The 60,948-nt window shown below is 39.3% G+C and overlaps 3 protein-coding genes across 3 annotated transcripts; 1 reads left to right on the top strand and 2 right to left on the bottom strand.

The window, feature by feature from the left end:
- The first annotated feature begins 359 nt into the window (after positions 1-359).
- On the top strand, positions 360-4,794 carry si:ch211-246m6.4 (basic helix-loop-helix transcription factor scleraxis). The gene is made up of 2 exons (XM_038297503.1): positions 360-988; positions 3,887-4,794. The coding sequence occupies exons 1-2, from the start codon at positions 506-508 to the stop codon at positions 3,917-3,919; spliced, it is 516 nt and encodes a 171-aa protein (XP_038153431.1). The 5' UTR covers positions 360-505; the 3' UTR covers positions 3,920-4,794.
- A 5,913-nt stretch (positions 4,795-10,707) lies between these two features.
- Positions 10,708-23,246, bottom strand: bzw1a (basic leucine zipper and W2 domains 1a). Its single transcript, XM_038297521.1, has 12 exons — positions 23,106-23,246; positions 20,331-20,403; positions 20,059-20,235; positions 19,879-19,973; positions 19,727-19,792; positions 19,344-19,479; positions 19,150-19,259; positions 14,039-14,209; positions 13,815-13,961; positions 13,573-13,711; positions 13,280-13,402; positions 10,708-11,348 (listed from the first exon to the last, which is right to left on the bottom strand). The coding sequence occupies exons 2-12, from the start codon at positions 20,392-20,394 to the stop codon at positions 11,317-11,319; spliced, it is 1,260 nt and encodes a 419-aa protein (XP_038153449.1). The 5' UTR covers positions 20,395-20,403; positions 23,106-23,246; the 3' UTR covers positions 10,708-11,316.
- A 1,837-nt stretch (positions 23,247-25,083) lies between these two features.
- On the bottom strand, positions 25,084-51,142 carry aox6 (aldehyde oxidase 6). The gene is made up of 35 exons (XM_038297525.1): positions 51,051-51,142; positions 49,408-49,465; positions 49,204-49,300; positions 44,353-44,461; positions 41,360-41,486; positions 41,208-41,269; positions 41,026-41,103; positions 39,377-39,457; positions 39,156-39,300; positions 37,077-37,169; positions 35,864-36,015; positions 34,351-34,444; positions 34,159-34,268; positions 33,855-34,039; positions 33,607-33,769; positions 33,453-33,530; positions 33,205-33,374; positions 32,003-32,129; positions 29,783-29,905; positions 29,602-29,698; positions 29,399-29,523; positions 29,190-29,323; positions 28,954-29,041; positions 28,346-28,432; positions 28,068-28,259; positions 27,766-27,993; positions 27,583-27,678; positions 26,696-26,824; positions 26,544-26,618; positions 26,411-26,463; positions 26,223-26,337; positions 26,075-26,140; positions 25,747-25,935; positions 25,502-25,669; positions 25,084-25,408 (listed from the first exon to the last, which is right to left on the bottom strand). Exons 1-35 carry the CDS (start codon positions 51,102-51,104, stop codon positions 25,358-25,360), a joined length of 3,999 nt encoding a protein of 1,332 aa, XP_038153453.1. The 5' UTR covers positions 51,105-51,142; the 3' UTR covers positions 25,084-25,357.
- Between the last annotated feature and the right edge of the window lie 9,806 nt (positions 51,143-60,948).

Genomic DNA, 60,948 nt, shown 5'->3' with positions numbered 1-60,948 from the left:
TTGCAAGAAAATATAGTTTGTCTTTATTTAGAAAACATGGATCTTGTTCTCGTCTCTGTTGGAACAGTATAGATTGACCCTGAGGTTCAGGTGCCTTTCGGCCCCCTATTAGGATTTTCTGGCTACGCCTCTGCTAATCTGCACTTAATACAGATCCATGCCACACTTTTCAGATTTTCCGTTTAAAGTTTCCCACAAAATCTACTTTGAGGTTAATAATTTATGTGGTAAAGTGTGAAGAAGTTGAACCGAGCCTCTAGTCTAATTTAGACTCCATCCTCCCACCAGGTGCCCCCTCCTCCCCTCAGCCTCCACCTGTCTCGCCTCCTCCGCGGCGGGCTGGCGGTGACCCAGAAAGCAGCCGTCATTCTGCAGTAATGGTATGCAGCCCGCTCGGTTCGGTCACCGGATCGGCGGCAGCTGCTGCCCCCCCGCCCCCGGCTCTATTTTCACCGCCGGATAAAGTGCCGCAGCTCGCCGGGATTCAGCGCAGAGCAGCGGCAGGATGAAGTCCCGCGCAGAGCTGGAGAGCGACACGGAGAGCTCCGATGGGGAGTCCACGGGCGACTACAGCCCGCACAGGGAGCCCGGGGAGCGGCTGGCGAAGAGCGGCTGCCCGGAGGCGGCGAGCAGGAGGAGGCGGAGGAGGAGCGGCCGAGACGCGCGGCTTTCCGGTGTTAGCAGACAGAGGCAGGCGGCGAACGCGCGGGAGCGCGACAGAACGCACAGCGTGAACACCGCGTTCACCGCGCTGCGCTCCCTGATCCCCACCGAGCCCGCAGACAGGAAGCTGTCCAAGATAGAGACGCTGCGCCTGGCCTCCAGCTACATCTCCCATCTGGCCAACGTGCTGCTGCTGGGGGAGGACTGCAGGGACGGACAGCCCTGCCTCCGCTACCAGGACAGGATCCTGCACGGCCCCCCCGCGCTCAGCGCGCCCCCCCTGCGGCCCATCTGCACCTTCTGCCTCAGCAACCAGAGGAAACAGGTGGGAGGATTTCTGCACCCATTCAGCTCCAAAAGCTATGAACTCTGTTTGGAAAAACAAAGAATTTGTAAAAAAAAAAACACCTTTCTTTGATTTAAGACAGAAAAAGGAATTCAAACAATTTATTCTGCATTGGATCTAATTGAGTTTTATTCTCTCATGATGTAACTGCAGACTTTTTAAAAAATCCACATAAAAATTCACATTCAGCCTGTGACGCCTCATTAGCAGTGGTGGTTCTAGTAAATGTTCATGGGGCACAGGCAGGACCCAATGTGGGGGCCCAAAAACTGATAGGAGCCAAAAACAGTTCAGGGTTGATCTATAATGAACCAATGGGAAAATATAGGTTTAAAAAATAAATAACTGAAGATCAGGGGTGTCAAAAGTACACACATTTGTTACTTCAGTAGAAGTATAGATACTGCTGTTTAAAAACACTCTGGTAACAGTTTAAGTATCAAGTTGACCTCTTTACTCAAGTAAAAGTGAAAAAGTATGTGCTCCAGAAACTACTTAAAGTATAAAAGTATAAAGTAACCTTTAAAAAAACAAACAGCCAGATGTCACTATATGAATTGAAAGCTCAATTTTTCGCCTATTTAAAAAATTCTCTGAGGTAGGGCCAAGGATGAGGGAGGTCTTGTTGGAGGTCTCCCGATACGCTCTCACCTGTGTCCGACCTTTCAGACATTTCAACATCTTTTTCTGAATCCTACATTGTAGCATGGCATAGACAATTCACGCTTGCAGTTTGAAGAACACCTGCTTGCTTCTGATGATTTCCTTTAGCTAACCAATGAGTGTTTGCGTTATATGACTCATCCAATTACACTAGTTTTCACTAGATGGGGATGGAGCCAATGATCTGCATTGGATGGAGCACATGATGTGAAATAAATATTTATAAAAACATTAAAAGTAAAGTTTGTTTTAAAAATGTAAGGAATAGAAAGTATAGATACTTGTGTGAAAATGTAATGAGTAGAAGTCAGAAGTAGGGAGAAAAATAAGGAATGGAGTAAAGAATAGATACCTAGAAAGTGTACTTAAGTACAGTAATGAAGTATTTGTACTTCCTGACACCTCTGCTGAAGATGGACCAGGTGGACTAGAGGCCATTGATAATAAAGCTAAACACACGTTTAAACATCATTTATGGTTCTTTATAGTATATTAAATGGGTTTTATCAGATCATTACATAATTACATAGAAGAATCCTTGGTGACTGCAGGGACAAACTGTACCCCATAAAACAGTGGTTGACTAGGGGGGGCTATGCCCCCGCTCTAGATCCACCCCTGCTCATTATTTTTGATGGAAGCTCAGTTCCAGTAATTAACTGCAGTAAACCAAAAGTAGAAAAAAGAAAAATATGGCCACTACAATTTTCTTTTGTTTTGTCTTTTTTTGCATGAGCAGAAATTATTATTTTTTATTTTATTTATTTTTTTTTTTTCCGATTTGAAAATCAGACGTTACACGACGCATATTTAGCTACGGTAATGTTATCTGAGATGTGGAGGTTGTAACAAAAAGCTCAGTAAATAGGTCAAATTTTTGTTTATTTCATTATTTTCTTGTATTTCAAACTATGAAAACAGATTTGAATTTTTTTTCGAACAATTTCACTTCACTTTAAATATAAAATACTTGTTTTTTCCCTTGTTTTTCCCACTTACACTGAAAAAAAAATAATGCAATTGTTTGGCATTTACTTAATCATACTTAGTTACTTTAAGACAATTGTTTTTTGTCCTACTCTGCTAACATGAAACAATTATGTTAAAGTAACTAAGTAAATGCTAAAAACAGTTGCATTATTTTTTCAGTGTAATTTTAATTTATAACCACTAATAGAAAGAACATAATCTTTCCAAATATGAATTTAAATATTAATGTAAACGGTAATAAATGCACTAACTAAAATGTGTTTATTAAATTTCATGTCTCGCTATAGTCATTGATATTTTTTTATATAGATATTTTTGTATATGGACATTGTGAATAAACAGCCAACTATTAACCAATCACCTTAATTTCCCCAGCCGACACCCTTATGGGTAAGAATGAAGGGTAAAATACTGAATATGCAGCAATGCAGGGCTATGATTTAAATCCTGAAATAATTTAAGTCTATAGTTCACATCTGATGCACATCTATTTACAAAGTAGAAGATGCTGCTTGGAGTTTTCTACGGCATCACACCTCTGCCAGGTTGATGCATCTGTGCAGCTCGCATCACCTTCTTCACATCATCTCCAGGCTTCCTACTCTGAGACCTGCTGCTAAAAGCAGGGATTTATTTAGATAGCAGACACCAAAAACAGATGGATGCTGGGTTGGATTTTTTAATAGCAAATTTAAAAAGTAAACAGCTAAGAACAATGTATGCTATACTGCAAAAATTCAAGTCCTACAGGGTTATTTTTTCTCAAGTGTAATTCCCTTGATTTGAGCAAGTAAATCAGACAATTTGCAGTGGAAAGGGATAAATTGCATGTAAAATGAGAAAAAAAGATCATATTTTAAGGGTAAAAATATAAATTTCATTGGCAAATTACCTTGTTTTCTTGCTTAAATAATGACAAATACACTCACGTTATTTTTTGTATGCATTTTTAGATCAATGTTTGCATTTTTGTAACCTTAGTAAGACTCATCTAAACTCGACTGTTTCTAGCAAGTGATCCAATTATTTAATCTTTCAGCAACAGTTCGGGGAAAAACATGGCAGCCTCTTTTTGCAGGAGGATATTACTCCAAGCAGCTGCAGAAAACTCCCATAACTTTTTAAACTAATTCAGAACAAAGATGGATTCTGGAGCAGAAAATGAGACTAGATGTTATTTACAGAAACAGCTTCACTAAAATCTTCTTCTCCATCTCTTTGCAGCTCAAAGATGTTGGGAAGCACTCGTCTGTGTGAAACGCAGCGGCCCCACACTGACATGGACTCCTCCAGGATGTTTACTCTCTAAACTTTGTAAATAAATATTTATTTATTTAAAACAGACTCCAGGACAAAGGAGACTAACAGAAAAGCACTTTCTCTCCAGCTTGCTGTGTTTCTGAACCTCAGTGTTTTGACTGAGGTGTAACCTGAGCCGGTTTGTGCAGCTGCACCTGGCGTGGGGCTATTTTGGTCTCCACCGATAGTACAACCTACCTCCCCCCCCCCCTCCCACACGTACCTCCTAAAAAACAGCCTGGTCACCTTCAGTGCAGTGGTTGCTGTCAGTTTACAAGTAGCTGCCTTCAGCATTAAAAGGACCTCGAGGAACCTACTGCCTGTAGTGGTGGACATCAGGAACTGCAGCACCACCTGCAGAAACATGACGAGCAATTTGCACAACAGCCTCAGAGCTTTGACACCCCATCAGCTGGAGATCTCAACATACCTGATAAAGTCTTGGAAACATTCAAATCCAAACATATTGGAGCCCGACTTCAGCAATCCGATCAAGACAGTTCTCCAACTTCTAACCAGAGAGGAAGTTGAGGTAAAGCTTTTTCACCAAGGATTTACCAACAGCATTGGCACAAACACCCCCCCAGCTTTAATTATGTGTTTACCATAAGAAACCAGTAAACAGCCCTGTTGTCTTGCAGAAGGAAGATGCTGGAATATTGGTGTGTGGAGATTTCATAAACAAAAAGTTGCCTACGGTAACTCCAATCCTCCAAACTGGAATCCTGTACCTTCTACACATGTCCTTGGTCCAACACACCTGAATCAAGTGATTAGATGATAAACAGGACTCTGGAGAATTGCACTGTATACTGAAGAGCTAATCCAGCCAGTTCTTCTTCTTCTTCTTATGAGATTTTATGGCGGTTGGCAAACTTGTGAAATGTGCATTACCGCCACCAACTGATATGGAGTAAACAGGAAACGATTCACCCCAAATAAAAAAAAAAAAAAAAAACCTGTGTAACTTAAACCAACATAATACTAAATCACATTTGCCCATATAATTTTAATTTAACTCTAGGCCATCGTAACTTTGCCAGTTTCTGATGGTCCCATCGGTCCTCCCATCATGCTTCCAACCATCTCCGAGTTCAAATCTTTAATGTCCAGATATTTTTCTGCAGCCTTCACTATTATTTTGATTTTTTCAGTTTTTTTTGTTGTCTGTGCAGTACAATTAATCACTTCCACCATGAAAAGAACAAAATTTGTCTTTTTAACAATTAGTGAGTCTTCATCAATTTTTGGAGATTTCTCTAGAGGTTTGAAATTTGCCATGTGTTGAACTGTAGGTTTGGGTTTTTCTGACTGAGAAGGGATCCTTTTTGCAGCTTCAGCATAGGTTATTCCGAGCTCAAATTTCATTTTTTTTATTTCCTCAGACCTTTTGCTTGCTTCACAACCGCGATAAGCAGCGGTATGTTCTCCACCACAATTACAGCATTTTATTTTAGCTTCTTTTCCACATTTACCATATTCGTGTTCTCCTGCACACCTTCCACACCTCTGTTTCCCTTTACAAACTGCTGCAATGTGACCGAATTTTTGGCATTTGAAACATCTCAGTGGTGGAGGATTGTAGATTTTAACATTATAGCTGATGTAACCGATGAATACTTTGCTTGGTAATTGCTCTTCTTCAAATTTAATTAATACTGATAAACTGTCAGATCTTTCTCCGTTTCTTGTTGTTTTTAACCGTTTTACTTCTTTTACTTTTGCACTGCTTATGTTTTCCAGAATCTCTTTTTCAGAAATTTTTAGAGGAACTTCTCCAATGACTCCCCTGCTGATATTTTTGTTCTCCATTAAGCTGCACTGAACTCTTATCCCGTCAATTTTGTTGATTCATATTGCTTTGCCTTGCTGGGCGCTGTCTCGGCAGTTAATTAGCAGGTCTCCACTGTACAGAATTCTGGCACCTCTGACTTCTCCAACAAGTTTATTGATGGTTTTTGTTAAGTGAACCGGATTCCAATTTGTAAAAGAGTCTGCCTGATTAACGACTTTGAATATGACTTTGAATTCATTTCGTTGTGCTGTGGAATGTATGGATTGATCATCACTGGATTGTTCTGAACTAGATTCCCCTTTAACTGATCTCTGTTTTTTCCGCTTTTTCTCATTTTTTGATGTTGCTATCTTCCAACCTTCATTGTCACTATTTCCCTCTTCCATCCCACAAGAATCGCTTCCTGTTTCCTCACTACTCACGGCCCAGGACATCTCTCCACAAGCAGCTTCAAAACACGCGCCATGCACCCTGTTTTCGACTCCTCACCGGTTATAGCTGGTTCAGGATTCGTTTTAAAGAATCTACGTTAGTAGAAAATGCTAGTGATGGGCTATCTGAAGCCAATCCAGCCAGTTGATTCCACCCATGCTCTATAGCTACTGCCCTGCACCTTCTCTGACACAGCTGAGTCTCGTTAGCAAGCCCCTGCAGAGCCGAGGCTGCAAGGCATTAGCTCTCCAGGGCTGGAGCTAAACAGTCCAGAGGCTGTTTCACAAAGCGGGTTTACTAAAAACTCTGAAGTTTTCTAAACCTCAAATCAGGGAAACTTAGTTTTCTGTTTCACAAAGAGAGTTTACTGCACCTCTGGAACGTTCTCCTCAGAGCTAACCTGGTCAGGAGCAGGTTCCCCTTCATTTAACACTGAATCCCATGTCTCCGCCCTCCTTAAAGCCAATCACATCGTTTTATTTTCTGACTTAGTCAGGAGAGATTTTTTTCCTAGTTTTGTGCAACAGTGAAACAGGTATTTAACAGAACTTGATATCAGTGAGAAAACATTGATATGTGGTAACATGGATATAGAAAACAACTGTTGAGTCAAACAGGACCAGTCCCATAAAATGGCTTTAGGCTGTGCTTCAGTCAAACTATTATATATCAAAACGGCTTGCCATATAGCAGGTGTAGATGAAGCCTAAAAAAAGTTCTAATAGATAGGACAGGTTCATCATCCCATGGGGTTCCTCCTCAGTTTGATTCTGTCTTCCATCACACAGTAAATACCAAGTGGCTGTTCAGATGCTTTGGATGTTATGATCCCAATAAATGGTTATTATTACCAGTTATCACTCCCATTGAATGGCTTCAGATTGTGCCAGTTGGCTCAGTAGGTTTTTATCACCAAGAGAATCCTATAACCCTGATGTAAATAATTCATTTTTTCCCAGGATTACTAAATCTATTTATGTGTATTGTGAGTTTAGTAGTTCTTCATGAAGTGTAAAAATAAATAAAGTCCACTATGCTCATAGTAAATGAATCAAAAAAAAAAAAAAATCTCATATCCTGTCAACTCAGTTGTAGAATATTTAATTCTTTGTGAATTAATACCGGTAATTCTTTAATAATATCGTCGTCAAACAGACATGCCATATTTGTTTTTAAAACGTAATGTGTCAAACAGACACAGTGAATTAAATTTTTTTTTTTTATTGTATGCGCAAAACTACGACAAAATTCTCCTGACTAAATAAAGAAATAAAACGCGATTGGCCGTAAGGAGAGCTGACACTCATTCACAAAACACTACCTGCTACCAACCATGTTAGCGCTGAGGAGAATGTTACCATGGCAACTGAAACAGAGGTTGAGAAAACTCTCTTTGTGAAACGGAAAAGTCACTTCTTTCAGGATTAGAAAACGTAGTCTTCAGGAAACCTGCTTCTTGAAACGGACTGCATCAGCAGTCGCCATGATAAGTGCTGTCTGAATAGTGCAGCTGGTAAGGAAGGAGGGAGAAAGAGGAAATAGGATGCTTTCTAGCTTCAATCCGTTTGGCAAAAAGACTCATCGTTCCTACCTGTTGCTAAGGAGCTATACGGAATCCCACAGCTCCTTTCTTCACTTGTACTCTGTGGGAAAACATGCCAAATCGTCCCACCTTCATATATTTTGTGTTTTATGACAACTGTTTACTACATTTTTGTAACTTTTGTTTTTTGTAGTTCTTTGTCAGAGGGCTGTAGCATCATCCATGTGCATTTCTATTGCTTAATGATGTCCATAAGGCTGTCTGGATTCTCTACACAGGTCCGCAGCTCCTTTTCTTCCCATGATAGAGCCCTTACTGTTAATTCATATGAAACATGACGGGATAGCAGCTATGATTTGCTGTATTCGGACTGAGCCCGGTGTATCTGGGACGGACTGGTGACCTGTGTTCCCTTTCTGTCAGATTAGGTACCATATGGGGATTAATCCATTTCTTAAAATGTTTAATCCATGTGGGTTATTTTTCTAAATTAGATTAGTTGTTTCTAAAAAATAACTGATAAAAAATTTCCCCAATGAAATTAAGATGCTAATATTACTGCAGTATAAAGGAAATGGTTAATTCCTGGCTTCCAAACTCTTTATCCACCTAATAAATGGCAGGTTTATGGTAGTTTGGTTTTTTGGTTTACCAGAAAATCTGTAACGGTGAGAAATGTGACGATTCTAACTTATAGCATATTTCTTCTCTAAAGCATTTTTCCCCCCATGATTTCATCGTAAATAGTTTTGACATATTAAGCTAAGGTGCTAAAACAGTTAGCTCAATGTTGCACAGTCACTTTAACAGCACAGCTCACCGATTCAGCTGCCTTTTGCACTTTAACGGAGAATTTAAAAAAATGTGAAATTAAACTCATGTGGATCTCTTGCTATGTACAATACAGAATTAAATTATTACAGGGAAACTGAAATCTCTACCTCAGACCTGCGTTTTAAATATGAAGGTCTACCTCTGACGACTGCAAGAAGTACTTGAAAGCCAGACATGTCTGTCCTTTGCACATTTAGTGATTTTAATTTTTTCACATTTTAATTTTTTTACCAAGAAAATAAAAACTGTCATTGTGTCTTTGCATATTTCTTTTCAATAAAAATATGTTATTTGTTCTTTTTTTGACTCAAGTTTCATTTTAATGGTATTTCAGTAATTAGGAAAGTTGGGTTTTGGATCAAGGTAGATGAGTGTTTGATTATTCTGAATTTGATTTTTTTTTTGGCCGCTCAAACTGAGCCTGGTTCTGCTGGAGGTTTCTTCCTGCTCAAAGGGAGTTTTTCCTCTCCACTGTCGCTACAAGCATGCTTAGTGTGAGGGATTGTATTCAGATCAATGAGTCGATGCAATCAACTGGTTTTCATTAGATAGAAAACTTTGAATCAATTTGACTGTATGATCTGGTGAACTGTAAAGTGCCTTGAGATGACATGTTGTGAATTGGCACTATAGAAATAATTTTTTTTTTTTTTTTACAAGAGTCAGATTTTCTGGCCTCCTGTGATTAAATAAAACAAAGTAAATCATTTTGAAAATGACAGTGAAATTTAAAACCCTTTTTAACTGAAATTCTGATTATAGATCATAGACACCTGATTCCACCCCTATAAAATGTGAATATATCTCAGAAATCATCTAATACTTTGTTACTTTTTGCAATGTGGTGTTCAGGAAGACCTGGTTCCTTTGATTGTTAATGTCAGGTTGTTCATGTGAACATCAGCAAATCAACATTTCCAGACCAGTTAGTTGCACTTTATTTTCTCCCCATTATATCTATTTGTTAAAGGTAACTGATGCATTTACAAAACACAGGAGTTCTAAAGCCGATTTATTGCCCCATTTTGGTTTTTGATCCAAGGAAACAGGATCTTGTAGTCATGAAGCAGGTTAAAAATAAGCAGTTAAGTGTGTCAGATCTGCCTTACGCCGGAGCAGCGTTCCCCACAGAGGACCCTTAAGGTTCAGTATCCTGCATCTTTTAGATGAGGCTCTGCTTCAACAGGACGGTCAAGTATCCAGGTCATTAGCAGGACTCTGGAAAACCTGTTTAGAGTTAATTCTGCAATTTGATTCAGATTTGGAAGCAGGACACAAAAACCTCAAGGATCTGAATTGAGTAAACCTTTCAAAATCAGATTTGTGTGAAAAACAAACACCTAAGCTAAGGTTTCAGCTGAGAAAAGTACATTTACAATAATGGACCTGTGAAAGTCTGGCTGTTTTAATTTTAAGGGTATTCAACCCAAGAAAAAAAAAAAGCAGACAGTGATGTGCATTGTAGACATTCAACAGGTTTGATTTGACTAAAGTTTTGTCAGTATACGGTAATATAAAATGGTTTTGTTTATGTTACTTAAATTAATGTGAACTTTCTCTTGCAAGTGTCCATTTCTCCACAACTTAAAAAAAGGCTTTAAAGTATGGAGGACCAATTCTGCCATATTTAAAATTACAAAAATTAATAAATGTTCAATAAATAAACAATAATTGCCCACAAAAATCCAAAAAATAAATGTAGGTAGAAATAAATTATACAGTGAGACAAATTTATACATCTTTTAATTAGCTTCTTTATTCTCCTTGTTAATAAGCTTATTTGTCAATCAATCCTCAACACCCCTAATTTGCATAATGAGGCAGAAATAGATACAGAAATTAAAAAAACAGGCAGAAATAGCACATAGATTATGACAATAAATGGGTAATTATTACAAAGATAAAGAAGCTAATTAAAAAGATATACATCTTTATGTCTCATTGTATAATTTAATTTCTGCCAACATTTTTTGGGGGGCAATTAATTGTATGCTTATTTCTGTATCTTTAAACACAGCAGAGTTGGTCCTCCGTATAAAACATGCTCCTCATTTATCCATTAGTTTGATCTAACATTTACTTCAGCGCATTAAAACGGCCGACCTGATTCAGGAAAAAAATAAATAAAAATACCACATCAAGAAGCGTTTCAATAATCTTTATTCATAAAAAAGTCAAATTGGTTTATATCAGATTAAAGAAAGTATAAACTGACGATAATCAGGTAGCTGGCGAGGCATCTTACAGGGCAGGGGGGTACGTTTCTTCAGACGGACTGACCAGAAACAGGAAAGAAAATGGAAACAAAAATAAACTGAGCTCTCCAAAGAAATAAAATTAAAAAAATAAGTAAAGTTCAAGGAAAGCGGGACAGGAAGAACTTTGGCAAAACTGATTTTACATTTGTCAGCCTTGAGGTGGCACGGCTTGAACTTAAATAGAAACCCCACCCCGCTTCAGGATGGAGGCGCAGATCACCATGATTCCCAGTTACAGGAGGCGTTGGAAATCAATCAGGAGGGCAGAAATCATGGTCTCCTGACTCCCCGGGGGAGCAGCGATGCCTCAACGGTTTACTTTGAAATGTAGCTTAGATGTTTCAGTGGTGGAAGTGAGTGTTTGTGGAGATAAATCAGTAACAGGAGGTAGAAGAGGAAGGGTCAAGACATTCTACTGCTCCTGCTGCTACAAAACAAAAACAACCAAAATGGGAAAAAAAAAAGAAGAAAAGCTTGTCTGGCGATGAAGGTTTCAGTCCGCCTCCTCTTCATCCGATTCAGACTCTGCAGAGAACAAAATAAACATATTGGAAGTTTATTAAAAATAAAAAACAGTCTCTTAAAACTAGAGGATTTTGTGATTCAATCCTTTAACCTTTATTGTTCCGTCTATCCTTCACAACAGAAGCTTATCAGCTTCCTGATTGTTTTAGCTCATTATCATTGGGACAAACACCAGATCATGATGCTGCCACCACCATGTTTCAATGGAAGTATGATCTTACCAAGTTCAGATTTTTGTTAACTGAACCAAACTAGGATGTTTTCTGAAGAAAATGCAAAGTAGATTCATTTTCTCTTTACTAAGGCTAATTTTGGAACCAAATGAGATCCAAACCTTGAAAGCAGGCATAAGGAAACTTGTCTGGTTAAGGAACTTTATGTCAATAACTATCAGGTTAATTACTGATACATCTCTTGACCAGAATATATTTATCATAAACTTGTTCAAATCAAACATTTTCAGGAGGCAGAACACAAACAGGAACCTGAGCTTGTGTCTGTAGAAAGGTGAATCTCCATCTAGATGAACTGGTACCAATGGTTCTGATGGGATTAAACTAGAGATGGGTCCAGCAACAGCGATGCCCATAGACACTATCGATACGCGTGTTGTTTCCAGAAAGTCATGTGACCGATACAGGAGTTGTTTCTAACCGACTGACTCACTAAACTGTGTTTAAAAGCGCATCTGTCAACATGATGCATTTGTTTAAAAAAAATAAAAAAAAAAAGTCTAATTTTTTGCAGTTTATCATTAAAATTATAAAGAATTTTGGAACAGCCTAAAAAGAGGAAAGTTTCAGCTGTTTCCATTTTAATTTTCTCGTTGCGTCATCCTTTTCCTATTATCACTCAATTTATCTCAAGTTAAAGTTAATTTCAAATTGACTCTTAGTTTATTTACTGTTTTTACTGTACTTATTGTTTTAAAAATATGTTTTAAAACCCTAGTCCACAAGCATCCTCATTCATATTTCCCCCTAATTTTCACCTTATGATATATGTTTACATTCATTGGCTGAATCTATAAATAGCAAAAATATTTTCCATTTAAACAGATCTGAAATATAACCTACAAGAGCTTAAATGATATCATTGCACTAGATCATCAAATTAATTCAGTTTAGTCTGTCCAATAAGCTGCCTGTAGTGTCTTTAAATGTCCAGCAGGTGTCAGTATTCTGTGAGACAGTATCAACGCAGTATTGATACAGTTTGGCTTCAAAATGACTAAATAACCATCACTAAGTTAAACTGACTCAGGAAAACTTGCTCTTCACGCTTTAAGAGGAATTGGGAAGTTTAAAGAGGTTGAAGCAAAGAGAAGTTTTCCATGAGTTTTGCAGAGAACTAAACGTTTTTTTAAGGGCCTGCATGACATTAGATGAACAAATAATTTTTGTTTAAATGGTCTGAAAAGATGCAACAGGAAACTGTTCATTGACCAAAAATATAATTTTCTTTTCAATGCTATAAGGCACCAGGACTAAAGAAAGTTGGGTGGTTTTCTGCATTATATAATGCTGTGATTTCATAAGAATATTATTCTGTTACTGTTTGCAGGTTTCAGCAAGAGACGCCTTTAATTCAGAGACGCTTCAACATGTCCCGTTGGCTAAGTAACTCATTTTAATTTCTTTTGGGACTGAGACAGCGGGAAATCCTCATTCCTTTAGTTAGGTAGATGCGATTAATATGAGTTCATCTTTGCAAAGATGCCTAATGCACGACACGGTTCTATCTCCACTTCCTCTTCAGTTTTTTCCTCATCAGTTCAGTAAAACAGACCAATGTATTTTCTTCAAATTGAAAGCAACATGCTTCCATGCCACAAAGTACAGACTTGAACGCTACCTGGCTTCCTGATTCCTTCTACTGAAGGATCATAACTGACTCCAGTGCTCTAAAAATGGAAGTGTGGAGGTGGTTACCTTCCTCGGCGTTCTTCAGCCACTCTACGAATTTCTTCATCTGCTCGAGAAAAACGCTCTTCCCCTTGGCGAGGTGGGCTTCAGAGTACCACTTCAGTATGGCCTCTTCACTCAATACGTCAGCTGGGGGGCAGAAGGAGAACAGACGGGTTCAAAGTCTCACAGAGCACCGCATTAACCAGACACACACCAGGTGGCGCGTCTAGAACAGCATTTTAAGCATCGGGTCACAGCAGAGCAGCTTTAGGATGGAAATAGTTGGGTAAAAAAAAAAAAAGAGAGTGACTGCCGACCTTTGTAGAGGAGCACCACGATCTTCTGAAAAGCCTTCATGAAGTGGATGTTATCGTAGCAGTACTCCTGGATCTTCAGCAGCAGGCTGACCTCAGACAGACCCTGGGAGGTGAAGGCTTTCAGCAGAAGGCTGTATTGCTGCAACGAGGAACATTGCTCAGAGTTAAACACAGGGTTTATACAGGAATGCTTAGAAATAATTTTTATGCCATCAACAAGTACCCTGGATTCAAACACACACCTTCAAGTGTTTGATGGCTTGTTCGGTCACCAGCTCTTCCTTCTTGTTCCACTCTACGCAGCTCATCAGGCTGGTCCAGATGATGCTGATCATGGCCTGCTCAGAGAGGCTGGACTTCTTCATCTCCTCTCTGGTGAAGGCGATGATCTGAGATGCAAACAACCCGCAGGTTAAAGCACCGTCGCCGGTTTGCTGAATCTCTTAAAGGAATGGTGAAAGCTCACCTCCTTCTGAGGGTCGCCGCGGGACATCATCTCCTGGAGCTCCTTCTGCAGCTCCTTGCGGGCGCCGATGGATTGCTGGTTGCGGGCGAAGTCAGACAGCTCCTTCAGCCCGGCGTCGGTAAAGTACTTAGAAAAATGCTCACAGCTCCTTTTGTTGGCAGGGAAAAGTTCCTGCAGGAAAAAAAAAGAACAATGTCACCAAGTAGGAAAAAAAACTTTGACAAATCATAAAATCAGCTTTTGTGATGCAATAATTTCATAACTTGTAGATAAAACAAACTTGGGTTCATAAATACTCTAATTTCAACTCCTTCACCCCTAAAACTTTTCAAAATGGTCTGAAGAGGGGCTCACGTTTCCACAGCAATTGATTATCAGAATCATCTCGGCATTTTAATCTCCGACAGTCACGTTCCTTTTTGTTAACACAGAGGGAATGGGAAAGAGTTCTAAACCCCACGCCAATAGAGCAATCACTAATTCAACCCCAAAAAGGTGAAGGAGATCAGAGGCGGATCAAAAAGTTATACAAGATGTTTTTGTCCATGAACATTAGTGGATCCACTTGGACAAAAAGATTGGAGGCAGAGATGGCCAACAGTATTTCTGATGATATGTGGGAAGAAGTCTGGAATGAGGCACATCGAGCTACAAGCTCAAATAGATGGTGGGATTAAAAACGGAAAACTATCAGCAGATAATTCAGGACGCCAGACATAGTAGCTAAGATGGATCCTAAAGTAACAAGTCTGTGAAACTGTGGCTCTGCAATCCCCAATCATACACGTTCTGGTCATGCTCCAAATTGCAAAACTTTTGTGACGTGTACAAGGCTTAAAACTAAACCATTCAAGAGGTTATCACCAAGGATGAAACGGTCGCAATATTCAGTATTTTTCCAGTTCGGCTGAAAGGACGGCCAAATTACAGCGGCCCTGGAATGCATCACAATTAAGTGGAAGCAATCGAGTCGCCTTCCTACAACTCATGGGTGCAAATTGTAAGGGAAATATACAAAATGGAAAAGATAACATACTCGTTAAGACTCCAAAAAAGACATTTTCGGCCAACGCTGCGGTCCTGTGGAAGATTTACTCAAGTAATCAAGTCTTACAACTCAATTGTATTTTATTTTTTTCTAGATTATGTTACATAGACCTTCTGAGGTGAATTCTTGTGCTAGGTTTGTATGGTGAAGCTGAGACCGCAATTATGATGCTGAAACTGCAACAGGGTCCCTAAAGCGTAAGGCAAGTTAAATTCAACGCCGTTTAAAATTAAAATTTACGACCAACTTGACAATAAACACAAGAAAATTGGGTAGTAACAAATTTACCCTAAATGTTTATTTTAACATAAACCATTACTTTCTGGCCCAGTAGATGGGTTTCCATATAGGAAGAAAGCTAAAAACATATTTTGAGGGAAAATAACAAGAGTCAAGAATTCAAAAAAAAAAAAAGCCAGAATTCTAACTTTTCCCATATTAAACTGAAAAAATGTTTAAAAATCAGTTAACCCTTTTAGGCCTGTCACTCAAAAGTCCGCCTGGCATTTTTTTTACTTGTTTAAGGTAAAAAGTAGGAAGAAAAAGTCCTGTGGCCAAGTGCTTCAGCACATTTTTCCAGAATAATTTAGAGCTTTCAATAAATGCATTATTTTACATTATTCTTGATACTAAACCACTATTAAAACTGTTTGATATCAAGAAAAAACAAAAATCGGAATTAGATTTTGGAGATTTTATGCAAATAAAACACTGCATTTGAACACGAAGTACAGATTTTGCATCACAAATTGACAATTTCAACACTATAGAACATATTTACAATATTTTTTTCATTCTCAATTATTTTTACAAATAAGAAACAGACTAACAATTAAAACTATTTACAGGCGATTTTCCCCTCTCTGCATTTCTCCTTATTTTCCTGGGCCTTGGTGGTATTCCCAGAAGCAATTTCTGTCCACCTGAAGGCACAAGCCCACATTACAGAGCTCACAACTCCAGGCTGTGCTTCTCTGACAAAGCTTGCAGCGCCGTCTCCCCATGCTTGCTCTCTCAGACTTTGCCTGCTTGTTGCTGCTGCATGGGACTGGTAGATGTTTTTTCCCAGCTTCTTTTTGTGGCTCGTCATAAAGAGGAACACCTAGGAGGTGTGCTGCCAGCTCCTCCTGGAAACTTTGTCTGGTCTTCTGCTTGCTTCTCATTGTACAACACTGATCCTTGTGAATAACAAAGGAGTTTGTCACAGCGATGTCGACCAAATGTTGGAACACAGTGGTGACCCACCTTTTTGTTTTGCGGTGGATAGAATGTGTCCCAACCATTTGGTCCGATGTGTCCACCCCTCCCATGTATTTATTGTATTCTGTCACAGCAGTGGGCCTGGGGACAGCGACCTGTACTTTCCCATCAGGTGACTTCTGCCAGCGCTGAACAGAGTCTCCAGTGTAAACAGGGTGGATGGTGGAGCACATCGAGACCTCCCTGGTGTCCATCCATTTTACAAAAAGAAGCTCCCCATCCCTGATCCACCGGATGCTGCCTCGTGGGGACTTTTTGGTGAGGGCATTTTCAGTGGTGGTGGGGACACCAACTCTTCCCTGCCTGTATGTCCCGCAAGCGCCAAATCCCTGCTGCCTCAGATGTTTGAACAGGACAGGACTGGTGTAAAAGTTGTCAGTGTAGACAATGTACCCAGAGCCCAGGTACTCTTTTTTTCACTAAGGTGGTCACAACATCGAACGACAGCCCCTTTCCCGATGACACGTTAGATTTTCCAGTGTACAGCTGGAAATCCACCGTGTAGCCATTTTTTATCAGCCAATACAAAAAATTTCAGGCCCCACTTTGTTGGCTTGGCTTTCATATACTGTTTGATGCTGAGCCTGGCTTTGGTCGAAACCATCCTCTCATCTACTGCAAGGTGCTGCCTTGGGTGGTATAAGGCACGGCACCTTGTCCCAATCATCTCCATCAGTGGCCTGACCCGGTGGAGAGGGTCATATGTTTCTGTGCCCTTTAGTTTATCATTTTGCTGATCCTCCTCTGGGTCACTCATTCTAACATTGGCCAAAATGGCCAAGAACCGGTCTCTGGACATGATGGTAGCTGGTGTTTGAAGACTGAAAATACTTCCAGTCCGCCAAAAATCTCTGATTTTTGGCAGGCGGCTGATTGACATGTAGAGCAGCATGCCAATAAATTTCTTCAGTTCCCCTGGACTTATTTCAGTCCAGGAGAACTTCCTCCCTTTCTCCAGGTTCCTGGCTGCCCCCTTGTTTGTAAAATCACAAACTAATGTGAGGACTTCATTGTCAAAAAAGTACTCAAAAATTTCACCTGGTTGTGGATTTCCTACATTTAGAGGGGGTTGAACACCAGGGATTCTTTTGGGGAAGAACCTTAGGGGTTGAAAGCCTTTCTCATCAGGCTCTTCATGGGTCTTCCACCTTGGATGATGTGGGGAACGGCTGCGGTGCCTCATACTCCCAGCATGGACCCCAGCAGACCCTCCAGAAGGACCTCCAGAAGGACCTCCAGAAGGACCTCCAGAAGGACCTCCGTCTCTTCTACTTCGCCCCCTTGGAGCCAGCTGCTCTTCATCAGAAAATGTTCTAAAAACAGTAAATATACAAGTTTGTCACAGCAATGACAGCTTTTATTTATAGTAGTAAATAAATAAAGTTGGTCTCAAATCCACACTAAGCAATAAAAAAAGTCATAGTAAGCTACACATGAATACATGAAGAGTGTGGGGCTGTACTTAGGAGTGTCATATATAGTGAGCAAAAGTGCACTTTTACACAAAGTAAATATTGATGAATATTATAATAACTTATACTTTTTTTTTTTTTTAATACTCTCTAAACTATTCCAAAAACAAAATAAAATTGAAAATAAATCTATAAATACATCCAATTATGTGTACCAAGTAAAAGCTATTATCCATGAAGTAACAAGCCCCATTCATTCAGAAATAAAATTCAAAACGTTATTCAATGATCAAACATTACCTTTCTTCAGAAGAAAAAACTGGATCTCCTTTTTCAAACACAAAACCATCCAGGAACCTCCTCGGTTTCTTTTTATCTCTTGAAGGACATTTGTTAGTCATATTATCATGCGCTTCACTCTGACTCTCCGCTCTGTCGCTCATCTTTTCCTCCTCACTCTGCACTCTTCGTCCGTGCAGCAGAGGGAGACAGACTAACATTCGCGGGCTTCCTGCAGCGGCGGGAAGTCAATTACCGTAATAACACTATGCATGTCTGAAAGTGCAATTTATTTTCTTTCAAAGACAGTTTGAATTTTTCTGATAGCGCAAACCGTCGCAGAGTTACGGTAAGTTGAAGTTGGCTTGTGAACTGTGTCGCGGGCGACACGTTCGGTTTCAAAGGGTTAACTTTACAGTGGCCCCAATCCTCTTCCGTACCATACTTTCATCAGTGGCGTACCGCCAAACATTATCTGGAGATTGGGTTCTACTGGCGCTGTTGTTGTGAGAGATGCTGTGGAGGCGTTGCAGAGACAAGGATGGAAAAGAACGGAGAAATACCTGCTGCTTCTCCATAATTTCATTTTGACGCTTTGAGTTCCACGCTTCACATGTGTCCCCACTGCTTTGCTTCATCTACATTCCCTGGCAGAGGTTTTAACCATGCAGAAAACTCTTGGATAGCCTATTTTTCGTTGAATTTAAAACTTCCCCATGTTGTCCATTTAAAAAGTTTGTTTTTATTGGTTCCGCTATTAGGATGGGACCAATGACGGTTACAGTGAGCGGTTTGGTAAATGTAAGAAAAATACTGTCAATATTTTATTTTTGGATATGGATTACAAAATGTGGTAACAATTTTAAGACCAATGAAAGACTGATTTAAGACATTTTAATACCAATTAAGGCCTTGATTTTATATTAATTTTAAGACTTTTTAAGGATCTGCGGGAACCCTGTGTAAAACTTCATGCTGGGACAGTTAATCTTTGGCATCTCTGTTTTAAAATCAATAAAATGTAACTAATTTTCCCTCAAAAGGATTTACGCTTTTAATCCCCTCTGCATCTATCCAAACCTGGAGACAAAGAGCCCCATGGGAGATCTCACCATCAGCCTGTTGTCCATGCCCACTTTGCGGAGACTACCAGCAACAGAGTTGATGTCTTTCTCGTTGATCCATGACTTGAACAGCTTAACAGCAAAGGCTGCAGAGACGCCTGTAAACAAAGAGGTAGGATAAAGTCAAACCCAGAAACCAGAAGCTCACCGTTCGCCATAACACCCCAGCGGGCGATTCTCACCCTCTTTGACGAGGTTTTCGTTGTAGAGGCTGATCAGGATGGAGGCGGATATGCTGCCGTTAGCCAGCAGGATGCCGGTCAGCATGGCTAGTTTGTTGCGCTCAGACTCAGTGAAACCCTTCAGAAACAGCAGCAACTGCAAACAGACAGAAGTTTAAAAGGTGGACCAACACCCCCAGTCAATGCTATTCTGTTATCATCTGGATCGGATCAAAATGCTGAACCAACTCCTGTGAGACTGGGTGTCGAGTTGCATCCATAATCCACCTGATCTATAAACAGCTCCGTAAACAAAGCAACAGTTTGTGTTTCAGCCGCAGGCTTCCTGTCTAAACTGCTCAGCTCATGCAGATAACAGATTAATCCCTCTGGTTCTTCCTCACCTTTTTGATCTCCTCTTCGAAACCCTTCTCCAGGTACTTGTAACGCCTGATCAGCTTGTTAAAAACCTGTTACGTGAGAAAACAAACATCATTAACAACGACCCACAGCTAATATCAATAACAGCAGGCCGCTTCACCCCATAACCCTTTACCTGAGCATATGCTTGCATTGTCTCCAGGTCTTCCTGCGCCGTAAAGAGGCAGAACTCGGTGCGGGTCATGTCGTCAGACAGAGTCCCGCCTGGGGCTGCAGGAAACAGAAAGCCTAGGTTTAGATTGGAAACCACATGATAAACAACTTAAAAGTTGACTCTAAACCAGCAATGACTTACCCAGCATCCCGCCGGCCACCAGGATGTCGAACAGTGTCTCTGCATACCGGCGGTAGTCAAGTTTGGCGCCAGAGGCATCAAGGAACTTCGCGACCGCCTCCAAATCAGTGCCAGTTTGATTCAAGCCTTGTACGATACTTTCTTGAAAATGAGTAGGGTCAAATCTCTCCTTTTCATCTGAAAGAGAGAAAAAACAAAAAGCGTTTAACCAGATGTGCAGAGAAGGAAGGCCTCCAGGAGAAAAGAAGATCTGCCAAGCTGATAGAGATTACCTCTTTTCCTCGTTTTGAAACGCTGGCCGGTTAGCGTTGGCTTTTGCTGCTTTTGATTATTCATAAAAGACACCTGGGAAGAGTGAAAGATGGTGGTTAGACTCCAATTACACAAACTACAACTGAATGGACTCCTCCCTTTAATTCTAGATGCATCTGAAAACTTAAAGGCAGCAGATTTTAGATTAAAGTGTGAAACATCTCTGATCAGTTTCAAAATAAAGGAAAATGCAAAAGACTAGGATATGTCATTCACAACGACAACAAACTGATCTGGATGCTCCCTGTGAAACACAGATGGAAATTTATCAGAATGAACCACCAATAAGTTGAATTAACTCAAGATGTGGGCAGGCAGAGGAGACACCAAGGGAAACCAGAACTTCCTGCCTGGAAGATTCGATCACTGCGCCTCTAATGCATAAGACTTCAACCAATCAGCTTTCACAGCGTTTTACGGGCATAAATCCAAAAGTTTCTTTAATTTCTCAGTCACTGTGATTATTAAATTCTGGCTGCAAAATATGCCAAATTGTTAATCCAATAATTATCGCTTTCTAAAACCAAGGTTTTCAAATCAGGCTGATTATTATTATTATGACAGCAAACAAACACTCCCAGATAAAGCTCTTCAAAGCTATAACGTGCTTTGAAACCTACAACAACAACAACAAGTATGCTAGCTCGATGCTTACAATTATTAAAAACAGATACTTTAGCCTTTCCATTTTTATTTAAACGCCTCTTCATCATGTTTACTCCGTTTTATTCAAATAATTTGTGATAACTATAAGCTGTTTCTACTAAAATTCAAACCAAGATATTAAGTGTATTTTTCAACCAATTAAAAACCTATTTCTTAGAGCAACTCTGTAAAGTTGCTCTAAGAAATAGGTTGCATCTAACAGTGTTTAAGTGTTGGCATCTAAGATTACTAATATTAATAAGAAGAAAGGTACAACAAATTAGATAATTTAGCTGATTTAGATATTATTAAGCCAAATTATAAATACTAACTAGTTTCTTAATGTTTGGACTTTTAACGAGACTTGATCTAATACCCTAAACAAGGAGTCTTCAATGTTTTCCAGGCCAAGGACCCCCAAACTGATGGTGAGATGGAGCGGGGATCCCCTAAAAATATATATTCTATGAAATTGTGTTCTATCAAACTGGCCTTATAGTCACAATATTACATATGGAGTAATTTAACAAAAGTAATGTCTCCCTGGGATTATTAAAGTATTTCTGATTCCTGGTTGATGGGACAGGTGTGGTGAATGAAACGGTGTCCAGCTTGAAAGAGCTCTCGTGCGCCACTGAAGGTGTGCATTGATGACTGAAAGACATCTTCTGCCTCCATTTATCTTTTTACTACAGTGTGTTGAATTCATGTTAATGTGGATTTAAAGACATTTCAATTAGTGGAAAACATTGCAGGGGGGAATATAAAATAAAAGGTTTAGGTTACAGCTATTCTATTCCCGTTTGACCTCTTTTCTCTGGTTAATTAATCTCAAAATATAAGTCATGTTCTTTGAATTTTAAATGTTAATTCATATTTCCAAAAATAGACAAATACTTGTTCATTATTAGATATTTTTTGTGTCAAATCTTGATATTCTTTCTGACTTTTTGAAGAACTAAAAAAAAAAAGTTATGAGTCTATGTTTCTGTTCTTACTATTAAACTTATTAGAACAACAACGACAATTTTTTGGTAAGATTCTAATGCTAATGTGTATTTAAAGACATTTCAATTAGTGGAGAAAAATTGCAGGGGGGATACATAGAAAAATGTCTAAACCAAAACTTTCGGCTCTAAACAGATACTTTTTTATAGGTTTTTAAATGTTCTCCCAGATTTAATGGATATTTTCCATATACCTACACAGTGACATGGCATAAACCCAACGTTGTTTCCGTTTAATGTGAGGTTGTAGTATGCACAGGTGACAGATGTCCCCACCTGATCACAACATGGCCACACACCTGCGATCTCAAGTGGAGTTTGCTCTGTTCTCATTGTTTCTAAGAGCTCTTTCCACCGTCAATGCTTCTAGTAAATATATTTAACTTAAATTCATATGAAACAGTGATTTAAAAACATGTTTTACTATTTCCCTGCGTGGATGTCTTAGACGCGATGCTTTTAAACCGCTGAACAAAAGGAAGAAGGTCCAGACAAAAGGCGAAGCTGGGAGGTAAAATGGAGCTGGTGGGTGTTGGGTCGTGATTTCGATCTACTTGCCTTTTTTCGGCGTTTACATTAGAAATGACGCGAACCAGACGCGAGGACAGCTCAGGGGCATCCCTGATCCATCTAATTAGTTATAATCTGGGATCATTTTAAAACCAAAGTCGGCTAACTGGAGAGGGATTAGCCCGGGCTAGCTCCGGGCCTCACCATGCGCAGGGCCGCTGCTCCATAGCCAGGCCTGCTAGGCTACTAACCCGGCTTAAACCGCTACTAAATTCCGCTTCCCATGCTTATTCATACATATAAAACAGTTTTACATCCAAGCACTACCTCTCCGCCAGATGCCACGACCAGGCGTGACGTTTTAACGGTAAACGTCTTAAATATAGTGCTAATGCTAATAGCAAGCTAACTAAACTGGAGGAAACAGGATTCGCCCTCCGGCGGAGCAAAAAAACCCCGGCTCTGAAAAAATCCTTTTTAAATTATTACAACTACAGCATTAACATGTCACTGGGCCGACTGGACAGCCCGTGATTTGGATAATGGCTGACAGCGGACACCAAGAGTACTTACCGAAATTAATGCAGATAAAAAACGGTTGTGAACCAGGGGAAGTAAAGCAAGTGTCGTCTCTCACAGCGGCCCAAACAAAAAGACCTTCCCGTCAGGACTCCATATAGCTCCGCCCACCGCGCATGCGTACAGAGAGGAAGAGGTACGTCACAAAATATAGGCCCATTTTGAACAGTGAAAGGGAGGAAAATTTGAAAAAAAAAACAACGATTTATTTTTAATATAGATATTAAAAGTAAACCTACACCAACAACAAGTATCACAGCTAGGCAGCTGGATGCTTACAATGACAAAAACACCCATACAGACCCCATCAATTTGAATCAAACCTCAAAATCAACGTTTAGTTTTAAATCTGTCTATTTTTTATGTCCAGTGTAAATTGATATGATCAACTTCTTTACAGATTCATTTTTTTTTTCATGACTTTTTGCCTTATTCCAATATTTCAGATCAATCTGACAGAGACTGAGTCTAAAAGGAACTATTTATCAAGTAAGATTTTTTTATATATTTTTTGCTTATTTTTTGGCATATAATTCAAAAAGCTCAGAGCAATGTATTCATGAAGTATAGATGTAATAAAAACTCAAAGATGCCATTTTGAAAAAATTGTTCAATCATAGCTGATTTTGAATGATTCCAGTGGGAAAAACTAAACATTTTACATTGTCATTACCTACTTTTATCAATAATCATTCTGCAAAAAAATATATTTAAATCTACCAATATCCACATTTAATGAATTTTTAAGTTATAGAGTAGTTATTTATCTATGATTTCACTGAAGACTCCTAGATGACTTGCAGAGGCACATCATTTAATCTTTACCCCATATAATTGAACATTTAGTTCAGAAAAGAGCACGAATTCTGTATGTATTATCTTTAATGTTCGTATATTGATGTGCATAATTAACCGCAGTGTTTCTGTTGTCATAAAATATGTAAATGTTTAATAAGTTTGTTTAATAAGTTTGAACATTCCCCTTCAGAGTTTTACTCTTGCCACCGCCAGTATTAGAGGGAAACTGGAACTGGGTTGCAAAGCAATCAGGGAATTAGCAGAGGAGGCAGAGAAGTGCTGTTTTTGGCGGTGGCTAAGGAGAAGAAATAGGAGGTGGGGGTGCAACACCTAGGGAATCAGCAGGGGGTGGCAGTGAGAGATCCGTTCCGCCACCAAGAGATGTACTGGGGTTAAAGGAGCGAAGCGTCCATGACTCAAGCCCAGGGGTGTACAAGGCACACTTGTTTAAACCAGTCTGCAGCACTGAGATCTAACAGGACAAGAACAGATACAAATCCATTATCTTAGGCCATTAGAATATTACTAGCCACTTTCTCCAGAGCTGTTTCAGTGCTATGATGAGCTCTAAAGCCAGACTGAAACTCTTCAAAATGTTCATTATGGTGTAAGTGGTCGCTTACTTGTTTGGCAACTACTTTCTCAAGAATTGTAGATAAGAAAGGAAGATTGGATATAGGTCTATAATTGACCAAGTCATCTAGGTCAAGAGACGGTTTCTTAAAGCACTGATGGAGGTGCATCAGGCAGAAATGCCAAGCAGGTGGAACGTCGGGCTCTATTTTCCATTCACAACCTGTTTTCATTTCTGACCAAAAAGTTGCAGAGACTAATAGCTACAATTACCTGGGGATTACAGGGTGACCTTTGAATTCCAGCTGTGCAAAAAGGCTAAATGTAAATGTTTCATTCTTATTTAACAGGTCTGTTCTCACTCTCTCAACATTGTCTGCTGGTTTGGGGTTTTAACTGTTTTAAGTATTGAAGCTAATGTGACCATAGGGAACATGGGGCTGCTGTAAAGCACGGTAGGTGATGTATGATGCTGTTTGTTTTCCTTTGAAAACATTCCTACAGGGCCTGACGCATGAAAAATTAAGCAATGCAGGAGAGGATTTTATTGAAACTGTTCTGATGTCAGTAGCTGCTAAAAAAACTAAAAAAACGCCACAACTTTGAATTTACACACAATTTATTGTTGATCACATGTCTTAAAAAATTTTCTGTACTTTTATATGAGGTTACATGTTTTGGTAATGATTCTCAAGTTGCAAATATAGTTGATTATTGGCAAATGTAGATTTAAAATAAAATAATCATGAATGTCCTGAGTTATTTCCCACATTATTTTGCTTTTTCATTGATGATTTAGTTCCTCTGATTTAGAATACACTTGACTGATTATAAGTAGCGGTTAGTTGACAGAAGTTTAATTAATGGATTAGCATTTAGATGTTTAAGGCCCAGGGTTTGAAGGATCCCGGCTCACTGGCTGGAACCTGGAAACAGAAAAAAGAAGAAAAATGAATATTTCACTTTTAAAGCTGAGGAGTTAAAGCGCGAGTTTAAACCAATGACATCATCAGCTCTACCTTCTTATTGAACAGCATGGCACAAGCTAAACATGCCCTCTCCGGGGTGGCGGGGCTATCCAGGGAAAATGGGCCGGACAGCCCGGCGTCAGAGCGAGCCGCCGCCACCGCGTCTTTGATGGCGAAGAAGACGGAGCTGCCCAGGAAGAGGGTTGGTTCTCCGATTCCCTGTGGAGCCCAAAAAAATAAATAGAGGAACGTCTGAGATTTCGAGAAACGTTTCAAGGTCTGCCGTTGGTTCCGACCTTCGAGGAATAGATGGCGTTGGGATTGTCGGAGTTCGGCAGGAGATAGACGTTAAACCGAAGAGGCACGTCACACACCGCGGGGATCTTATACTGGGACGGACCTCGAGAGTACAGGATCCCAGTCGGTCCGTACTTCAGCTCCTCCAGGGTGTAGAGACCCAAACCCTGCGTGAACGCTCCTTCAATCTGGGGGAGAACGAGTACATAGGAACTGAAGTTTGTGTTGATATTTGAGAAGTTCAACCGTGAATAATTGCGAGACTCCATCAAAACAGAAGTTCTCTGTGAAGATGAGCGGGAGTTATTCTGCTGAGCGAGGCCCCACCTGGCCGATGTCCACAGACGGGTTTATGCTTCTGCCGATGTCCATCACAATGTCCGTTCTCACCGTCTGCAAGAAACAGGAAAATATAAACAATCCTCAACAATCCAGAGGACTTATCACACGGTTCCAACAATATCTAAGTCCAGACCCGGTAGTCTCCTGTGAGGCAGTCCAGCTCCACCTCGGAGCAGCACACCCCGAAGGTGTAGTACGAGTACGGTTGGCCTTCCATCTTCTCCCAGTCAATGTAATGGTCTTTCCCTCTGAGGAGGAAGAGGAAAGTTCTCACCTGATGCTTTGTTTAGTGAAGACCAGAAGCAGCAGAGTTAGACGTACCTGAAGAACCCGGTGGCTGATAGGCTGATCTTCTGCAGATGAGCCTCCTTCACCTGCCATTACATCACAGTAAACATGTTTAATGACAATAAAATCAATCCAGGACGAACTTTCTTTGACAGCTTCTCTTTACCCAACTCTCCCATGATCCTTTAGGGTTCTTCAGCCGGATTGGCTCCAGTCTGCGGTACAATATCTCACAGGCGTCCTATGAGAGTTAAAAACAACAAATATTAGCGAAGGTAGCCCATGTAGAGAGGAAAGACAGCAGGAACAGGGGCTCACCTTGACCGCCATGCCGTTGGCGTCGGTACCGAAGGAAGCGGCGGAGGGACAGGTGTTTGGGACGGTACCGGTGCAGGTCTCACTGATGAAGACCTTCGACGTCGGGATGTGAAGCTCCCGGCTTGCAACCTGACAGCAGACAGGATCCTGGATCACTCTGCCATCTTATTAGATTTACTTTGGAACAATTTACGATCTTTAGTAGCAGAAAGATCTGCATCATTCCTGCTCTGGAAATGAACGTCTAAAGAAATTAAAACTAAAACCATTGGAAATAACTAACTTTTAATATCTTTATTGAAAATATATACTTTTTATTGAGATATTTTATTCAAATTTTCCTCCTTTTCACTAATAAATTATGTGATATAATATTAAACTTACCGTAATCTAATTACTATTAAAGAAAATCTGTTCTGGTTATTTAACTTTTTTTGTATTCAAATATTTAATCACATTTAAAACACTTTAACCACCTTTTCTCCACAGATACATCAGTTTATATCAGTTGATCATTTCATGGAATAAACAAATTATAAAGAAAAGGATTTTAATTCAATAATGTCTAAATATAATCACTTATAAGTAATAAATCTTTCATAAACATTCAATAAAACTTTCTTAATTTAGATTCAAAGCTGCTTTTAACACATTTATTGTTAGGATTCCTGTCTCTTCTACTTTCATTTTATGATTATAAGAGAATTCTGTAAATTTCACACATTTTTAGCTCTTTTCTATTGAACTTATCTTGTTAGTAATTGATGAATGTTTCATGCAGCAGAACCAGAACGTTTAAAGTTTAGTTTTTTCTGGTGAGGAACCTTTAATCTGATAGATTCTGCTGTTATTTAAGGATGGAAAACGTTCACCGGTCTGTTCAGTACCTGCTGCATCTTGGTGTGGACCCCCTGACCCATCTCTGTCCCGCCATGAGTCACCAGAACAGAACCGTCTTTATAGATGTGGACCAGAGCCCCAGCCTGTTAAACACATAACAAAAAAAAGTTCTTATAACGGACTTGGATACAGATGGAAATGATGATCAGAGCTGAACAGAACCAACGGACCTGGTTTAAGAAGCTCTCTGCGAAGGCGATGCCGTACTTAATTGGAATGAGGGAGATTCCCCTCTTCTTCCAGCGGCTCTGTTGGTTGAACTGATCGATGGCATGCCGGCGGGCGCTGTAGTCGCTCTTGAGCTTGCAGAGCTCCCAGCAGTGCCGCAGGTTCTCCGGGCTGAACTCAAACTTGTAGTGAGATACTGATGGTCCTTTGTACATGTTGATCTCTCGGATCTGGAGGGAATTTCACAATCAGAAAAGGAAAGCACAACCTGGTGAACATGTGAGGTAAGCAGATGAGCGCTGACCTGGTCCGCAGGGCGACCCAGCGCCATGGCTACATCATTGACCATGTTCTCCACCACCAGCAGGCTCTGAGGCACGCCGAAGCCCCTGAACGACGTGTTGGAGGGCAGGTTGGTCCTGCAGGCGGCTGTGTGGCCTCTCAGGTTGGGGATGTTGTAAGCGTTGTCCATATGAAGCAGAATCTTCTCAGAGATCTGAAAGATGGTCCAAATAATGAATACGCTTCATATTATAGTAGGCTGGTAACCCTTTTTTTAGAAACGTAGACCGATTGACCCACCAGAACAGATTCGTCCACAAAGCAGCCGCTGTTGGCGTAATAGTGATAATCCACAGCCACGATCTTTCCGTTGTTCATAAAACCCACCTGAAGCAAACATCAGAATGAGATTTAGTTTTGTTTTTTTGTTTACATAATAAACTTACAATACACTTTAACTCTCTTAACTCTCCACATGCATGAGAGCATTTTTGTTATTTCGGTAGAATAGTAATTTGATAAATCTTGAACAGAAGAAGACTACAGTTCTCATCATGGCCACTAGATGGAGATAAGGAATCCTTAAATCCTTCAGGAAACAGAGAGCTCTCACTTTCTTTCTAATATGATCATTTCTCATGTTAGATCCTTCTGGATAATTACATGCTTTAGTATAATAAATAAATAAATTTAATAATTTTAATAAAGAAAAGGTACATTTTTCTGTTTTCTGTTAGATAATCCAAGTTGCTTCTCTCATCCTGATGGAATTCATGGGCAGAAGTTCACAGCAGCTTCAACCAGGTTTTCTTTGTGTTGATGATGTCATCTCATGGATTAGATGTCTTCTGATAAGTTCAGTTTGAATGTCTAAATCTTGACCCGTTTATCAAGCCTTTTTTTCTTACTTTGTATTTGCCCAGAACAGGATGGCGCCCCCCTGTGATCAGCATGTCCTCTCCTCTTTCCAGGACGCAGCGAACAGGCCGGTTGGTCCTAGAAACAAAGAGAAAATTTCCTTTTTCTCATTCACGCCACCATATTGTGACTTTTCTACCTTCTAGAGTTTCGATTATATGCTAGACTTATTATTATTATCTAAACCTATGATGAAAACCTTCCTTTTTATGATAAAATCACTCACTTCCATGCAGCCACAGAGGTGATGGAGGCCAGGATCGAGGTTACAATCACCTTCCCTCCGAATCCTCCGCCCAGTCTTTTGACGTGACACATGACTCTGTTAGACTGAACGTCCAATGTTTCTGCAACTGCTTCCTGCAACCACAAAAAGGTCTCCTTTAAGCCATCGTCTCAGTTAGAAGGACATCCTTTGATCCCTTCCTCGTGTACCTGAACAAGTGTGGGCCACTGGGTGGAGACGTAGACCTTGAACTCCGTCTCCTCGCCAACCGGAACAACCAACATGCTCTGAGTCTCCATGTAGAAATGCTCCTGTCCTCCCATATGAATCTTTCCTGAAGGAGAAAAATTCAAACAGAGAGCAATGAGACGAGCTCTGCCATCAATGCTGATCATCATCCGTCAACATCTACCTTCATAAACTTGATCAGCACTCTTTAAAGCTTCAGTCACGTCTCCTTTGAAAAGTACACGCCGCGGCTCAAAGTAAGACGCCTTCTCGATGGCGTCCTGGGAGAAACATTTGATGCCATAACGAACTGGGAGTGAACACCAGTAACTAAACATCTATTCAGGTGAAGCGCGTGGACTCACCTCGATGGTGAATATGGGGTCCGGTAAGTCTTCATAAGTGATCTTCACAGCAGCTGCTCCTCGTTTAGCGTGAGCTTTCGTGTCGGCAAGCACCCCACACACCGTCTGACCCACACAGTACACCTGAACAAAACGCCAAACACTTTACACCTCATTTATGATTTTAAATCACCTTCACTAAACGTAGGCAGTTCTGATATCAAACATCTTTATCGTTCCTATTTCGTGTTTGACCACTAGATGGCAATATTTATTACACACGACTCCTTTAAACTTTAAGCGCCTTTATAGAGACTTCAAACCAACCATGCTTACTTTAAATTAATACTTAATTATATACTTTTCCTAACTCAAATTTCCAGAACCCCGTTTTAGAATCTAATTACAAACGCCTTAAGAGCCAGTTTCATGAATAAGTTATTATTTTGAGCTTGTAACTGTCTTATAATGTTAATCCTTCATGACAATCATGTCTAAAGTGGTATTTTACCTTGTTCATATATTTCAGAATAATCCTTGTTAGTTCTACGAGTCTAAAAAATAATGATTTAGAAAATATCTGTGTCAACAGGCTCCCTCCAGGAAACAGCTACTTTAACCATATGCTGTGCCGGCGCTGTAAACCAACAGCCACTTCCTCTGATCGGGGAGAACTATGACTCAAAGTCAAACTTTAGATTAATTTGGCTTTTTTAGCAGTTAATCAGCAGAGAGCAGTAACTTTTCTTTTTTTTAAAGCCAATGTCTAAGTTGTGAAAATCAGTTTGACCTTATTTATCATTCAGAAATAGTATGATCTGGAGCGTCAGGTGAGTCAGCTTTGCTTTTAATGGCAAATGTTATTCTTAGTGTTAAAACAATAGTTCTAAGGGTATTATTTCATTATATGTTTACTTATAGGCAATGGTAAATGAGGTACTCAACTCTGGTACTTGAGTAAAAGTATTGATACTTCAAGTAAAAGCTTCTCGGTCAATAATCTCGGTCAATAATCTAGATATAGTTAGAGCATTAAAGTACTCACTTTTAAAAATACTTAAGTATTCAAAATACAAATAAAATGATCTAATATCAGTAAATTTCTGTGTAATATTCAGAGTAATTTTAAAGAACCTTGTAACTTTCAGAAACCAGCTGATGTATTAATGCATAGCACTGCCTGCTACAGATTGTAAGGACAGCTTTTCTTATTTCTTATTCATAACAAACCAAAAAATAACAGGAGATTCTCCTCCCTCCTTACTGTGGAATAGAGGTGTAAGATTGAATGTATTACCACAAAGAAGCTAAAACTCTGATTTGAGAAATAAATATAAAACTGCAGAATAACATTATAAACTACCAATAATAGCTTCCCTGAGTTTCTCATATTTGTTGAACTTAATGTAAATCTGCAAAACAGTGGCGCCCAGATTCAGTTCTAAAGACTGCTATTTGCCATGTTAAAATTACATTTCAAAATAGAAAAACAGCAACAGCGGAATAAAAAGCTGAGCTGATCCAAAAGTAATGAGTAACTAGCAGTTTCCTGGAAATTGAGTGCAGTAGAAAGTACAAAGATTTGAGTTTGAAATGTTGTGGAGCAAACGTTTTAAGTCGCCCCCAAAGAATGAATCAAGTAAACTAAAGATATTCTAAAAAAGTACTTAAGTACAGTAATCAAGTAAACATACTTTATTATTATCCACCACTACTTATAGGCAAATGTGCAAGGCTTGAAAAAAGCATGATACAGGACATTTAATGACTAGAGTTCTGTGTCAATATAAAGCTTTTTTCCAACTGAAAATAGCAGGTTAACGGGTGTTTTTTCAAACACGAATCGACCCGCTATCAGTCAGTTTCTGGCTCCCTTCCCACTGGCTAAAAAAGCCGTGTCCGACCCCTCGCTGCCAAGCTGAATGGCCTCTGTCCCCCTGCACCTGCTTTTTTGGTGACATCATCACGATAAAAAAAAAAAAAAAAATCGAAATCAGGAAAGTAAACAATGGAGAGCAACATATAAGGAAGCAAACCAGAGCCGAGGCCATTTTAACGCGGGTCACTTGCCGACTCATCTGACCCGGGTAGACACAGTGAGCTGCTTCCACTGCCACTAAAAGCTGACTGTTCCCGGGTTGAAACAGGTTATTTGGCGAGTGGGAAATGTTTAAAAATAAATTAATAAAGCAGACAATAGATCCATCCATGGATCTTCTCCTGAAATGGCTTTCTACATACCTGGCCCTCGGCGAACAGCTCCTGCTCGTAGCCAAACATTTCGCGGGTTTTCTTCCCAGGGACATCTTGGGCTGTGATCACATCGACAACACCAGGAAGCTTCAAGGCTTCGCTCACATCCAGCCCTCTGTTGAAAACATTATTAAAAAGTTTAATTAGGATGCGTTAAAACAGGCTGGAAGCTTTTGAGCACATATGTCAAAGTTTGAGGCCAGCAGACCGCATCCGGCCCATTAATTGTTTATCCACGGCCCCTTGGAGGATATTTAATGACCATTAAAACCGGCCCACAGGCCATGGCTGCATGTGCACACTGCTGTGACTTTCCGTTGCATTGTGGGGAATGTAGTGTTGGTGTGGTTGTGTTGCATGCACCAACACTACATTCCCAGGGGAGAACATGATTGTGATTTTCTTTTATTTAAATTTTTTTATTGTGCTTTGGATGTTTGGATTGTTTTGGTTTTTGCTTTTCCCCCTTTAACAATCCAAGCTGGGCTGAAAAGGGAATGCACTAACTGCTCCCTGCAGAGGTGTTGCTCCATCCCTCAGATGCAGGGAGGGGCTTTTGATTCTTCTGTCCTTTTTGGTATTGCTCTGCTTTTTGGTTAATAAATTCCTTTTTTAAAGAACCTCTGGCTGAATTCTGGATCCGCTGCCGTGATTCATCACCAAATTTTACATTTGTTTTTACAAGATGTGATTTTTCTTTGAAGGTAGGGTTGTTTTGTCTAGATTTTTGCCATGAGCGAGAATGCAACTGATTTAATTTTCTTTCTCCTTATTTTACTATTTGAAAGCAGTGATCGATAGGATCATAGAGCAGCACAGTAATGTATTTTCGGTTTACAATGCATGTACTTTCATTTATGTATTTATCTTAATAATTTTATTAATATAATACAAGTTTATCAGAATCAGAATCAGGTTTATTGCCATTGTTAGTGAAGGAGTTCACAAACTAGGAATTTTTTATGGTACAATCGTGCAACATGAAACATATAATATATAATATGAATAATATTGATATTAATATTGAAAAAAAATCTGTTAGGTCCCGGTTCAATAGGTTATGTTCATTTCAATATGTTTTAATAAACATTTAACCAGTCCGGCCCTCGGCTTGTAGCAGATTAGTTTTTTTGGCCCTCAGTGCATTTGAATGACATCCCTGCTTTACAGGAAGAGGAAGTTATCCTTACGTGATCTTAGCATGTGCTCGAGAGCTGGTGACAAGCACCAAGAAGAGCTCCCCGTCTGTGTTGGGGATGTCGTCGCAGTAAACAGCCTCGCCTGTGGCCTGGCTGATGGCAGAGCGATGCATCATGGGACGACCCACCGGGTCGTGAGCCTCCTGGTCCTTTGGCACGGACTAAAGAAGAGGAGGAGGAAGGTTGATGAAGGAGCTGCAGGCTGCCTGCGCTGTGAATGATGAGGGATGTTTCCTGACCTGGAACTCCTGCAGACTGGGTTGGATATCTCTGGGCAAAGGCTGCAGCTTCTCTGGAATCTCTTCCTTGATCACGTTCTGACGGGAAATGAGGAAGTTAAAGCAGCTGGATGCACTTATGATGGGAACGCTTTGAAGAGCCTTCATGTTTTACCATTTCTTTGAGCTTATGGAGGACGTCCAAGTAGAACTTAAAAAGGAGGCTGAGAGTCAAACCCCGACGGAACTCAACCTTCCCACCAGGAGCGGACGGAGGGAGGGACAGCTCTTCCAGGAGGATGTCGTACGCCTGATTCAGCGTCTCCTCATCCCACGGCCTGATGGAGAACCGCACAAGGAGGAATCAACTAAGGATAGAGCCGTTAAAGATTATATAAAACCACGATAACACCAACATCCTACCTTCCTTCGATGGCCTTGCCGGTCTTGGTGGCACAAACGGTGGTTGGACCCATTCCTCCGAAGTACAGACTCACCTCCTCAACCACTCTGGATCCCTCAGAGAAACGCACCCTCATTCCAGTCGTCACTGTGGCAAAGGAGACCTCTTTCCTTGGCGCCTGTCGTAAAGCTCGAATGAACTCCCCCTGCAGGTCAGATTCAAGTAGTACATCTGTTAGTGCCTCTTTTATAGTCATTTAACCTAATTAAGACCTTAAAGCCCTAAATAAGATAAAAAAAAAATAAATAAAGAAAAGTTCAGCACCTTTCTAGAAAATGGGATGAAAACTGAGACGACGACATCCTCCGGCTTCAGGATGGTTTTTCCGAATCCAGCAAAGAACTCCTGATTTAGAGGAATCTCTCGTTTTCCTTCTGTAACAATCAAACAAAACGAGCTTAGAGATGTTGTTATGTTAGCAGCTGACTAAAACAGATGGAGGTGAAGGAATCTCACCGCTGGAGATGACTCTGACTACGCAGCTCCCGGCAGCCAGAACAGGATTCAGGTCTGAGTTTGGGTACGCGCTGACAACGTTTCCTCCAAGAGACTAACAATGGAAAAACATTACAGCTTCATTCACTACATTATCAGTTAGCTCCTACTGGAGCCAAGGACAAGCACATTTAATCTCTACCGGAACGATGGAAATGAAATCATCTACGTTTAAATCCAGATCAGCTGAACTCTGTATGATAAACATCTAAGTGAGTTGCAGCTGGAAACAGAAACTAAAGTTGGTCTCATCTTAACTGAACCGAGCTTAAACTGATAAGAGAATGTTTCTGAATGTGATGATGGATTCAGAATAAACTGGATCAAACAGTGTAACTGGATTTTAATCCCAACCTGACTGTTTCTCTACAAACTGCATTGAGAGGTTTTAAATGTGCTGGATTGAAATTAAACTGGATTTACCTTCAGTCCATCAATAAACTGAATTATTGGGATTATTACATGGTTTTAACAATCAATCGGATGTCACCTCTAAACTATAAGATATATAACTGTAATTGTCTTAATAAAAAATAAATGTACATGAAATGAGTAGTAATATTGATTTATTTATCTCATATATGGCATAGATATTGAATCTACCATTAAATTAAAACATAAATGTCCAATAAAATGATTAAAATAGATTAAATATTAAAATGCCATTTTATAATTGATTTGCTTAAAGATAAATACAATTAAATGACTTTATATTTATTAAGTAAAGTAATTATGTGTGCTTTTAGCATCCGCTAGTCTATGGTACAGTTATTTTTGGGTTCACAGGCTGAAATGTTTGGGAACCTCTGATTTAGAAGCTATAATCCTCAAGATTGAAATTAGATTAAAATTGCTTTAAATTTTAACAACATCATTTGAAAAGAATAAATTGACAACAAGTATTTGAGATAAAACAGATGAATCCGATTACAATTAATCACTGAAGTGAAACTTTACCATTCAGTGTAAATGATTAAATCCTAATAAAATCGTTTAATCTCTGCATTTTTCACTGAACTGGATGAAACTAAATCAGAATGAGCTGATTTGGAAAAAAAACTGCATATCAATCTATACTCAAATGTAATGAAATAAGGTCAATTTATCAAATCTAATTAATTTGGGATAATAAAATTAACAGAAAAGAATTGGATTGAAGTATGAATGATTTAATGGTAAATCTGAGTAACAAACTGGGATCCGAATTCATTTATCAGAAAAATATTGACAGAAATGCTGCGTTTCTTTGTCTTTAAATCAAATCAAAGTTGTATTTTATCGGAATCAAAAAAAATTAAGAAATATTGGGTTAAATTCTAATTTGGTAAATTGATTTTCAGATAAATTTATCCATCTTTTATGGTACCAAACTGAAGTGGATGAATTTCCATGGATTATAAGTCATTTTATCTAATAAACTGACTATTTTGACCCAAGTTGAAAATTGGAAGAAAAAGTTATTATTTTCCCCTACAGCAACGTTACGGATCTGCTGGCTCCCCAGGTTCCCCAGCTGCTGGATCAGAGCTCTGAACAGCTCGGTTTTCTCCTCTGGAAGTCCAGGAATCCTCTTTTCCAGCAGAGAGTGGAGTTCAGCCAGACTGCAGCCTGCTCCCACCCAAACACCTGCAAACAAGAAGCTGTTTCAGCGCAAACTACTTAAAAAAAAATAAATAACGATTTCAGAAAGTGAAACTCTTCTATATATATTCAATAAACAGACAGTGAAAGACTTAAAACCTTTATTAGGCTTTATTTTGATCATTATTATTCATAGAAAATCATGCATCTCAGATTCTGAGAATGCTGTGAAAAACTGAAAGGATATTAAGAGAAAGTTGAGTGGAAGGAAAAAGTGTGGTAGGTAAGGCTGCAGCGGTGACTGGGAACAGCAGCACTGAGGTGAGGAGCTTCCCCATGAGTGGGCAGAGACTGGAGTGAGAGCGACTAGAGCCACCAGACACTACTTCATATGGGATACCAGAGTTTACCCAAGTTAAGAAGAGTAGAACTTAACTATTGCTCAGTGGTCCTTTTTGCATTTGATTATTAATCAATGTGTGAGGAAGAGTAGCTGCTTTAAGTTCTGAGTGTGCCATCTGCACAGGCTGATCCCCTCCATGTAACGCCGCACTGATGTCACTGGTGTAAAAGGAGCCCCAACTGAGAGCTTAGAAACAAAGCTCCTTCTTATGCAATATTCCAATTATCATTATCTAGAAGTAAAGATCAAGTTTACATAAAATAAAGGTTAAAAATATTCCTCTTAGTGTTTAACAAATCTATAAATCTATGGGAACATTTCCACACTGTCTTAATCATAAGAGGTGTAGGGAACAGATGAAGAGTCAAACAATATTTGGAAATTTTACAGGTTGATATGTTCATCATGGGTCTTATTTCATTAAAAAAACAAACAAAACAAAAGAATTAGTGGAGCTAAAACGTCTGAGGGAAACAATTCAACAATATTGTCAACTAAATCTAAATAAATAGAGAAATAAGAGTTTTTTTTTTGCATCCTCACATAAAATAATCTAGTTTGTTGGGAGGTTTAAGCTTAACCCATCACAGGTCATGAAAGGAGAAACTACAAACTAACAGATAAATATCTGGTTTGGGAGCTTGATGTTGATTAAATAAATTAGGAAAGAGAACAATGGAGAAATAAGTGAGGAACCTCCTACCGTCTGATCCCTCAGAGACCTCAAACAGCTCCTTGACTCTGATGGGAGAGATTATCAGTGGATGCAGGACGCCTTTGAATTTCATGTCAGGACCTTCAGGAAAAAGCAGAGAAACCATCATGTTCTGCATTTTAACACTCAGTCCACTGTAGACATGCTGGCAAGTCCAGCTTATTTCATTACATATCAGTGCTAATCACCAATGATCCACTGTCCCATCATCTATTGGTTGTTGTTCTGTCCCACATTCACAAACGTAAACATGTGGAGTTTCCTAAACTATACTGGGACTTTAACTGGAACTGCCTGCTTTGGTCAAAATGGAAGTCAGACCAGGATTGCTCCAGTTGGAGCAGTTTATAATTCCAGGCTGTTTCTGAGCGATTGGAGGACATCCGAGTAACAAATGTTCACAGGGTTCTATTATTGTCTGTTTTATTTATTTATTTTATTGATAAAATAAATCAGACCTGAAACTGGCGTCTGATTTAGAAAAGCGACAAAAATTCCCAGTTCTTTTTCTTTTCTTTTTTTATTACAATAAAGTATAACCTTTGGGTAATTATTAGGGGTGTAAATCACACCCATCATGGCGATTCGATTCAGTATCGATTTCCTGACCCAACGATTCGATTATTTTCGATACTCAAGAATACACCACGATTCGATTAATCGATTAATTTTTTTTTTTTTTTTTTTTTTACACCTTACAGGCTAAACAAAGTTTCAAGTTTGAAATAAATAAATGAAAGCTGTAATATCGTTATGCATTTTTTTTTTTTAGAAACAACAGCAAGTAGAAAAGTTGCATCAAAAAATACTGCATAAAATCAATGCAATGAGTGCAATGCAATACCTCGGCTCCAGACGGCCCCGCCCCCTCCACAGACGCTCCGCTGCTCCTCTCTCAAATTGTAGCTGACCGCAGACAGCGCCGCAGACAGGAGGCCGGCTTGTTTTGTTTTTATGACCGAAATTGCGGAAAACAACTCGTGAAGTTTGACCCGCTAGAAGAGCGAGGTGCGCGAGAACGCTGGGACCCTTTTTCCACCTGGATCTCCGCTCTTTTTGGCCCTCATGTCCCTCCGTCGTCGGACTAAACTCGCCCCCACTTCCTCACCGCCTCGGCCGTATCTAGACCCACAGCGTGTAGCGCAGACCACGCTTCAATATTGACCAAAAATCAAAAATGTCTGTGTCAAGCTCGCTGCAACACACTGCTGTAAAAGTATAACCAGGAAGCGAGGTAGGAGGGCAAAATAGGTTTAGCACCACCGCAGCACGGGAGGGAGAATTACGCCCAGGAGCAAATGGATAAAAATAGACCGGAGGAAAAAAAAAAAAAAAAGAATCGATTCTCTTGTGGACGTGTCGATGCATCGGATCGTCGGCTGTTGGATCGATACAAAACGATTATTATTTACACCCCTAGTAATTATGTATCGGAGCCCCCTAGATAAAATGAAACAGGAATAAAATGCTCTCCTGGTATGTAAATCCACTAGTGAGCAACAGAAAGCAGAGCGGGCCATGAGTGTCGCAAACCAATATCAGGGACATCATCTAAATATAAATAAATCTTAATTATTTTCTTTTGAGATGATAAAAATATAACTCAAATAAAGTAGAGAGAAATTTAATCTGGAAACTTAATTCTCACTCTATGCCAATTCACATTTAATTATCCAATCAAGCTAACTGATGAGCATCAGTCTGCACAGGAACCCCAGCATCCCCATGGTTAGGTATAGTAGAGAATGTGTAATGCTGCGGACCTTAGGAGGCTTTTAAGCATGCATGACATCATAAACTCTTTGAAATTCAAGGCTTTAAATCAGGACGCCAGGAAACTAAAATGCGTCTCTATTGGGTCATTCAGAAGAACAATGATCCAAACATCAGACATGATTTAGCAGAGAATCAACCGTCAAATCTTGAGGAAGGAGCTGAAGAGATGAGAGGACTCATAACTCCAGATGGTCTACAGAGGAACGCCTGACTTAGTGATGTCCTGTTGGAAGCATCAGACTCTCGTTTAGACCAGAGGGTTCAGTGATTCTATCAATGAAACTTGCAGACCTATGTTGGTGTTTCCCATGACCAGTGGAGCCTTTGGGTGCTTTGCCTTGAGCTGGACCAGCTCCTCCAGGGTGGTAGGGGACACCCAGGTCATCCTCTCTCCATGAAAGGTCAGTGTTTGCGGGTTTGATGCATCGGCCATCAGCTGTGGGGCATTACAGAAATAGATCATGGTTGGTTTGTAGTTGATGAGCAGAACATTGATGTGTCTGATGACCTACAATCAGTTCTGGAGGGAAGATCAGCTCCTGAGTCGGGTCCAGGGGAAGAAACTTCTCTTGGTCAAAAAGTTGAGGTTTTTCCTGAAGGAAGGAGAATGAATTTGATATTTTTGAGGCTAAATGTTGCAGAGGAGAGATTAAAGGCAAGGCAAGGCAAATTTATTTGTATAGCACAATTCGGTACAAAGACAATGCAAAGTGCTTTACATGATTAAAATACAGGAAGATTAAAGTAAAACAATAAGAGGTAGAAAGATCTAAAGTGGATAGAGGCCCTCCCTAGAACTTTTCAACCTTCTGCCATATTTCAGGCTTCAAACATAGAGATATTTGTTTCTCTGACTGTGACTGGCTGGATGTGCTCTCTTCATCCTATGACATGAGAGCTCGTCTCCCTGGCTGTGTGTTTCCTGGACGGGGCTGCATGTGGAGCTGGTTGACAGATGCCTTTTGTATCTCTGCTTCTTTTTCTATGGCTAGGTTTGAATTTATGGGATGTGTCCACCGAAGGCCAAATTCGAAGGCCAATTACGTCATAGCGTGGCGCTGAGGTCTGGTCCAATTCCAAGACTCCTCGCCCTTCTTTTTGCCCGATTTGAAGAATGGGTCTGATGTATCCTGTGTAATTTTCACAGCCAAAACTTTCCCGGTCTCCCGTTTTCCAGGACTTCGAAGGATCCAGTCCAGGTAGACCGCGTCCTTGGAAGACACAGTTGAGGTGGGAGAATCTACTCATAGGAAAACAACTAGCATGCTGTATAAATCTGGCCTTTATGAAAAGAAAGCCATTTCTCAAAGATATCCATGAAAAGTCTTGTTTAAAGTTTGCCACAAGCCACCTGGGTGACACAGCAAACATGGGAAAGAAGGTGCTCTGGTCAGAGGAAACCAAAATCGAACTTTTTGGCAGCAATGCAAAATTGAATTGAGAAAGCTTCCTAGAGGGGAAGCAAGACGTCTTCAAACCTTGGAAACCAAGTCCAGTGGATTGTTTTTTAAACTTTAGATGGTTAACATTTATGGTTAGATGGATGGAGCCAAATACAGGAGCATTCTGGCACCTGCTGGAGTCTGCAAAGACCTGAAACTGTGACGGAGATTTATCTTCCTACAAGACAATGATCCAAAACATAAAGCAAAATATACAATGGAATGGTTCACAAATAATTATATCCAGGTGTTACAATGGCCTAGTCAAAGTCCAGCCCTGAATCCAATGGAGAATCTATGGAAAGAACTGAAAACTGCATAAAGGCTCCCCATGCAACCTCACTAAGCTCCAGCTGTTTTGCAGGAAGAATGGGCAAAAAATTCAGTCTATCGATGTGCAAAACTGATACAGACAAACCCCTAAGAACTTGCAGCTGTAATCACAGCAAAAGACGGCATTATAAAGTGTTAACTAAAACTGGGTTAATAATTTTGCACACACAATTTTCAGTTTATTTGTTTAAAAAAAGTTTAAAATATCCACTAAATTTCCTTCCACTTCATGACTGTGTCCCATCTGTTGTTGATTCTTCACAAAAAATTACAATTTTTCATTTGAACCCTGAAATGTGGCAAAAGGTCAAACAGTTCAAGGGGCTTGATTACTTTCCCAAGGCCCTGTAGGTCTTAGAAAGGAAAAGAAAACTTTACCAGCTCACCTGCTCTGACTCGTTTGCATTTTCTCCTCCATTGAGGCAACAGTTTGCTCCACCGTTGGCTTGGCAGCAATTTGCTTCCTGTGGGCATAAACTCATAAAGATTAAACATGTTATGTTTATGCCTTTACCATCACGTGCAAGAGACAGATAAGAGTTAATTATTTATGTGATGAAACTCGTACCGCGCAGAAAGTCCTGCAGCCGTCAACAATGGGTCGATATCCAGTACAGCGACACAGATTTCCTGAAAAACATCGGCACGCACCGAGCGGTTGTATCTCATATCTATATTAAAGTCCTGACAGTGAATACTGTAGTCTAATAAAGAACGAACCACCCAGAGCCAGCATGATGTCCTCCATGGTTGGCTGCGGTTTGTTCCTCAACAGGGTGTACATGGACATCACCATCCCAGGAGTGCAGAACCCACACTGGGAGCCGTGAGCCTTCGCTATTCGCTCCTGCAAGAACAACGATAGATGGACATGATCTTTTTAGAATTTAGAGGGCAGGAATACATGCTGCTCCTGTTGATTTCACAAACATTGGAGAATTCCTGTCTTCCAGAATCTCTGGTACATCTCAGAACTCCAGGTACCAGAGATTTAGATCCACTGAGGCCAAGTCCAACTGACTTGTGGATCTAACTGGACTAAGATATTCTTCCAAATACTCTAATCACTGCCTTCCCCCATCACTGACCATCATCTCCGAACTACTGTAGACTCAGGTCCAGACTTTCAAACCCCGTGCCTCTCACTACTGGATCCCCTTCTACTCTTATGGCCTGAGCAGCCATCATCATTTTTGGTATTGTCCCATCAATTTTGGGACCTTTGTTTCCAAACTGTCTGAACTTGAAGTAGTCCTGACTCCCAGGTGCTCTGCAATGCCTCGTCTTTTGACCTTCTAACAACCAGGACCTCCTGAACCGCTGGTCTAACTTATCGTCCATCCAAACACTTTATAATGTCTAAATCTCTGTTACACCATAACTTGGTGCTCATGACCACTGTGCCTTTTTATGCTCTTCACTACCTCAACCTTTATTAGTCTCGTCTACCGGATCTCTTGATACCATTGACAACTTGGAGCCCTGGTGTTTTAGATTTTAAATTCCCGTAGCAACTTCTTGGCATTCTAGGTAGGGGTGTAAATCACACCCATCATGGCGATTTGATTCCGTATCAATTTCCTGACCCAACTATTCGATTATTTTCAATTCTCAAGAATACACCACGATTCGAATTGTATTAATTGGTTAATTTTTTCAAATTTGAAATAAATCAATGAAAGCTGTAATATTGTTATGCATTTTATTTGAAAAACAACAGCAAATAACAGAAGCAGCATAGTTGTACTCCACCAAGGCCTATAAAAAAACCTCATACACTGAAATATAATAACGCCTCTGTGTTTACGCGAGTTAGTGTGTGCAAGCGGAAAGAGTTTAGTGGCTAAAGGAAGTGAGGTATGATGCATACTGTATTACTGTCATATGCTGACGTTGAGAAACAGGAAGTCGAAGAAGCAGGGTAGTATGGAGCATAGATCAGAAATGGCCCAAGGTTCTAAAGAATGGGGTACAATGAGGCAAGTGGTGCTTATTTTATCGTGTCAGCTAGTGTTAGCAACGATGAATTAAATCCAGAGAGACCAAGACAGAAATAGGATTTTAAGGCTCCCTTTAAAAAATGAAAATCAGTAAAGAAACCCAGGTCAAAACGGAAGTGTGTCAGTGGTTGCCATGATCAGAGCCATTAAAGTCGTAGGGAAATCATATTTAAATGTCAAATCCTTCCAGCTTAAACATGTATATAAATGTACTCTTTATCAGATTATATTGTCGCAAAAGGTAGAAAATTTCTATCTAAAAAAAAATCCTGTCTTAAAATCTGTTTTTCTTTTCATTATCTTATGCAGGCCAGTTAGTTAAACATCAGCTTGTACACCTAAATTCGGCCAATCATATATCAATAGTGATCTGTCAATCAAATTTTTTCGGTCATAGCATCTTGATTCATATGTCGCATCTAATATACACAGCGGCTGCAATAAGAAATCAGAATCATTTCCTTTTTTCCATTGAGTTCCATTCCAGTGTTCATGGACGTCTGTGTCTTCAGCAGGCGTAGAGCTAACAGAACTGGCGGCGTTGCGAGGCAAGGGCTCAAACATGTACGGCTGGAAGCCTTCTACACCAAACCAAGCTTCTGCCACCCTGGCGTCCTCTTCCACAACATCTTCGTGGCCGCTTTCCTCCTCTAAATAAAACATGGATGACGAAGGAGACTCATCCACGACCTCCGACACTAAACTCTCCTCCTCTTGCATGTTTCCTCTGTCCATAGCGTTCCTTGACAGCGTCGTTTCTAAGTCACCAATTTAGTGCTACTTGGTCCCAATGGAATTTCCCATTCAGAACCTACTAGCACTAAGTTGCTAACTGGTTAGCAAGATGCTTCCGACAAACCGGCCACAACCAAAATTGCTTGCGAACCTTCTGCCACAACAATCCCGCCCCCTTGATAAACGACCGATCACATCCACTTTATTCACTCGTGTAAAGTCGGGCACCGCTTGCGAGAATTCGGAAAAGCAACGGTTGGAACAGCCGCTTCACTACGACTTTAAGGTAGTGTAGGCTGTAGGGAAGGAGCTAAGATGAGGAAGCAATATGCTTCCTAGCACCAGTTCAGTTAGCATCAGACGAGCTATCCAGTTTCCCATATTCCTTTCAATGACAGACCCACCTGATTCTCCTTTTTCCTCCAGTTATCTCTGCAGCTTTAACCTTTGCAGGTCTTTGTCGGATGATTCAAAACCAGTGAAGGGAAAATTTATTTTTCAAACTCATCCAGTGTTGTTCTATAAAGCAGCTTTATGTTGATGCCATGAAGAAGATGTAGGACAGCGTCTCATACATGGAGACATAGGTCAGAGGGTAATTCTTTTGTTTTACAATCAAAATACTACATCGATAATTTTAATAAACACCAGCTAATGTAATGTTAATCTGCGCAGTAATGTTAGTGTTTTATTTATCATTCTTGTTCTTCATCGGTTGGGTCCTTTAACTCATTTTCTTGTGTTTCATACAGCTTTATGAAACACAACAAATACATATAGAGATGATAAACATCTAAACTGATTATTTTCTGTATATGTATTTAGTCTACGGTGCTCCGAATAATTTGATTAATAATTAAGCTAAATTTCAATTTGGACCCTAATTTATAGCTAATAAATCCATGTCAAAAAACTTACAGAGATATTTTTTTGTATTGAATTGAAACAAAACCTGAAATGTTAAATGAAAGGACTGACCTGCACCGGGTGGATCCGGGTCTTTGAGCTGCCGATACCCTCCACTGTGGTGATGGCGGCTCCGTGGAGCTGACAGACTGGCAGGAGGCAGGCATTGGCGGAGTAATGGCTGATTGTGCAGTTAAGGGAAAATCGGTTTCACCACAGCAAACCTTTGCAAGCTGGATACCTGGAAGTACTGGGAAAGCTAAAGGTTTGGATGTTGCTAGACGAGCTGTTGCTGCATCTCTATGATGAACAAACGATGCAAACTGTCAAGTTCCACAATGATGGGATTTTCCCCAATCATACCTTAGAGCGGCGTTGGTGTCTTTATCTCTACGCAGCAGAGAGCAGGTCTGCTTTTGCAACATCATCATGACAAGCATGATGAGCATGATCTGAGACCTATTTTGATAAAAAACTGTTTATCATAAGCATCTATTTTATAACATAACAAAATAGTTAACCCCCGACTATTTCACCATCTTTTATCAGCCTCTACGTTTGAACTTTCAGTCAATGGTCAATAAAAATTAGACGGGTGAAAATGATGACTCATTCAGACGGGCAGAAATCTGAACTTTGTCCTTTTCCGGCTTTACTCTGTCAGCAACAACTCCGAGTGGTTCAGATTTCTGTAAACATGAATACACAGTGGCAGAGATTTGGTTAAGGTGGTTTAAGTTGAACCCTCCATTGCCCACCGGTGGACTTAAGAAGCAGGTAGGATTTAACTGAGGCAGGTGGTTAAGAGGTCAAAAGATTAACATAAAAAAATAAGATAAGACTTACTTTATACAGGATAAAATGTGATCTTATATTTAAAATACAATATTCTCTTGTAAAATTAGCAGGTCTTACTCTGTACAGTCTATGAAACCCAAAATGTACAGAAAATAAATCTCTGAAAAACAAGTAAGATTTTTTTTTTATATCGGCCATCTTTATTTATTTTTATTTCAGCCATCTTTCAATTTGAGTCTCAAAACCCACTGCAGCAGGAAAACTCTAGCCAAAAATGGGCGGAGCCTGATCACACCACTGGGGCTAACCAATCAGAGAGGGTCTCTTCTGTAAATCTTACACTCCAGATATCTGTCATTATCTACATCAGGGGTCTTCAATGTTTTCCAGGCCAAAGACTCCAAACTGATGGCGAGATGGAGCGGGGACCCCCTAATTATACATATTGTATGAAATTGTGTTCTATTAAACTGGTCATATAGTCACTCTATTACATATGGAGTAATGTAATGAAAGTAATGTCGCCCTGGGATTATTATTATTATTTATATTATAAGTATTTCTGATTGTGATTCCTGGTTGATGGGACAGGTGTTGTGAATGAAACGGTGCCCAGCTTGAAAGAGCTCCTGTGTGTCGCTGAATGTTTGCATTGATGACTGAAAGACATCTTCTGCCTCCATTTATCTGTTTACTGCAGTGTGTTGAATTCATGTTAATGTTTATTTAAATACATTTTAATTAGTGGAAAAAATTGCAGGGGGGAATATATGAAAAAAAAAAAAAGTCTAATCAACCAAAAAGTTTTGCGACCCTTCTGCAGTACCTCTGTGGACCCAGTAGGGGTCGCACACCCCCTGTTGAAGACCTCCAATCTAAAGTAAGGCTGCGAACTAATGATTATTTTGCAAATCAACTTATCTGTCAATTATTTTTTCAATTAATTAATTAATAATCAGATATCATAAGGTTCTTTGAAGAAGACATTTTTACGGAATCAAACCAGGTGAAACTTTTCCACTGGAGGAGTTCTGAATAGAGCATACTGGGAAACAAAAACTTTTTTTTTTATCTTAAATTGATAATGTTATATATATATATATATATATATATATATATATATTCATATAATTACTGCTCAAAGTGAGTTGCTCTGTCAGCTAAGGGTATGTTTTAGAGTCTGTATACTCCAGTTAATGATAAATCAATTAGTAAATTAGTGGATGATTATAACAATATTCAATTAATCACGATTAATTCCATATCAGCTGTGCTGCTGCCATCAACACTTTTGTTTATGCATGTTGGAGATTGGCCTGTTTTCCAGTGTATTCCTGTTTCTCTGACCGTGACTAGCTGGATGTGCTCTCTTATTCCTCTGACATGGGAGCTGGCTCGGAGCTCGTCTGCCTGGCTGTGTGTTTCCTGGACCGGGCCGCCTTTTACAGCTGCTTTTTCTATCTATGCCTCTTTTTCTATGTCTGCTTCAGTCTCCTTGAACCCAAGTCGGCCTCGGCAGATGGCCGCTCACACTGAGCCTGGTTCTGCTGGAGGTTTCTTCCTGTTAAAAGGAAGTTTTTCCTCTCCACTGTCGCCACAAGGAGAAACATTACATTTCAGTGCAGCAACATGTTGGCTTCATAATTCACTAACTGTACAGGAGGAGTCGAGCCTGATCGATTTAATATGTTAATATTTAACTGACCTGCCTGAAGAAGTTCAAAATGAGACCTTTTAATAGGCTTAACATTATTTTTGAGACAAAACCCTTCATCTTTTCTTCTACACAATTCCAGTAATTGCTCAGTTTTTAAAATCTAGATTATATTTTAGCATTTTTAGCAACGTTTTTATTATTTTTAGCAATGGGTAGGGATCCGTTTTCAATAAAATTTTTCTTTTAAGACTTGTAAGGAATAATCATCATTAATAAAAGACTTAGTAAACTCTAAAATACATAACAGATGCACTTCTCCATGAATTACAGTTTTTCTTTTTTAATTATGCTATGAGGTATAAATGATTTATTGCACCTCCTTTATTAGCCGAAGCAGAGATCCTTTCATGTCAGGATAACAGTAATCATCTTCATCACTAAGTCACAAGGTTAGGAGAGAAGAATGCGAAGATATACGACAACTCATTTAGATAATAACACACATACACTTCTCAGAGAGCCATATACAAAGAATGACACGCTATCAGAAAACACAAATGTAGCGTGACGAAGGGTTAATTGATATTACTGAGGTATAAGACCTGGGGTTACAACTTTTGCAAATAGATTCATCTCTATATTATTTTTTCAATGAATCGTTTAATAATCAGATAGCCAAAGCTTCCTTAAAGAAGACTTTTTATGAAATTAGAAGGGGTAAAAGTTAAACTTTTACACTGGAGGAGTTCTGGATAGAGCATATAGACAGAAGAAAAATACTTCTTTATCCTCAATGCAAAATGTTTGTATTTATTTTACAATTTTCATATAATTACTGCTTTTAATGCATTGATCTTCCAGCTAAAAGCCTGTTTTAGAGCCTCTATACTCCAGTTAACTGTTAATCGATTACTATGAATGGTAAATCTACATTAGCTGACGATTATATCAATTAATGATTAAATGCAATTAATTGAATAAATTGTTTCATCCCTAATAAGCCCACCAGAGCATTTTTTTCTTTTTTTTAAAAGCTCATTCTTTATCATTTTTTTTTTTACGCAACAAATTCCAATGAGCCCAGCCCTGTAATTCTGGACTATTTCTCTGCTTATCATTGATTAAAGTTAATAATGGCTGTCCTGTTTGACAGAGCGATCGCTGCAGAGCGATTGCTGCAGGCACGATAACCTGAATAAGCCCCGAGGCGTAAGCGCCTTCAGGGGGCAATAGCCTTCGTTACAGACTAAGTTTGTCTTCAGCCTTTACTAGATTATGGACTTTTAAAAACAGACCAGTTGGCTTTCATTAATTGAATCCTTCCCCTAGATGTAACAGCAATGATTTATTTTGATTTGTTTGGGACTTTCTGGCTACTTTACGGATTAAGGTTGCCTTGGTCGGCAAGTTCTTCACTGCTCAATCCTTTGTCTTTTTGAGGATAAAGCTTCTCCTTGAGGTTATTTGGGAGTCCCAAAGCTTTAGAAAGGGCTTAATTTCCCCTTCAAAAACAAATAATGCCTCTTTGAATTATTTTAACCTACTTCATGTTGTCTGTAAGGTCCTATTTGATCATTTTTAGGGATGCACGATATTGGGATTTTGGCCGATATCCGATATGCCGATATTTTAAAACTCATGTAGCCGATAACCGATATCGATACCGATGTTAAAGCTGGACAAAAATAAGTAGTCATTGAAAATAGCAGTTTTGTTATCCATTTCTGACACTTTGAAAAATAATAAACTCAAATATATGTTCATATGCTGATATCAAATAAATTTTTAAAAACGCGGTATCGATCTATTTTACTTTCAAAATCTCGTGAAATTTCATCGTTCTGTTACAAACTCTCGTGATATTTTGCAAATTCTTGTGAGATTTTGTTAGTAAAATAGATCGATACCGCGTCAATATATCAACATATAAAAATATGGCAAAATTTTGTGAATTTTCGGGGGATTTCGTAGCATAACGATGACATATAGCAATATTTCATTAGTAAAATAGATTGATATGGTGTTTTTAAATGGCAATATATCAGCATACGAAGATATTGGGATATTTTAATGCATCAATATTTTTTCCCTCGTCTTTAGAAGTTTTTAAGTCTGTAAAAAATAAGTTTTTGAGGAAGAAGAAGAAGTAGTATTTTTTTTTTTTTTTTAGACTTTAGAAACTCAGAAGCTGATCAAATATCGGGATAAATATCGGTGGGGTGGCCGATGTCCGATATTCAGTTTTAAGGCCGATACCGATAGGGGGCGGATTATATCGTGCATCCCTAATAATTTTAGGCTTGGTGTATTCAAGTCTGCTTTCAGAAAAAGGAATCAGTGAAGTAAAAGTATAAATTATGTATCTGATATTATTGGATCATCTGTTACATTAAGCGCGACAGGTGATAATAAACTGAAGAAATCCAAGTTTCTCACCACTGAAGAAGAACCAGGAGGATAAAGGATACACAATGGATTTGGAAGCAGGTTGGTAGCGGGACACCATAACGGTACAGGCGCCGCATCCTCCGCCGCCGCATCCAGACTTGGTTCCAGTTAACCTGACTGAGATCAGAGTCAAGAGCAAAACAAGCCTCCAAGAAAATCATGAGCGTAAAATTTAAGAAGACAAAGGATTATGAAGATGGAGCCAGAGATGATCTGAAGGATACGCTTCTCCCTGAGGAAGGGCAGCAGCATTGTTTCAGGGTCCACATGCTCCTCAGTCACCTGTTAAATCACAGTTAGTTTATTCAGCTCCCTGAAAATATGATAAAACCTGCAATCTGGACGGCCTACTGAAAAATATCTTCGATTCTCTACATAAAAGTGAGAGATTCCGCTTCATATTTGGTCATTTCAATGTGGTATTAACTAAATTTACCCATTAGGGAAAGACTAAGTCTACAAGAGCAAACTAACAGTTTTAGTTCTCATTCTTTATTAAAATTACCAACAGGCACCCTGATGTGATATAAAAACAAAACCATAACACCTTTTTATTTTGGTGTGATGGGGGTTTATCACAAATTGTATCTGTACTCTCAGGTGTGATGGTAATCCCTCACTAATAGAAGGCAGTGTGCTTGGTACACTTTTATTTCCAAGGCTGTTCTTGGATTACTGCCCTTTTACATTCGTACCTTACTGACACAGAAAAGCATTGCTTCTTCTGCCCTGCAATCCAAACATCAGCTGTTGCTCACTCTTCCTTTTGCAAAGAAACTGGAAGTTGATCGAGTTTTTATCTTTAAATGCTTTTAAGTTGAAAGCGAAAGAATTTGAAGCAGCCTAAACAACGTGTAATTGTTTTACTTGATGTGTTTTTTTATGTAGCTGTCATTTAATTTCATGTATCTCTGTTTATTATGTAGCGCTGCTGCCTCCTGGCCAGGACTCCCTTGAAAAAGAGGTTTTTAATCTCAGTGGGATATTTTTTCCTGGTTAAATAAAATGTTACATTGTGTTTTAATACATGTTTTATTCTTCTACAGTCTCAATATTAATTTTCAGCTTTTGGGTAGTTATTGTCTCTATTTATAACTGCATAGGATGCAGTTAATAAGGAAACAAAGAAAATAAACCCATTAATTTAATGTATTTGTGTGTAACAGGGATGGGTGTGTAACACTTGGGTTGTTACAAGCCATTCCACACCTTCCAGCCATTGTTTACCTTTATGGGCTTTGCTGCTTTGAAGCTAGTGGAGGAAATGTGCACAAATATTGTTGACAATCACCATTTGAGTATAGCTAGTGAACTTACAAAAAAAACTTTTACGCTGGGTGAAATGCAGACAACTTAGGAATCATTGTTTTTGTTCCTACAATAGTTTGACAGCAGCTTTCAGCTTTGACCTCCACCATGTGAGCTCAGGGGAGGAATGGCTGTTAGTGAAATGATCATTTCACCCCCATTTGTTCCCATTTGATGGAACTAATGGCGGTTCAACATGAAATCTTTGATGTTAGATAAAAGGAAGGTGAGGAGAATCTGTAACAGCACGTGCTTTAATCATTTAATAAGTGTTACATCTCTCCTTATGTTACACTCTGGCCTTCCTTATACCTGTGTAATATATGCTTTTATTTGACCAAATGGCAGAAACCTCAAAATCTGACAGCTGTCAAAATGTCTGCAAACCGACTCTCTTCTCCTTCATATCTGAAACAACTTAACTCTTAGAATCAAAGCTTTATAATGACCTACGTTAACTTTTTTTCGCTCATAAAAGAAAAACGAGACAAAACGAATATGTCTAACTCAATGCATCTAAAACAAAACTATATGTAACAGATGTAAAGAGGCAGCTTACCTTTTTCCCGTTGATAAAAAGGCATAAAGTGTCTCCTTCTTGTTTTGCAGACATCCTGCATCTGAAAGCACAGCTGTTTGCAAAGCGCAATTTAAACCCGCAGCACTTCCGCTTTGGTGACTTTCAGAATAAAGGTCGCCGGGCAAAGCAAAATTACAAAGAATTTTTAACCTCTTCAGACATATGATAATAGTTTATGTTTTGTAATTTTAGCTGTTATCAATTTCTTGTTCAGGTCCTTGTATATTAATGTGTAAAAATTTTAGATATTGGAGATCTGCCTGTTTTTCCAGTGTAGTCCTGTTTCTTTGACTGTGACTGGCTGGGTTGGCTCTCTTCGGTGTGTTTCCTGGACGGGGCCGCCTTTTACAGCTGCTTTTTGTATCTCTGCTTCTGTCTCCTTGAACCCCTGCGACCTCAGCAGATGGCCGCTCACACTGAGCCTGGTTCTGCTGGAGGTTTCTTCCTGTTAAAAGGGAGTTTTTCCTCTCCACTGTCGCTACAAGCATGCTTAGTGTTAGAGATTGCCTTGGAGTCAATGAGTCGATGTAATCAGCTGGTTTTCCTTAGATAGAAAACTTTGAATCAATCTGACTGTATGATCTGGTGAACTGTAAAGTGCCTTGTGATGTCGTGTTGTGAATTGGAGCTATAGAAATAAACTGAATTAAAATTGAATTGAGACAACAAGCCTAATATGTAACCAAAAAAAAGAAAAAAGAAGGAGAAAAAAGCTGCAGATTGGTCACATTGCATGTCGGCTATAGGATGGAATGTGTTACACTTGTAATTTTAAATATTAAGAATAGTTGCAACTATTTTTCGATAAGAGTTATTTAGCATTTAATTCTGAATCACTGCATTCAAAATGAATGTTTCAATTTACATTCATTTTGTGCTTTATTTCCATTTCTCATTTCCTGTTCCTGTTTGCAATTTTGGTAGAAGCTGATGTGAAGCACAAGTGGGGCAAGAAACCCAAGAACCCTGCAACTTAAACAAGCATGGACTACTTTAATGAGAAAATGTTAATTTTACCGTCGTAATACATCAAATACATAAATATAAATGTTTAACTTTGGATTTTCCCTGCCATAGATTAAAGTGCAATTTAAACCAGCAACACTTCCGGTTGGGTGACTTTCAGAATAAGGTCAACGGGCAAAGCAAAATTACATTAAATGTTTTTTTGCTTGTTTTTTCAAACTCTTCAGACATATGAAAATATTTTTTATTTTGTCACTTTAGCTCTTATCCAGTTCTCAGCTCCTTGTATATTAAAATGCAAACAATAGGCCTAATATGTAACCAAATAAAAAAAAAAAAGGAAAAAAGCTGCAGATTGGTTACATGACATGTTGGCTATAAGACGGAATGTGTTACACTTGTAATTTTAAATATTATGAATAGTTGCAACAAATTTTCAATAACAGTTTTTTAGCATTTAATTCAAAGTCATTGCATTAATTTTGTGCTTTATTTCGAATTATAATTTCCTGTTCCTGTTTACTGCTCAACTCAAGTTGGGTAAAAGCTGATGTGACGCACATGTGGGGCAAGAAACCCAAGAACCCGCTGCTACTTAAACAAACATGGCCTACTTTAATGTGAAAATGTCTATTTTATTTTTGATTACATCAGATATGTAAATATAGGTGTTTTTTCTTTGGAGTTTACCCTGCAGTATGTTAAATGTATAAAAGGGTTTGCCATAATTAAAGTCACACGTTTCTACATATTTTGTTAGAAATGAAGCTGGAATGACATCAGCAGTTTAAAAACAAACCAATAGGAAAACGTCTCTTTATATCTGCTGTTCATCGAGTCATAAAAATCAGTTATATTTTAATGCTTGCAGTTTGTTTCTAGTCAATAATTCACAGTTTAGTTTGTATCTTTGATAAAGATACTAAGGGTACCTGTGGGTACCTATGAGGATAATTAGATTACATTTATTGGCTGGATTATTGTTGTCATATTTATTTTGACCTGCACTAAATGTTGAGCAATGTTTTCAGAGAAATGGTCAAGGCAGATGTGATGAAAATAAAAACAGACACAGGAGGGTGCTAAAGGGAAAAATTACAATCTGTTGAGAAAATGTTCCTTTTTAAACCTACAAAATATACAGATGTATTTAATTTATTAGACTATGATTAGAAGGTGAATTAAAGCCATGTAATATAAATCTATTGGTAATCTAGATTTAAGCCTCACAGGGTGATATATTTCAAGTATTTAACTGTTTGTTTTGAGGATCATAGATTACCCCTGACCGGTGGGGGTTTCAGGAAACAGTTTGACATTAAACCAACAAATGCAGGCAGATTACAGTCAGAAACACCAAACAGGCGCATCACCTGGCAAGGAGGGACTGAAAACTGGAAGGTGAAATTATGAGTGGATTAGTGGCATGGAAATGATAAGCTGAATATTTAGCAGCTGTATGAGGAAGATGACCACAGGAGGCCGAGTGACGATGACAAAGATCTCACAGCCTGATACCAAAAACAAAAAGGTAAACAAACCCAAAACAGAGAAGAACTCAACATGAGGGGAAATTCAAAATGGTTGTTCAGTGAAAGGAATCAGATGAAGGAAAAGAGAGTTCACAAAATGATTTAGTTGAAGTGATTCTGATTCTTCTGTTTTCTAGGTAAATATTGTGCACAACCAACTTCTCTTAAGATGATATTTTTTGTCTAACCTTCTTGTGGATGAAAGGTGTCATTGACTGAGAAGTCAGTAGCTGTCCTCATGTGCGTCCATCATTTGAATAACTGAGCTTCTTATTGTAAGTTATTGTTTAAATTTAAGGGCCTCTTTCATGCCAAATCTGTCATGATTTTGGCACTGATGACTGATTACTCATTCACCTGTCTGACTCTGCCCGGCTGCTCATTGCCTCTCATCTGAACCACCTGCTCCTGCCTCCATTTAAGGTGCTTTAGTCCAGTCATCAGGGCCATATTATCTTGTTCTCTCTAAAAGGTGATGAAAGTGTTTTTAGAGTTCCTTCTTGGTGTTTCTGATTTCATGATCCTGACCTGTTCTGATCCCAACCACTGAGCCTGCTTGTTCCGACCTGATCTGTTTGCTGGACCTGGATTTGGACTCCTGCATGTTCTTTGAGGCTGCAGCATTTGGGTGGTGCCCGCCGCATGTTGTTGGTAGCCCATTGTCTGGATCCTACCTCGTTCTCTGGGCATTGACTGAACTTGAAAACCAGGTTAGTGACTCACATGGACGATTATTCTCTGTCAGATTATCATGGTCACTAACCTGTGTTTCTTTCCTGCAGAGGTTCCAGCCTTAGATGCCATAGCCGCTGCTACTCCGACCCATGTTTTTAAAAAAAAAATGCTTTTTGAGTTATCCCACTGTCTGTCTGGCCTTAAATACTGCGCCCTCTACTCTGTGTTTTGTCAAAATCAAGGTCTTTGAGTTTTAGCTATGCTGTAATGCTACTTCTTCATCATAATCATGCCCTAATTGGTATTAAGCCTTATTTGCAAATGCGTTTATATGCCTACTTTCTCTGATCAGTGTTGTGATACAGAGTGCAGTCATTTCTGCTCAAAGCTAATCTGCCTGCTCGTTCCGAACCGATCTGTTTGCTGGACCTGGATTTGGACTCCTGCATGTTCTTTGAGGCTGCAGCATTTGGGACATTCTGGGTGGTGCCCTCCGTATGTTGTTGGCTGGATCCTACCTCGTTTTCTGGGCATGGACTGAACTTGAAAACCAGGTTAGTGACTCACATGGACGATTATTCTCTGTCAGATTATCATGGTCACTAACCTGTGTTTCTTTCCTGCAGAGGTTCCAGCCTTAGATGCCATAGCCGCTGCTACTGCGGCCTGAGATTAAAAAAAAATGCTTTTTGAGTTATCCCACTGTCTGTCTGGCCTTAAATACTGCACCCTCTATTCTGTGTTTTGTCAAAATCAAGGTCTTTGAGTTTTAGCTATGCTGTAACGCTACTTCTTCATCATAATCATGCCCTAAATGGTATTAAGCCTTATATGCAAATGCGTTTATATGCCTACTTTCTCTGATCAGTGATCAGTGATGTGATACAGAGTGGGATCATTTCTGCTCAAAGCTAATCTGCACAGTGACAGCAATTCTTTTCCATTAGCTAATGTTGTATTTGCAAAAATGCATTCTACAGCACCATGATATATGGGACTTTGTTTAGCCTTTCTAAAGAGCTTAATTACCAGAAGTACTTTGAGACAAATGCTGCAGTCGGTCTAAAACAACATCAGAAACAGGGAGCACCCGACAGCTAGCAACAACACAGTGAAATAAGTGTCTTTCCTCTGGGTTGGAAAAATAGCAGAAAACAACAATTTGTTTAAATACCTATAGTTGGCTTTGGGTGAAAAAAAAAATACGCTGTAAGACCTTTAGTATCTCAGCTTTTAAAATGAAGATGAATAAGGGCTTCAATTATGTCGCTCTGTGTGTTAACATGGTTTCCTTTTCTGATGGAAATTCATGAAACAACATAATTTTCTGATAATGTTCTATTTGAATAAGAAAGCTATTTACACCATTTTATAAAAAAAAAATAAACAGCCTGTTGTAACTGAGACAAATACATCTGATAAGCTTTCTTCATATCTGAAGCTCAGGTCTAATGAATCAGCAGATAACCTCTGAGATTTAATCCAGGCGTGGGAAAGTCTTGGAGCAAAGGAGCTATAAATGTGCTGCCATCTCCTACATTTTTTCTGAGCGTCAAGTTTATTTACTCAGCTTTTGTTCCAGGTTAAACACACAGCATGTTTCACACAAAATATGCCTCCCACAGGTGGTTCTCCTAGAAAAGGAGAAACAAACAAAGCAGTTCACCTTGTATCAGAGGGATCACTTCAGGCTTAATGGAGACTTAAAAAACAGAGGCTTAGTGTGCGAAACCTTTTTAAATACGGCAAACTGTGGGGAACAAAATGGATTTAGACACATTCCTCCAGAATCTGTCAGACAGGTTGGCTTTATTTCCTCACATCAGAGCGAGCTTGGCAGAGATTAACAGCTTAAAAAGTAAAGACGGTTCAGAGGGTGGAGACCGATCCTCAAATAGGCTGAACTGAAACTGCAGAAAAACACAATTGGGAGAGAAAAAAACCCCAAAATGTCTAATCCTTAATTGGAGAAAGAAACTTAGATTTTAAGCTAAAAATTCAGAGGAATGTCCCAAACTTTTTGGCCTCTGAACCATAAAAAATAAACCAGAATGAATTAATAACCCAAACTATTAGAAGGATTACAGATAATTAAAATATAAATCTAGGTATGATATTTATAAAAAACAGCATCCAAAACCAAATCAGTTGTTTGTTCTATTTTTATGTGATATTTCTATGATCATATTTACTGATTAGCTTAATTTCCCTTCCCTCAACACCCCATGCTTGTTCGTCAACGACGCAAACTGTAACCACAGAACATCTGAATATTTTCAGGAGAACATCATTATTCAGCATGTTTAAGGAGGTTTTCCCCTTTTGAACCTCAGATATCTACTTTAGTGCTCCTGACTGTTAAAGTAAGAGAGAGAAAAAAAAAAGAGAAGAGGTCAAAGTCAGGAGGCAGATCCAGGTTCAGTCCTCAGGCAGAAACCAGCAGGAGGCAAACAGATCAGAACAGGTGCGGGCGGTTTTTAAAGGTCCAAAGACAAGACGGGTCAGGATCAGGCAATCAGAACACAAACAGGTACGCTAGAAAACTCTCACCAAAGCTAAAATAATCTGGCACTGATGATTTGGAGCAAGCAGTTTAAATAAAGACCAGAGCAGCTGACAAAGATGAACAGTGATGAGAAACTGGGTGGAGCTAGACAGGTGAATGGAATGAACCATTAAGCCAGTCATCAGTACCAAGATCATGATCGACTCCCCAATCCCCCCCAAGGGGCAGATTCCAGACGCCCTTCTGGTCTGGCCAGGATCCCTATGGAAAGTCTTAATAAAGTTCTTGTCCAGAATGAATCTGGCAGAGACCTAGGACCTCTCCTCAGGCCCGTAACCTTCCCAGTCCAACCAGTACTGGATCCCTCTGCCTCTCCTCCTTCCCCGTCTATGAGTCGGGTGGGTTGAGGGGTCTGGAGATGAGCACAAACCTAGAAGTTATAAAAGGTTTAATCCGGGACACATGAAAAGTTGGATGTATCCTCATAGAACGAGGGAGCGGGAGGCGGACAGGACCGGGTTCACCGCTTTATGGATGGGCAACAGCCCGATAAAACCAGGTGCCAACTTTCTACTATACACCCTCAAAAGCAGGTCTTTAGTGGGGAGCCAAACTTTCTGGCCTTATTTCTAAACTAATATACATTTTTTTTTCTTATTAAAATGTATATGATTATTAATAACTCATATATAAATGCAGTCCTAGATTTTAGGCAGTACAAAAGACAAATTGCTACACATTGTCTCTTTAAAAAGATGTAAATAAGCAGAGATGGCAAAAGTACTCAATTTCCGTACTTGAGTAAAAGTACAGATACTTGTGTTAAAAATACTCTGGTAAAAGTGGAAGCACTGATTAAACTTCTTTACTCAAGTAAAAGTAACAAAGTACAGGCTTGTAAATTTACTTAAAGTATAAAAGTAAAAGTAGAAACCACTTTTTTCATGCCGTTGCCTACATTTTAAATGGATGTCTGCCAATAGGACTAGATCTCCGTTGTGTTCATTTTTAATCATCTCGTCGTCCATGCTACTATGCTAACGCCACCGCCACCAAGCTGCAATGATTTGCCGCGAATGAATACCGCCGAATCTGTCGATTCATCTTGTAGTGGTGCATCAAATGCAACGTAGATTCCCATCCAATTAGATTGAATTTGGTATTGATGACGTGAAAAATAATAACGGTAACTCCATTGAAATGATTCAAAACTAAAGTAACGAGTCAGTTTTTTAAAATGTAAGGAGTAGAAGTAAAAAGTCACCATTAAAATAAGTAGAAAAGTAAAGTAAAAATATCAGAAAAATCTACTTGAGTACAGTAACGAAGTATTTGTACTTCGTTACTTCCCATCTCTGTAAATAAGCCATTTTAATATTAAAACACATTTTCTAGACCTGGGGAAAATGATCGTTATATTGAAATAGCATTTTAACCAAATCCAATTTGATGAGGTAAACCAATAGTGTTCATGTTTATAACAAAATTACGGGAGAGGAAAGACATATTTATAAGATAGCATCTCACAATTATACATTTCTTTAAAAAAAAAATCAAACTACAGTCACAGAAATTCCATATAAAAACACAGAGGAGTTAAAGTAGTTATCTTTAAAGACACACAAAAAAGTGACTAATGCATCATGTGGATTTTTTCACTTTATTAAAGATTTTTTAAATTCTTTCCTCACTTCTCTAACCCAGATGTTTTTATCCAATGCAGTAGTTCCTCAGGGCTGAGTGTTCGGTCACTGCGACCTTCCATTATCAGGTAAATAAAAACTCCTGTAGAAATGTTCCTTGATCTCCCTCCTCCTCTTATTTTCTATATCATTTTTTCAACATTTCCTCAAGGGAATGTGGCTTTAACTTTCACCAACCTCATGCTGGGATTCACGGGCAGCTGATCCCAAACCTAACCTGCAGCCTTGTCATTAAATCTTTGCCCATCTGATATTTGACTCCAAGCCTGTATTGGCCTCAGCGTATCACTGTAATCTTTCCCTGGAAACACCATGAAACTAAAACCCACAGAAGAGGCGTGCAAAGTGAAAACCCATATAAACCTCCTGCCACAGGATGCATGTGGGGGGATGAGTTAACTACATAAATACAGCCTACATGTTCCAAGTGAGGAAGCTACCATTTCTCTTTAATAAACTGAAAAGTCAGAGTTAATACATAGAAGGAAAAGCCTTCAAGAAAGCATTTAAATATGATGTATTTGAATATTTCTGCCAAAATGAAGTTATAGATACTACAAAGAGAGGCCAGGGGGTCTGTAAAGTCACTTCCCTGTTGTCTGATGCAAGTATAATTCATTTGAAAAGCTTTCTGACAAAGGAGTTTTTTTCTCCCTTTACAGAGCATCACAGAATAATAGGTTTTTGTTTCAGAGTCCATTTATCCATTATTTACAGCCCAGTTCTTTTGAAAAGGCGACTCCACAGCTGCCAAAGATGGAGGGGTCAGTTTGGAGGCAGACGGCAGAACTGATGTAAAAGTTAAACATTTGTTTAGTTTTTTTCCTCACTGTATTCTAATATATTTTATATATTATTTCTCCTCTTTGTTTGGATTAGGCTTTAGTGAGCCTAATTCATTAGTAATAAACTAAAGCTGTATTTTCTCGTTAAATCAAATCAATTCTTGATGTTTTATAAGTAATAAACCCCATAACCTCCTTTAAAGGGACCAAAAACCCTGGAAGAGCAGCAGATACGTCTTCCTGTCCAGACAGATTATCGTCTGATAAAAATCTGGCACTGACCAATTCCACCAAGGCTGCAGGATGGAGCCAGAGTTTCCTCCTCTCCTTCAACTGGCCCAGTATCCTCTGGGAGAGTCCCAGTCTAAAGAGTCGTTTAATTAAACACGCTAATGACACGCTCCAGCTAACAGATGCTAAATGCTTCTGACGCCATGTTTAATTCCAGTTTCTGGCTTATTTTCTTCATTTTTTTTTACGTGAATTTGCAGACTATATATTTATTTTTTATTGTTACTCTTTCCCAGCTGAGGAAATTAGCTTTGACAGCAGCTCAGAGAGAATTAGAGCTTGGCTGCCCACACAGGAGTCCCCATCGGGTCGATTTATGTCGGCTATGATTCTAGGCTCCATCCTGCCATGAAGCAGTCCGGGTAACTTTCTGTTAAACTGTATTTAAATGACAGTTAAAGATAAATTCGTTTTGTGGTGGTCTGCATAAGAACATCTTATGACGCTGTGACTTCAGGTTTGCTCCACAGACGGCGAGAAAACTCTAGACTTGTAAGAATAGAGACAGAAATCAAACAGAGAAAAAGGTGAAATATTACAATTAGTACTTAAGCTGAAAATATATGCGTATCAGTGGCGGATCTACAGGGGGGGGGGCTGCTTCTGAGCTAATCTAAGTAAAATGTGCAGTACTGGAATTCACCAGAGAGTGGCAGCATGCATTCCCGTATTTCCCTCTTGTTGTTGCCAACTTTTAGGAGTCGAGTGCCTCAGTGGCGGATATGAATGGATATGAATGGCACCAAATCTACAGGGATTGTTGTTGATGTAGAGGAGAATAAACCAGTGGTGTCAAAAGTACACACATTTGTTACTAGAGTAGAAAGTTTAAAAACACTCTGGTAAAAGTTGAAGTATCAACTTGACCTCTTTACTCAAGTAAAAGTGAAAAAGTTTGTGCTCCAAAAACTACTTAAAGTATAAACGTATAAAGTAATCTTAAAAAACAAAAACAGCCAGATGCCACTATATGAATTTAAAGCTTAATTTTTCGACTATTTCTAAAAATTCTTTGAGATAGGGCCAAGGACAGAGATGGCAAAAGTACTCACTTTCCGTGCTTGAGTAAAAGTACAGATACTTGTGTTAAAAAATACTCTGGTAAAAGTGGAAGTACTGATTAAACTTCTTTACTCAAGTAAAAGTAACAAAGTACAGGCTTGTAAATTTACTTAAAGTATAAAAGTAAAAGTAGAAACCACTTTTTTCATGCCGTTGCCTAGATTTTAAATGGATGTCTGCCAATAGGACTAGATCTCCGTTGTGTTCATTTTCAATCATCTCGTCGTCCATGCTACTATGCTAACGCCACCGCCACCAAGCTGCAATGATTTGCCGCCAATGAATACCGCCGAATCTGTCGATTCATCTTGTAGCGGTGCGTCAAATGCAACGTAGATTCCCATCCAATTAGATTGA

This window comes from Cyprinodon tularosa, unplaced genomic scaffold, assembly GCF_016077235.1.
Source record: "Cyprinodon tularosa strain WSP-4 unplaced genomic scaffold, ASM1607723v1 ctg39, whole genome shotgun sequence".
Classification (NCBI taxonomy): Eukaryota; Metazoa; Chordata; class Actinopteri; order Cyprinodontiformes; family Cyprinodontidae; genus Cyprinodon; species Cyprinodon tularosa.
Note: the sequence above shows the minus strand (reverse complement) of the source record. Positions and strands in the feature narration are given on the sequence as shown.

Bases quoted from the DNA above. Each gene is read 5' to 3' on its own strand.
- aox6 (XM_038297525.1), bottom strand. From the start codon at position 51,104: ATGTCTGCAAAACAAGAAGGAGACACTTTATGCCTTTTTATCAACGGG. The intron at 41,104-41,207 runs GTACGAGTTTCA...TTATGCCCACAG, and splicing joins GCTGCAGGACTTTCTGCGCG to GAAGCAAATTGCTGCCAAGC. The intron at 27,994-28,067 runs GTCAGCGCTCAT...AATTCCCTCCAG, and splicing joins TGGGTCGCCCTGCGGACCAG to ATCCGAGAGATCAACATGTA.
- si:ch211-246m6.4 (XM_038297503.1), top strand. From the start codon at position 506: ATGAAGTCCCGCGCAGAGCTGGAGAGCGACACGGAGAGCTCCGATGGG. The intron at 989-3,886 runs GTGGGAGGATTT...ATCTCTTTGCAG, and splicing joins TCAGCAACCAGAGGAAACAG to CTCAAAGATGTTGGGAAGCA.
- bzw1a (XM_038297521.1), bottom strand. From the start codon at position 20,394: ATGAATAATCAAAAGCAGCAAAAGCCAACGCTAACCGGCCAGCGTTTC. The intron at 19,793-19,878 runs GTAAAGGGTTAT...CTCACGTAACAG, and splicing joins CAATGCAAGCATATGCTCAG to GTTTTTAACAAGCTGATCAG. The intron at 13,712-13,814 runs GTGTGTGTTTGA...TCCTCGTTGCAG, and splicing joins AAGCCATCAAACACTTGAAG to CAATACAGCCTTCTGCTGAA.